Source organism: Musa acuminata, chromosome BXJ2-3 (assembly GCF_036884655.1).
Source record: "Musa acuminata AAA Group cultivar baxijiao chromosome BXJ2-3, Cavendish_Baxijiao_AAA, whole genome shotgun sequence".
In the NCBI taxonomy this organism is placed as follows: Eukaryota; Viridiplantae; Streptophyta; class Magnoliopsida; order Zingiberales; family Musaceae; genus Musa; species Musa acuminata.
In genome coordinates, this window is record NC_088340.1 from 3,873,572 (window position 1) to 3,944,830 (window position 71,259).

Genomic DNA, 71,259 nt, shown 5'->3' on the forward strand with positions numbered 1-71,259 from the left:
GCCTTCTCTATTCTCTATATAATGGACAGTTGTACTTTTCCAAATCTCTGATGGTTGGAATGGATGGTATGCTCAATAGCAGTCATAGCATCAACCTCGGAAGTAGCGGTCGTCCCCTTCCCGATAACCTGCTGGCAGAGATCCTCTCCTACCTCCCAGCAAAGACCTTCTTTAGGCTCCTCTCTGTTTGCAAGACCTTTCGCCAGCTCTCATCAGATTCTCATTTTCTCCTTTCACAGACGTACCACAACAATGTCATCTCCGGCTTGTTTCCCCACATCCGCAACATTCCTGGGCCCTTCTTCCTCATTGACCCCTACGCCGGTGTGCCCAGAAGCAGCCTCGAATTCTTGTCCTACAGGAAAGTCGTAATCCTTGGGTCAGCGGGTGGCCTCGTCTTTGTCTTGCATAACAAAGATGATGCCTTATGCGTCTACAACCCGGCCCGTGGGACTCGGTGCCAGCTGCCCTCCCCGCCGAGCAAGTATTGGACATGGGGCGGCATCGGCATCGCGGTGAGATTCATGAACGATGGAGATGGGGTGACGAAAAGCTACAAGTTGGTCTACCTTTCACGGACCCCAGCAGGGAGCTCGTTGCACCGCTGTCAGGTCTATGACTCGTCTGCGAGGGTGTGGACGATGGACAAGGAACTCGACTTCGGTCGGATGGAACTACATTTGGAGCACCCGGTGGTCTGCGACGACGTCGTATTCTGGGCATCGTCACATTCGGAATCGTACGAGAGGATCGACCACTATGTCGTCGCCTTTGATGTGACGAAGGAGCGCACGCAGATCATCCGTCTGCCGAAACAAGCAGCCGTCGCCTACTTGGACACGATCGGAATAGGCAAGTGGGAGGGGAAGTCGCTGTGCCTAATCCATTACGAAATGTGTACTTGGGTGATCGGACTGTGGCTGCTGAGGAAGACAAACGACGGTCCGCCAGGATGGGTAAGAGTGCATGAGGTGAGCTTGGGCCAGATAGGGTTCAGGGAACCCCCCAACGTGAGCTGCGTCATGCTGAGAGAGGTGGCGATGACCACGTCACTTGTTTTCACTGTAGATAGCGAGGCATATAGCTATGATATAAAGGATGGAGAACTCAAGAAGCTGGGATCGCTGGGATGCAGTTACCCACTATTGATCCCTTACTCTAATACGCTTCGGCCATGCGGTGAAGAAGAGGAACTGTTCGTAGATAAGAGAAGAGAAGTTGAATGAAAATTTTTGTCTTTCATGTGTCCAATGCTACGATTAAATATCATGAAATAGAGGGTTTTCTGTTAGTAGAATTTTCTGCCATTGTGAATGAAACAGCAAGAAATGATTTCTTGGGAGACAATATTAAAATTGTTACGAGAAGGTATAACATATCGTAGACAGGTTCAGCAAAGTAAACAGGTTGTGCAAGAAAAAGTTCATATGTCCTGAAAGAGAAGAGGATTGTTTAGTTGATTCATATGCATGCATGCATGCATGAGTTCCCTGTCGAGCAACAACATCTTGTCATTCGGCAACTATAACCAATCTGCACTCTATACAACGTCGGCAACGAATTCATATGCTTTGAAATTTAAGAAAAAAAAGAAATATAACATACTAAATAATACTTACCGCATGCTTTAAGTCATAAAAGGAACCTCTGCATTATTCTCATCTTCATCTCTCTTTTTTATTTTATTTTTTTGCCCTTAATTGCCAATATTACAGTTTCTCCTTTTTTTTTTTTTCTTCTCAACCTCGTCCACAATCGTCATTGTCCTCTTTTTTCAACCTTACCTGCACACGTTTAGATTAAAAAAGTTAGGATTTATGTTAAAAGAAAAGAAAATACTAATATGAGCTATGAGTTATTAAAGCATTATGGGCTGAACTAATGCGCTATGTGCCCAACAGATAAGAATCTTTAATGGAATTATATCTGTAGTTAGATTTGGAAAGAAAAAAAACTCATGCAACTTCATAATTAGATCACTCGTCGGTTAATTCAGTGGTCAGATCTCAGGAAGTCTTGTCCGGCAAAAAAAATACCGAAATCTTGATTCAAATGAGATGATGCTAAAACCCCGAACACCAAGTAACCTCTGCTTCCTTTTCCCTCTTCTTTTCTCGACATGTTAGATGTCATGTGTTAGTGCAAACAACTTTACGTCGTGGCCTCGGGGTCGACGCGGTTTGTTCTGGGTCTGAATGGCGGGGATCTCCCAGGAGGGTTCCTCGGGACTGTAGAGGTCGTCGGCTCGGGTCGGTTCAGTCGTGGAGGGGGGTCGTCGTTTCCTCCGGGAAGGGGCTCCTCGCCTGTGCGTCCGGTGAGAGGCGCCTCATCTTCGTTCCTGCACACAGGTCGGGTCGGAAGCTCGGCTTGACCCCTCCAACGATCAAGTTAGTGATGTGGAGTGGAGTGGTTTTGAGGGTGTTTTTGTGTTGTCCTCTCCCTCCTTTTCTCCCTTGGCATGCAAGGGTTTTTATAGTGAAGGTGACGTGTAGGACTGCTAGCAGGGAGCAGGATCGTACTCCCGGTAGCGTCTGACACTAGTGTTGGCGTGGCGTGAGGGGCTGGGCTCCTGTAGGATAGTGACGTGCCTCGGTTGGCGTTCTGGTCTTGTTTGACCAGGTGTTGTCAGGTCAACCGAGGGGCGATGCATCATCCGAGGCAGCTGATGTCAGCCCGAGTCTTATCGCCATTATTACCCTCATCATATTCCCCCCCCAAAGGAAGCTATGCGTCGGTTGCCGTAAGGCGAGTCCGAGGCATGGCTTCGGTTCTAAGGAACCGTCTCTGTCGGGCGGAGGCCGGTTCATTGCCAGGGGTGTGGGAATCATGGAGCTTGACAATTGACGAGGGTTGGATGAGCAGTGGTGGCTCTGGGTGGCCGAGGAACCTCAAGTAGTGGTTCGTCGGTCAAATGGGGCTTGGTTGTAGGGGTGGTAGGCCCCTCAGGCGAGCAGTGGCCGAGGAGCTACTTAGGCGGGCAGGCCGCGTAGAGGAAGTCTTGGGCAAGCTGTGGCCGAGGAGGTCTCGGGCAGTATTGTCATGCCCCCTCAAATAAATATCGATAATATTAAATTTTTTTCTTTTTTTCATCACAAATCCATCCAGGATCCAAACTAACATTTGAGGACACTGAAAAACATTCTATCAAATTTACATCTATAAAACCTGTGCAGTTTATAATCATATATCACATCACTCGATAATTCACATTTATGGCAACCCAAGCCAACTTAATAAACCTGAACAACATTTATAAATCCACAAGCTAAGTAAATTATACAATCAGAACTCCAACTATTCACCACAAGTTCATATCATCATAAATTAGACTTAACCTTCCGAAATTCCAAATAAGAGAGATCTTCTAACACTTTTACACAGTATATCCATTTCGATTCATCAACAACATTTCATTACATACAAAATATGCTTATACAACGATAACATAATAACCAACAAGACTTGCCCATAATTCTGAATAGCTATCCACTGCCTCAGCCCAAATCAAACATCTCAAAGAGTGATAAGCTGACCTGAAAGATTTATATAACAACGGAGTGAGCTAAAAACAGCTCAGCAAGTGACAAAGCATATTCAGAACAAAATGAATGGTTTCAAACAAGTAAGGTATCATAATGCAAAGCAGGATACAAGAATTCTCAAGGATACCATCTCATTAGATACAAAATCATATGTATCATGTCATTCAAAACATATTTGATTCATAACAAATGGAGCACAGAGTAATTGGAGCATATCAATGGCAGATAGGACATTTCAGAACATATTAGTTCATAGCAATTGGAGCACAGAGTAATTTGGAGCATATCAGTAACGAATGAAACATTTCGGAGTTTATCAATGGCGTATGAAATGTTCCGGAGCATATCAACGGCATATGGAACATTTCGAAGCATATCAACAGTGAATGAACCATTTCAGAGCATATCAATAACAAAATACCGTGCAGAAGCTCAAACGTCGTCCTTGACGTTGCAATCATATCATTCTTATCCAAAGCATGTACAGAAACACATAACCAAAGCTCTGGATATCATATCAAACATACAGAAGGTGTAGTGGGATCTCAGTCAGAATGTGATTCATCCATTTCTGAATGACCACCTGACAAAAGTCTCCCACGTCTAGGAGCTCCATCCACCCACGTCTAGGTGAAGCCAGAGGGGGCCGGCAGAGCATCGCAGGCTCTAAGCACATACCCTTTACCACGTCTGGCAAAGGTCTAGAATATCCCATAAAGCGGGCAATAAGCACATACCCTTTACCATTTCTGGCAAAGGTCCAGAATAACACCCTTTACCATTTCTGGCAAAAGTCCAGACAATCCCACAAACACCAGAGTACAAAAGGGCAGTATGAACAATAAATAGCATATATCGGAAGCACACGCGGAACAACAAACGTACATGTGCCTTTACGAGTCAAATACGATACAAGCAACAATCTCTCACAAATATATTCAGATTTGAAAGGAAATGGAATAGGCACATATCGAAAGCAAATGCGGAACAATAGGATACACATGTGCCTATATGAGTCAATAGGATATAGCATAAACGTTACACAATAGTTTTCAAGAATGCAAATAATTTTAAGGACAAGAGCATACAAGAATTCAAAGTAGTAATATAAAGCTCAATAGAATAAGAAGGCTAAAGGATATCAATTTCCAAAGGAATGAAACCAGAATATGCGAAATCGACCAAAGCTCGATTTCTGGCAGAATTCAGATGGCACATTGAACAAATGATTCAAACTATCAATCGTGCTCCAATTTACCCAGAAATATATCATTGGATTATACTTTCAGATAAGACAAGCTTCATATGAATTGAATTGTCCAACAGAGAGAGTTACAAATAATTCGGTAAACAAGGGTCGCAGAACAAAATCTCTGTTTGGCAGAATTCATAATGTCAGATTCAACAGATAACTGGGTAGGTGTTTGGATTCCAAATCTTTCAATCTATATATCAAAAGAAAGATCTACGAGTCTAGTTTCCAATGGAATCAGTTTTGAACAAATCAGAGTTTCCAACAAAGACTTATAGGCAGCTCGGTATCAAAAGGTCAGAATCTCAGAAGTTGCACAGATTTGAATCGTTACGTCTAAACAGGAGATATATCAAATGCAAGGCTAGAACAATTCAAAGTTCCTCATATTCAAAGCAAATGTAGAGATAAAAATGACAGTGAGGAAAGATCAGGATACTTGCAATAGGAAAGATTAGAACAATTATAAGAGAAACGATAAGGGAACTTGCAATAAAAAGGATCGAAACATTTGCAATAGAAAGGATCGAAACACTTGCAATAGAAAAGATCAAAACACTTGCAATAGAAAGGATCAAAACACTTGCAATAGAAAGGATCGAAACACTTGCACGAGGAAGATCATAATACTGGCAATAAGAAAAATTAGAATAATTACAGGAGGAACGATCGGGAACTTGCAATAAGAAAAATTAGAGTAATCATAAGAGAAACGATCAGGGAACTTGCCTTTCAAAGATTTCGATCCGAAGATCCAAAGAAGGTGCCAGCCCAAATCCTTCTACTTTTCCTTCATGTCCTCTCTCCGTTTCGTTTTGTGCTCTTATTTTCTTCCTTTCTTCGCAACTACACCACGTGTCGAACATCGAGGCACAGTCACCTGCTCTTTCTTACTCTCATTCATTCTTTTTCTTTCCCAAACGCAGCTGTCACAGCCGCCGCCGCTGCCGCTGCCACAATCACAGCCCCTTCCACCGCACTACCTTCCTTCCTCCCTTCTCTCATAGACATAACTGCTGCATACGCAGTTGCTACCGCGACGGCCGCAATCCCGTCCGCAGCTCCTTTTTCCCCCCTTTCCTTTCTTTTCTTTCCCAGCTGCAACTGCCGCAGTCGCAGTCAGCAGCCATGGCCGCAGCCACCACAACCGCAGCCTCATCTTCCTCCCCTGCTCTATTTTCTCTCTTTCTCTTCCGGCTGCAGCTGCCACTACCGCAGCTGCCACCCCTTCTCCTCTTCCTCTCTTCTTCCCTTTTCCTTTCTCTTCTTCTTCCTTTTCTTCTCTTCTTTCCCAGCTGCACTGCTGCAGTCGCAGCCTCAGCCACGGCCACAGCCTCTTCTTCCTCCCCTGCTCATCTTCCTCTCCTTCTTCTCTTCCAACTGCAGCTGCCATCGCCGCAGCCGCAGCCCCTTCTTTCCCTTCTCTTCTTCTCTCCTTCCCTTCTTCCTTTCTCTTCCTCTTTCCCTGCCATAGCTGCAGCTGCCACAGCCGCAGCCGCAGCTACTTCTTTCCCTTCTCTTCTTCTCCTTCCCTTCTTCCTTCCTCTTCCTCTTTCCCTGCCACGGCTGCAGCTGCCATAGCCGCAGCCGCAGCTGCTTCTTTCCCTTCTCCTCTTCCTTCTCCTTCCTTTCTTCTTCTTCTCTTCTTCCTTACCTTCTTTTCTTCCTCTCCTTCTCTTCCAGCTGCAGCTGCCACCGCCGCAGCCGCAGCTCCTCCTTTCCCTTCTCTTCTTCTCCTCTTCTTCTTCCCTTCTCCTCCCCGGCGTCACACACACCCTCTCCTCTGTTTCCTCTGCAGGAAACAGAGGTATCACAACCTCTTCTCCTGCTTCCTCTTCTTCTTCTCTTCCTCTTCTCCTTCTTCTCCTCTTCTCCTACCCGACACCCCACACCTTCTCACTGCGGCCCATGCTGCAGCCATCCTTTTTTTTTCTTCTTCTTCTTCTCTTCTTCTTCTTCCTCCTCCTCTTCTTCTTCTTCTCCCCGAACGCCCCACACGTCTCCTCTGTTTCCACCTGCAGGAAACAGAGGTGCTGCAGCCCTAGCTGCTGCCACCTCTCGCTCCTCTCCCTCTTCCCTCTCTTTTCCCTCTTCTTCTTCTTCTCTTCTTCTCCTCTTCCCGTTTCCTCCCCAAGGCCACACACCTCCTCGCTGCAGCCTTGCCGCAGCTATCTTCTTCTTCTTCTTCTCTTTCTCAACGCCCCACACATCCTCTCCTCTGTTTCCACCTGCGGAAAACAGAGGTGCTGCAGCCCTAGCTGCTGCAGCTGCCTCTCTTTCTCCTCTCCATCTTCCCTCTCTTCTACTTCTTCTTTCCTTCTCTTCTCCCTCTTCTTCCTCTCTTCTTTTCCCTCTTCTTCTTCTTTTCTTTTCTTCTCCCTCTACTTCTCTTCTCCTTCTCCCCACACCCCACGAAAGAAACAGAGAGAGTGGGAGGCGGTGGGATAAAACAGAAACATTTCGGTTTTTCTCTTCTTTTTTTTTTCTTTTTACAACTTAACAGTTTAGTCCTTGAAATTTCTATATTTACATATAGGTCCTCCAATTTACATATAAATCCTTATTAATAAATTTTTAAAAGTGAGGGATATTACAAGTATGCCCTCCTTCTAGCGCCAAAATGTTACGGGGAATAACTGTATGCCGTGGCCTCGGGGCCGACGCGGCTTGGTTCGGGTCCGAATGCGCGGGGATCCGACGCGGCGCTCCTCGGGGCAACTGGGGTGGCCGGTCACGACGGTCCGAATGGGACGTAGCGTGGGGGGTGAAGCCTCGTCGTGGTGACTGGGAGATGCGACCTTGCCTTCGTTCCTGCACACAGGTCGGGTCGGAAGCTCGGCCCGACCCCTCCGACGATCAAGTCAGATGATGTGAAAGGGAGTTTTCTGTCGTGGAGAAGTCCCCCCTTTCGTTTAGAACTCGGGGGTATTTATAGGGTAGTTTAGCGTTACCTGATGTGCCCGCCTATGGGAGGCAGGATCGTACCTCTGACGGCGTCTCACGCTGTTACTAACGTTGCGTGGAGAACCGGACTGTCGCAGGGTATGAGCGAGGGTCGGTCGTCGTCCTCTCCTGCCGTGGTCAAGCGCACGGGGTCGGAAGTCGTTGCTTGATAGCGGATGACGTCAGCGCGTGTCGAGTCAGCGTTATTGCCTTCCTCATTGGGCAGAGTGGCGCCCAGGTGGGACAGTCGTCGTGACACGTCATGCCGCCATTATTACCCCTATCATCATGGATAATGTCTTACTGAGGTTTTCATATGATGTCTCAAATGGTAATTTTAAATGTAATTACTATTTATCATTTTCATAAAAATATATGAAGAATGATATTTTTTTCACTTTATTTTAATACAATAAATATGAAATATATATAGTTTCATGGTCAGAGTTTATGAATATGGTAATCGGTCCTTAAAGAAGAAAGTTGTGTCTATAGAAGACGCAGAGGACGACAAGAACGTGTGTATATATATACATACAAGCACGGTGGTGGGACGCGGAAACTTAAATAAGAAAGCTGAAAGGGAGGTGCCGTCCGCGAGCGAACCACCACCGCTTACTTAGCATATAAATCAATATATACATATATTGATTTTAAAAAAAGAAACTTCTCATTTTTCAGATTTTTAATAGCGCTTAATTTTTTGCTTAATCCTTGAAATATCCAATTATCTACCCTTTTTTTTTTTTTTTTTTCTGTGGACTAGTTGGATGAATCGATCCAATTATAGTATTTTCAATAATACTAAGAAACAATCGTCAATGCAATAAAAAATATAGTTATAATATTTTATATTATGAAAAATACTATAACATAAAATAAAAATACTCTAAAAAATAATATTTTCAAAATAATTATATTTATAAATATATTATATTATATTATTTTTTGGGTATTACTAAAATACTATAACATCGTATTAAAATTATTGTAATCGGTATTAGGTTAAAAAAAAAATTGATGTCGGAAAATTTCTGAAAACGTGAGACTCTTTTATGGAGAAAAAAAAAAAGAGACTTCCCTCACATTCATATGCATTAAATTGCTGTTCGAGGGGCAAATGACAATCGACTTACCGAGATTGACTGCATGGCTAAATCTAAATAAACATAGTCAATAAATATAAAAATTGTTGTGTTTATATATAATATCACCAAATTAATGCAACAGGAAATTTGCATCGCATTCATCCTCGCTAAAAATTGGTGGATTGAGGCGTTGACTTGCCAACTGCCTGAGTCATTTCGATCCTCGTCGCAGCTTCCGATCGAAATCAACGACGTGCTCGTCTTCCCCACATGGATTTCATCGGAAATCCCCCAGAAAACAAGCACTATCATGTTAATATACTATGCCCGAGAAAATGTCGGTGTTCATCACGTTAATTCCATCGGGAATTAAGCTGCATTATATTATGCTTCCTCTCGATATATATATATATATATATATATATATATATATATATATATATATATATATATATATATATATATATATATATATATATATATATATATATATATATATATATATATATATATATTGCCAATCCTTCCTCCTTTGGTATATACAGTCTTCAATTGCAGAAATTTCAACCCGTTTGACATTTGTTCATCCAAATTCTCAAGTTTTTATCCATAATAATTATAAATAGTTTTAACCAGCCAAGATAGATGAATACAAAGTTCAATTGTTATATATAATCTTCAAAATCCAGAAGTAAAAATATTTTAATCGGTTTGGTTAAACCAAAAAATTGTTATAATCATATTTAAAAATTGAATTTAAATGAGAAACTCACAAAAATAAAGTTATTAGATGTCGATTAAAAAAATTATTATTATTTTAAAATAATAAATTTTAAATATTTTAATTTTTTTATTTTTTGAAGTCTTAATTATTTAGGATCGATTTTATGAATCTTTTAAGAATGATATATGTAAAATCTTTAAAAAAATACATATATCATGAGAAATGCAATCATGCATCGAAAAGAACACCCAAACAAGCGACAAGTGTCACGATGGCATGCGGTTACGTGATGGCAACCACATAAGCAATGCAAAGCACGCAAAGAAAAGATAGAAGTGACCTCTCACACACAAATGTATGTATGATTTATTACAACCTTTAATTATAGCATTGTTATGTATGCTCATATATTGCTAATTTGATCTTCGATTTAGTCAATTAAACTTAATTACTTATACTTTAACGCTCAATTAAAGTTATTTTTCTTGACACATGTGTATTTATTTATTTAGGGTTCCAAATGGAGACCTAAGCATATGCGCATTCATACATTTTAATCTCTAGAAAACCCACCGCCTCCCCCCACCATTAATCCGCTGTTTCCTCCCTCGACGTTTCTTCCCCGTTGCCAGCGATCGAAACCAGAGCTCGGCGTCTCCTCTCTCTCTCTCTCTCTCTCTGTCTCTCGGTGAAGGATCTCTTCATCTGCCCTCTTTTCTTTTTGGATTTCGAGATTGCTTCCGTCGATCGACGTGGTAAACGTTTGTGGGAGGGGGGGGGGGGGGGGGGGGGGGGGAGGGGGTATTGGATGTCGATTGCAGGGGGTGAATTTGGTCGCGGTGGGGATCGACGGCTGATTCGAGTGTGAGGAAATCGGGCATGGGTTTCTTTCCAGGCTGATTGGATCGGCCTTCTTGTTTCGGTGGTTTCGGTGGGATCTTCCCTCACTTTGGTCTTTGTTTGGGGGGCGAAGATTTCGGAGGGAAGATGGGGTATCTGAACTCCATCAGCGGGCTTCAAGCAGACGGTGCTCCGGTCAGCGGGGGAGGACTCAGGTCTCGTTCGTTTATTCCTTGTGAAGTCGTATTAAGGCTTACGATATTCTTTTCTAGATTTGTTTATGTTTCGTATCTCGTGCGATTTTCGAGCTGATCTTATGCTAGCATTCGCTTCATATGTTTTGAGTTCTAATTCGAAGACAAACTAACTAGTTATCGGAAGAGATTTATTTATTTTTTTTATGTATAAACAGTCATTTATTCCTTAATAATTCAATATAAGTTAGATCCTTAATAATTGACAAACAAATTATGAGATGGTTCGTCAGATATGGATGTGTGAACTTACATGGGAAACATGATTCTTTTACGCTGAATAAACTCATAGAACTGCTTCCTATCAGTTAATTGTGGTGCTTGAATCTGCAGTTGAATATGTTGCCTAAAGTAGACTGTAAAGAAACATCCTACTCTTGCGTGTCAATCTAACAGTAAAACTCATGCTTATTTCTTTCAAGACAGTCAAGATGGGAAGTTTGGTTATGGGTATGCAAGCTGTCCGGGGAAAAGATCTTCAATGGAAGACTTCTATGAGACGCAAATTGACAGCATTGATGGAGAAATTGTTGGCTTGTTTGGGGTCTTTGATGGTAAAATTTCTGCAGTATTTTGTTGTCTTTGTTTATGTTTAGAATGTCTTATCTTTTTTTCTTTTGTATTTGAAAATTTTTGGTAAAATTTACGTAGAAAACCCATTCATTAACTTGCTTCTTTCAATCCTTTTCTAGGGTAAATTTCTCTCGTGGAGAGTTGCTTATACATTCAATATCCTAACGTTAGACTTTGATGCTTTGATGAGTGGTTGTGTAGGTCATGGCGGTGCCCAAGTAGCAGAGTATGTTAAACAAAACCTCTTCGGCAACTTACTCAGGCATCCAAAGTTCATTACCGATACAAAATCAGCTATAGGTGGTGCTGATTTGCATTTAGTGCGATGAAAGAGCTTTTAAAGAAATATAATATTTGGCTTATGAAATTCATCTGTGCTGTTACCTTCAGCTGATGCATACAACCACACGGACGCAGAATATTTGAAATCTGAGAACAGCCAGAACCGAGAGGCGAGTTCAACTGCATCAACAGCTGTCCTTGTTGGTGATCGTTTGCTCGTTGCAAATGTTGGGGACTCTAGAGCTGTCATATGTAGAGGAGGAGATGGTAGGCCCCACATCCTGAAATCAGTTCTCTTATCATCAATTATGTGTAATGGATTGCTGTACTTCATCTAGAACTAAACCGGCTTAATTTAGATGGAGTTTACTGCATTTTTTGCTTACTAACTGTATTTTGACAACCCAACCTATTTAAGAGCAATATTTAGAATGTGACTCCGGTGACATCTAGGTTCTTAGGATATATGTAGGTTCTAGACCAACAAAGTTTTGTGGCCTTCTCTTGATCCTGCCAAATGCTATAGTAGCTCTGTGTCTCCGGTGTACTGTACACATTGAAACAAATAATCATATAGTTTCAGATTCTTCAAAAATCTGGTAATATAAAAAAGTATATACTGGAAGGAGAAAGAGAACATATTCCTGTTTGGATTCGCAGAATTTAAGCCTCGATTTGGAGAATTGAACCTGTAAAAAAATCTTCAGAAATGGCTGAAACTGCACACTTATGATGATAAATGAGGATTTAAATTGTTGATGATGGATGAGGTACTAAAGTTCATCACGCTCTCGTATTGCATATACTCGTTTTGAACTGACATTTTGGAGATTAATAGTTTACTAGAAAGTTAAACAGGATTGGAAACTTAATATTAAGTTATCCAATTTTTACACAGAATTATTTAAAGAATAATAATCACTTTTTTATGCTACTTGTATAAGCCATTGCACTTAATGTCTTTACAGCTTATCGATGCTACAGTGATTTGATAGCTAGATACTTCTGGTGAAATTGTATACTAATAGTTTAGTCATGTTATCTTGCCTTTAATGTATGATCTAAGAACTATTTTTTGTTCATTGCTCGAGTGTTGTTCCTTAATTGATGGAACTTTCCATTTAGCGCCATACATGGTAGGTTTTGGTGCCACTTTAGATGTATGACATGTCTTGAAATCTACAAATGGGATTTTTATTGGTGTGATTTATTATTCTAGGGTCTTTTATTCTCCAGTCCACATTTTTTTGGTTATATTTCTTGCATTCTGGAATTCACCCTTGTCAAAACCATCTAATCGTAGACTTCAACAATTAGGAGTTTAATTATTCACGCCAATGACAAAACAGGCTGACAATGGAAGTTGATGTTTCCTTAATCTTGAAGCTAGTTATAAGCATATTTCTCCATTATTTGTTTTGTTCAGTGTTAAAGAATATATATTTTATACGGAACTTTAGGTAGATATTATTGTGTCTCCATTATTTTTTCTTGCCAAATTTACACATTTTTATAAAAAATCATCCCTCATGTATGTAGAGCTTGGTATTTAACATTTTATATATTTCCATAATCATTATCCGTGATCTACCATTTGCTTTTGTTTGGATGTTTGCTTGCCCATTTGTTCATCTCATGGTTCAATTATACTATATGTGGTCATCTTTAGTTTGTGATTATTGCCTTCTAACTAGATTCAAATTTCTGTTTGATTTATGAATGGCAATAAACAGTACTCTGTGGTGCTGTTGACATCCTTGTTGTCATTGAATCCTGTTGTTTATGTTTGTTCTTATGCCCGTTGTGGTTGTTCTGTATTCTTTATAAGATATCCATGCAATCTCTTCTCATTTCAATTGATTGGGTCCAAAAATCAATCTAGAATTTGTTGCATCACTCGATCCCGTTATCTTGAAAATTGTAACTATTTAAGATTTTTTATTTAGCATATTAAAAAGCTGCTCGTGGTTCTAATTTTCGTTTTTTTTCCCCACATTTTCTTTGTTAAATCGAGTTTGGCATCTCAACTTGTGCTCAATTAATACAAAAGTTTATGTATTCTATGAACCTCTTGATACAAACATCTGATTCTTGCTTTTTCAATGGCATCAGTTGCAAAAAAGTCCTTTTCTGAGGCAAACAGTTGTGGCAATTTCTTGTAGAGCACCCATTTTACTTGCAAGTTCTGTTTCTTGGTTCTTACAGTATGTTGCAAAAGCAATTTTCTGATCATGATAAGAGTAGTTGACCGAACGAACTTCTGGGTGCTTCATAATTTAGAGAGAAAAGTCTTTTGTTCCCCATATAGCAAGTTTTGCTTCTAGCTCGTCCAGTAGATTGCAACGGCAATTCTTCTGATTGCTTGGTAATTTAGAGAAAGAAACCTTTTGTCCCTCGTGCATCATGGTCAAAAGCCAGTTCTTGGTACTTTGAACAACAGAGACCTGGCAAATCAACCTGTTGTGGTACTTGGTTGATGTGAGCTCTCATAATTAAACCGATCACTCTATTTTGATGGTGATAATATGGAGATGATTTTCTCTGGATGTGCTTGAAGGTTCTGTTTTTAACAAATTCAGTATCTGAAATAGAATACAATCACCAGAATCTTGTATTGAATTATTGATTGAGCCTCTTAAAAGTTTAGTTCTTTACTAGGAACTCGGCTCACGCTATTTTTTGTTACTTTTGCAGCTATAGCTGTCTCAAGGGATCACAAGCCTGACCAAACAGATGAGAGAGCAAAGGATTGAGGATGCTGGGGGCTTTGTAATGTGGGCTGGTACTTGATCTCCTCCCTCAGTTTTTATCAGTTTAGATCATTTCGTTATTTAAATACTGATCAACTGTAACTGCAGGGACATGGCGTGTCGGTGGTGTTCTTGCCGTTTCTCGTGCATTTGGTGATAGGCACCTGAAACAGTTTGTTGTCGCAGATCCAGAAATTCATGTTTGATCTCTGACCTGTCACTTTATTCCTACAATGTTATTGTCTTCAAGACTCGAGACATATCATCATCTGACAGTAATGCCTTTGACTGCTTCGACTACTGTTGAATGCAGGAGGAAGCGGTTGATGGATCTCTCGAATTCCTCATCCTTGCAAGTGACGGATTGTGGGATGTTGTCACGAATGAGGTACTTTAAAAGAAGATAATAATAAAAAAAAAAAAAAGGTACCTGAAATATCATCTCCGAAGATTGAACCCTTTCTTTTTCATTTGGTTCCAAATTCAGGAGGAGGTGGTAGCTATTGTCAAACCCCTACAAGATCCAGAACAAGCAGCAAAGAAACTGTTACAGGAGGCCTATCAAAGAGGTAGTTCTGACAACATCGCTTGTGTCGTGGTACAGTTTCTTGGCTAGCCTTGATAACACAACCGAGCAGCAATAGGTACAAATTGTCTGCTTGATCTTTGTCATCGCTTTGTTATCTGTAATGGTTTCATGGATTTGGAAGTCAATAAAAAGATACCTTTGCTTTAACCAAAACTAGTAGCAAAAAGAGTATATTTGTGATGCTTAGTGGAGTCTGTATCATGCTGTTTTCACTTTTGTTAGAATAATCAATAAGATTGTTTGGTTAGAGTGCCTAAATTTCTTCCTGAATAGTCGTTTATATATACAAACCATTTTTACCATTTGGAATTTACTCCTGCAATTAAAGTAGCTCAAGTTTGGTAATTTAAGCCTTAAGGAACAATTTTGATATGCCCCCTATGAAAGCAAAATGAGACCCATGAAAGAAGGTCTCTTATTGAGTTTGTATTATAAATGTTGGCAGGAAGATTAATTTCACATGGATACAGAATTGAAGAGTCTAATGATACATAGTGGAGTTTGATTGTGATAGTTTCCATGGTAACTTTGACCATTTTGACGTAGATTCAAAGGTAAAGCCGTATAACCATTCTTCGTGATTGATCCATGAAGGGTCATGCCCATGTCTTATCTAGAGTGGCAGATGCGGATGTGTTTGAATAGAATAGAACCTAACCTATTAATTTGTTGTTTGCGCCCCTTAACAAAAATTATAGGTCCCATGTCATCCAAGAAGGATAGGAACATCTAAGTTACTTTTTAACCCTACACAGTTTGCCTCGTGCAAAAGAGTCTACCTTAGCCTTCATATTCTCCTCGTCTGTTGTGGACACAACCTTTCTTGACTCGGACACAAAAAAAGGAAGAGAAAAATAAACCAAAAGAAGGCTAATGGAGTTGGAGACAACGACCGATTGAATGAACAAGTTGATCGAGTATGGTGCCTCTCTCTCTCTCTCTCTCTCTCTCTCTTTCCATCCACACTAACCTGTTATTTAATGCTTTGTTGTCGTCCGCAGCCCACTGCCGACGACGCTTTCAGCAGAGCAGCGAGAACAGAAAAAAGGAGATGAAAAGTTGGTCCACCGGGGAAATGGAGGAGGGTGCCGAAAGCGGCGTTAAGACGTGGATCCTGGCATTTCTCTTTTGTCGAGGACTAGCGTAGAGATGCCGCAACGTCGAAGCTGCTGCCTCGCTCCTCCAAGTAAGTAGCTCTTTTCTTGGCCCTGCCTTCCCGTTGCACGGTCTCAGATAGAGAGACCGGCATTCTTCCTCCGTGCGCTCCACTTGCAGTCTCGGCACGGGCTGAGGCCGTTTCTCAAGTACAGGAGGCTGCGAGTCAGGTGCACATGGGTTGGGTCGAAAGTCCCTAGCGATGTTGCGATGGCGACAAAATGGCACCCGCAGACTGTCTCTCAAGGTGGGCCAATCCCAGTGTTCCACGATTCTGTCAGCTGTCCGCCACTTCCGGCTCGTCGTCATCGAGCACTCACTAACGCGACCGTGATGACAAAATGCAGTCTTCCCGATCGCGACGTATAAGAGAAGAAGGGCGATAGATTGATGGATGGAGGAATCGAGAGAGAGGCAAGTGATGGCGTTCGAGTGGGAATGGAACTCGATATGGCAGTTGTTTGCGACGCTGGTGTTCCTCCGGACGGCGTACAGGGACTTCCTTCCCCCGGAGCTCCACCACTCCGTCGGCTTCCTCCTCCGTGGCCTCATGACCCGCTTCGACACCGACCTCAAGATCATCGTCGATGAGTACGACGGCTCCTGCAGCAATGAACTCTACAGCGCCGCCCAGGCTTACCTCGGCAGCCACTGCCTCGACGACGCCCGCGTCGTCCGTCTCGCCAAGCGCCACGACTGCCCCCTCCCTCCTCCCCTCCTACCACACCACCCACGACTCCTTCCAAGGCATTCCCCTCCAGTGGAGCTCCGTCGTGGAGCGCGCCTCTGCCTCCTCTTCCCCCATCCGCAGCAGCTCCCTCTCTTCGGACCACCGCTACCTCGAGCTCTCCTTCCACAGCCGCCACCGCGAGGCCGTCCGCTCCCAGTACATCCCCCACGTCCTCCCGGAGGCCGAGCGCATCCGCCTCCGGGCCCGGGAGCGCCGCCTCTACACCAACCGCTCTGTCGTCTTCGGCGACGACCACCGTAACCCCTGGTCCCCCGCGCCCTTCTCCCACCCCTCCACCTTCGACACCCTCGCCATCGACCCGGTTCTCCGCGACGACCTCCTCCGGTTCGTCAGCCGCCGGAACTATTACTCCCGCGTCGGCCGCGCCTGGAAGCGGGGCTACTTCCTCTACGGTCCGCCCGGGACGGGCAAGACCAGCCTCGTCGCCGCCATCGCCAACCTGCTCGAGTTCGACGTGTACGACCTAGATCTCACCGCCCTCCGCCGCCTCCTCGTCTCCACCAACCCCAAGTCCGTCGTCGTCATCGTTTGTACAGCCTCGTCAACTTACTAAAACAGCCTTTGCTCCCTTCGTAGATCTTCTTGGTGTTTCTTTCTTTCTGACTTGAGCACAACGAAGACATGCCTCTTCCAGATTAAGCTTTTCATGCGTAAAATCTCACACCACCATCTGACTTATCTCCTCTAAATTAGCTTCTCACATTGGATCCTTCCACACGACGAACACGATTGTTGCATGTTAAGTGGTCATGTCTCTTCTCGATCTAAATCATTCAGATTATTGCATTGGGAGCTTCGATGCATGATGGATGGAGGGCAGTATTCGTCCCACCACTTGTAATCCACTAAAGGAAGGGGTGGACTAATCTTAAGCAGGAGGCTTAGACCCCTCGGACCCGGCAAAAGCCACGTGGGTCGAGCAGCCTTTGCCTACCGCTCCGCCCGGAGATGCGGAACGCGAATCATTGAAACTTTCAACGAGGGAGTGGCACCCCATGCAAACTTGTGGAATTCCCTCTTAATAGTTGTTACAGTCCATCAGTGTCTGTGCAGAGACAGATGGGAACTTAATTTAAATAAGAGTTTCAATGTATACATATATTATTGATTTTAAAAAAGAAACGTCTAATCAAAATCTACCATATCAAATTAATTTATCTAAAAATGGTTTGAAGTCGATTGATTTTTAAGACTCTTAATTAAGGCTCATATTAGCATGGCGCCGTTCCGCGCGTCCCGAGCGGCGATCGTACAAAGGTACCACCTCACCTCCCGAGAACCAATCGCTACGCCCGCGTACGGTCGACCCTCGTACAGTAGTATAAAAACCCCAGGCCGGCATCCGACCTGGGGAGGGAAGGGGGAGAAAAAAGATCATCCAGCCCGTCACTGACTAAATCGTCGGAGGGACCAAAGTCGGAAGACACCCGACGACGATCTTTTTTGCAGGGAAGCTATCATCCGCTGGCTAGAAGGCACTAATCAAACCCTGCCAACGATCAAAGTGGTGGTCGATCGATCTCAAAAGCCAACTCAACCAACCAGAGACTTTCGACATTGCCTCGTGGACCAGGCCGTGCTGACTCATTAGCCACAGCGCATCAATCCACCAACATTTTTGGCGCTAGAAGGAGGGCCATGTCGCAGGAGCATCTCACGGGAGCCCTCTAAGAAGGAGAACCATCGATCGGTCACCCCTCTGCCGGACCCAGAGATCAGCACCTCCCCATCCTCAGAGACGGGGGAATCTCGACTTCAACGCCAGATCGTTACTGGCGCTTGTTTAATGACCCGCGGTTGTCGCCCCCCGGAATTACTGCAGGACCCTCGACCGTGTCGCCCGAGGCGTTTCTCAGCCTAACCAAGCAAGTACAAGCAATAACGGGGATGATGCAGACTCTCGTCCCACTCATCCCCCAGATCGTATAGTTGGCAACTACCCCGACCGACCCTACCCGGCAAAGGCCGGCCAAGGAGCAAGTCGGGACAGGAGAAGCCCGAGACAGAACGACAGGCCCGAGAGGATCGCCCGAGCAGAGTGCACATGTGCCCTGCCAGGTCACACCGCCCCGCCCTGAGCCTGACACCATATCATCCGACTCGGCGAATGACTCGTTCAGGATGCAACTATCCCGGGTCAACTATCGCCTGGACGAGTTCCAGCGAGAGCTTCAGAAGTCACGGAGCTAGCCGATCAAGGGCGACTCGGGCGGATCCCCCTTTATTCAGGAAATACAAGAAAAGCCTGTATCCCTCAACTTCAGGCTGCTAGCATTGGAGACATACGACGGCGGCTCCGACCCTGCAGAGCACGTCGCCGCGTTTCAGGCTTAGATGGCCCTCTTCGGCACTTCCGATGCATTAATGTGTCAGGCATTCCCGACCACCTTCAGGGGACCAACACGCGCGTGGTTCAGTCGGCTACGCCAGTCCTCAGTTTCATCCTTCGATCAGCTCGCCATGGAGTTCGAGCAGAATTTCCTCGCCAGCATGCGACCCAGGCCTTCCATGGCCACCCTGCTTGCATTATCCCAGCGTGAGGACAAGACACTCTCCCAATTCGTGGCACGTTTTGCCACTGAAATCCGCAGATTCCCGGACGCTCACCCTTCTCTAATCATGTAGGCGTTCTTGATGGGGATGAAGCCCTCAAGGTTCTTCTGGTTGCTGATCGAAAAACCCCCAACAACCATCCCTGAGATGCTCCAGCACGCCAACCAGTACGTTGCCGCCGAAGTACTAGTGGCAGGAAGGCGTGTGGACGGAAAGAGGCCAAGGGTCGAACAATCCCGAAATGCTACCTCAGCAGTCCCAGCGCAACCCCGGCGGAGGCCCGACCGACCCGAGCTACTGCTCCCGAAGCCCCCGCCTCTCCCGCTGAACACATCTCGTACCGAGATCTTCCTCCAAATAAGGGAGAAGGGGGAGAAAAAAGATCATCCAGCCCGCCACTGACTAAATTGTCGGAGGGACCAAAGTCAGAAGACACCCGATGACGATCTTTTTTGCAGCGAAGCTGTCATCCACAGGCTAGAATTCGCTGATCAAACCCCGCTGCCGATGATCAAAGTGATGGTCGATCGATCTCGAAAGCCAGCTCAACCGACCAGAGACTCCCGACATTGCCCCGTGGACTTGGTCGTGCTGACTCATCAGCCACGGCGCATAAATCCATCAACATTTTTGGCGCTAGAAGGAGGGCGGTCAGGTAATAACCACCTCGCCCCCTCCACAGTCGAAAGCAGGTCAGGAATAGAGCCCTAGATGGTTCTATCCCGACCGCACGACATTCCCCAAGGAATGCCACCAAATAGCGCCAGGAGTTCAGCGCCATCTGAGACGGCGATATACCCCATGTACGGAGGCAATCCTCTATAATGAGATGAAGCGGGAACCGCAGCCCCGCCTCAAGGGCACCCACCGTCAGCCCAAATCCCTGGGGAAACTAATCATACGACCGCTGACCTGACCGAGGGGCAATAAGGCCATAACACTCCGGGATGCAATAACGATCCCGAAGCTCCCCCAGAAGCTCCTCGGTCACCACCGAGTCTACATCATGCCACAGCTTGAGACTAGCAAGCACGTCAGAACCTCCCACGGCCTCTAGAGGCACACCCCCGGAAGAAGAAGAAGTCGAAGAAGAAGAAGGCGAAGACATCCCGACCTCGAAGTAGGGAGGGAGAAGCTGGGTCGCTGAACGGAGGAGCAAACAAGGCTACGGCGGCCAAGCAAGGTGACAGCACTTGAGCAAAAATGGTGAAAACCCCTCTGGAAGGAGCTTATAAAGAGCATGTCGATCCACCATGAGGGTGACGATTGAGCTTTCCAAGGATAGAGACAGTCGCGACATTCAAAGCCATCATGACTCCTTGGATTTCCCAGATTCGCCAGTCTTGGAGATCATGCCAGAAATGCCTCGTCACCTAATATCTCCCGCCAAAAGGCAACTCACAGCAAGAGGTCTCCCGCCAGAACCAGTGCCGCCCCGCTTGGCATGCCACGTGGAAAATGGCTCCATGCGTGACACAATCCCCCGCCAAAACCAGCGCCGCATGGCGAATGGCTCCGCATGCGAGTCTCCCTCCAGAACCAGCGCCGACCCAGTTTACTGCCCGAGTCACTCCAGATCGGTTCCCGACTTGCGACTCGCCAGCCTAGTTCATTGCCCGAGTCGCTCCAGATCGATTTCCGACTTGCGACTCGCCAGCCTAGTTCATTGTCCGAGTCGTTCCAGATTGGTTCCCGACTTGTGACTCGCCGGCCCAGTTCATTGTCCGAGTCGCACCAGATCGGTTCCCGACTTGTAACTCGCCCTTTCGGTTCATTGCCCGAGTCGTTCCAGATCGGTTCCCGACTTGCGACTCGTCGGTCCAGTTCATTGCCCGAGTAGTTCCATATTGGTTCCCGACTTGCGATTCGCCGACCCAGTTTACTGCCCGAGTCGCTCCAAATCAGTTCCCGACTTGCGACTCGTCGGGCCAATTCATTGCCCGAGTCGTTCCAGATTGGTTCCCAACTTATGACTCGCTGGCCCAGTTCATTGCCCTAGTCGCTCCAGATCAGTTCCCAACTTGCGACTCGCCCTTTTGGTTCATTGCCCGAGTCGTTCCGGATCGATTCCCGACTTGTGACTCGCCGGCCCAGTTCATTGCCCGAGTCGTTCTAGATCGGTTCCCGACTTGTGACTCGCCGGCCCAGTTCGTTGCTCGAGTCGCTCTAGATCGGTTCCCGACTTACGACTCGCCCTTTCGGTTCATTGCCTGAGTCGTTCTAGATCGGTTCCCTACTTGCGACTCGCCGGCCCAATTCATTGCCTGAGTCGTTCCAGATCGGTTCCCGACTTGTGACTCGTCGGCCTAGTTCATCGCCCGAGTCGCTCCGGATCCGTTCCCAACTTGCGACTCGCCCTTTCGGTTCATTGCCTGAGTCATTCCAGATCGGTTCCTGACTTGTGACTCGCCGGCCCAGTTCATTGCCCGAGTCGTTCCAAATCGGTTCCCGACTTGTGACTCGTCAGCCCAGTTCATTGCCCGAGTCGCTCCAGATCGGTTCCCGACTTTCGACTCGCCCTTTCGGTTCATTACCCGAGTTGTTCCTGATCGGTTCCTGACTTGTGACTCGCCGGCCCAGTTCATTACCCGAGTCGCTCCAGATTGGTTCCCGACTTGCGACTCGCCCTTTCAGTTCATTGCCCGAGTCGCTCCAGATCGGTTCCCGACTTGCGACTCGCCCTTTCGGTTCATTGCCCAAGTCATTCCAGATCGGTTCCCGACTTGTGACTCGCCGACCCAGTTCATTGCCCGAGTCACTCCAGATCAGTTCCCGACTTGCGACTCGCCCTTTCAATTCATTGCTCGAGTCGCTCCAGATCGAATCCCGACTTGCGACACGCCGGTTCGGTTCGTTCCTCGAGTCACTCCAGATCGATTCCCGACTTGCGACAATGGCCCGTTGCTCGAGTCGCGACTCACCGGCTCGGATTCATCAACCACGTCGACACAAGCTATTTGATCGAAATACTCCAAAGCAATTCCCGACTTGCGACTCGCCGACCAAAAACCTGAGCCTGAGATCAGTTATTCGGCCCTCGGCGCTAATCTCTAATTCAAATCACACAGCTCGGTCCTCGGACCAACGACCCACCAATATCGCAGAACCACCTCACGACGAGCCGATCCAACGTCCCCTCGCAAGCAATCGACACATCCACAACGTTCCGACCCAGGCACGCCTCTCGCCCTCTCGAAGACCCCGTGGCACGCCTCGATTGGCACGCCACAACGTTCCGACAAATGGCGCTACAGCCAGGAAAGCAGGAGCATCCCCACGCAATCAGCTCGAGACCGTACTAAGGCGTCGCTCGGCACATCCCCTCCCGGAAAGCTCGGAACGGCTCCGCATGGCGCCGTTCCGCGCGTCCCGGGCGGCGGCCACACAAAGGTACCACCTCACCTCCCGAGGACCGGCTGCTACACTCGCGTACGACCGACCCTCGTACAGTAGTATAAAAACCCTAGGCCGGCATCCGACCTAGGGAGGGGAGGGGAAGAAAAAAGATCATCCAGCCCGCCACTTACTAAATCATCGGAGGGACCAAAGTCGGAAGACACCCGACGACGGTCTTTTTTGCAGGGAAGCTGTCATCCGCAGGCTAGAAGGCGCTTATCAAACCCTGCTGCCGACAATCAAAGTGGTGGTTGATCGATCTTGAAAGCCAGCTCAACCGACCAGAGACTCCTGACATTGCCCCGTGGACCAGGCCGTGCTGACTCATCAGCCACGGCGCATCAATCCACCAACAGGTTCTTTTTTTCAAGATTCCTTATAAATTAGCAATTCCATAAATTAAAAATACCCTAAAACATTCAAAATCTATAGTAAAATAATCCCTCGCACAACTATTCTATCTTTAGCATCCTTATGTTTATCTAAAAATTTTGAAACTAAAAATGACTTTTTTTTTTCAGACAATTATTTTCTTTATTTGAATAAGGAAAAAGTAGTGATATGAGGCATCGTGAGCAATTTAATTATCTTTTCACTATCTATTAATCTTAGTGATAACTAAGGCTCTTAATTCAAATCAATTTTATCATTAACTTGGCAATATCATGGATAATGTCTAACCGAGGGAGTGCTTAGAAGGATCACACTAAATCTAATAATTAACTACTATTTTCATATGATGTCTGAAATGGTAATATTAAATGTAATTACTTATTGTCATTTTCATAAAAATATATGAAAATGATATGTTTTTCCCTTTATTGTAATACAATAAATATGAAACATATATATATATATATATATATATATATATATATATATATATATATATATATATATAATTTCATGGAAAGAGTCCATGAATATGGTAATCGGTCCTCGAAACATTTCTCTGTTTCAGATGATAAAAGTTCGATATCTTCTGACACTAAGAGTCATCGTCCTTCTCTATTCTCTATATAATGGACAATAAGTTGGACTCTTTCAAATCTCTGATCGTTGGAATGGATGATGGTACGCTCAATAGCACCCATAGCATCAACCTCGGAAGTAGCGATCGTCCCCTTCCCGATAACTTGCTGGCAGAGATCCTCTCCTACCTCCCAGCAAAGACCTTCTTTAGGCTCCTCTCTGTTTGCAAGACCTTTCGCCAGCTCTCATCAGATTCTCATTTTCTCCTTTCACAGTCGTACCACAACAATGTCATCTCCGGCTTCTTTCCCCACGACAGCGCCTTTTCTGGACCCTTCTGCCTCGTTGACTCCTACGCCGGTGTGCCCAGAAGCAGCCTCGAATTCTTGTTCCGCAAAGGCAAAATCGTTGGGTCAGCTGGTGGCCTCGTCTTTCTGTTGCATAAGACAGATGGTGCCTTATGCGTCTACAACCCGGTCCGTGGTACTCGGTGCAAGCTACCCTCCCCGCCGGGCAAGAATTGTAAATGGGGTGGCATCGCGGTGAGATTCTTGAACGATGGAGATGAGGTGACGAAAGGCTACAGGTTGGTCTACCTTTCACGGCACTCAGTAAGGAGCAAGTTGCACCGCTGTCAGGTCTATGACTCGTCTGCGAGGGTGTGGACGATGGACAAGGAACTCGACTTCGGTCGGTTGGAACTACATTTGGAGCACCCGGTGATCTGCGACGACGTGGTGTTCTGGGAATCGTCAAATTCGTTCTCGAACGAGATCGACCAGTATGTCGTCGGCTTCGATGTGAGGAAGGAGCGCACGCAGATCATCCCTCTGCCGAAAGAAGCAGCCGTCGCCCGCTCGGACACGATCGGAATAGGCATGTGGGAGGGGAAGTCGCTGTGCCTAATGCATTACGAAACGTGTACTTGGGTGATCGGACTGTGGCTGCTGAGGAAGACAAACGACGGTCCGCCAGGATGGGTGAGGGTGCATGAGGTGAGCTTGGGCCAGTTAGGGTTCACGAAACCCCGCAACGTGAGCTGCGTCGTGCTGAGAGAGGTGGCGATGACCACGTCACTTGTTTTCACCGTAGATAGCGAGGCATATAGCTATGATATAAAGGATGGAGAACTCAAGAAGCTGGGATCGATGGGATACAGTTACCCACCGTTGATCCCTTACTCTAATACGCTTCGGCCATGCGGTGAAGAAGAGGAACTGTTCGTAGATAAGAGAAGAGAAGTTGAATGAAAAATTTTGTCTTTCATGTGTCCAATGCTGCGATTAAATATCATTAAATAGAGGGTCTTTTGTTAGTAGAATTTTCTGCCATTGTGAATGAAACAGCAAGAAATGATTTCTTAGGAGACAATATTAAAATTGTTATGAGAAGGTATAACATATCATAGACAAATTCACTTTGACTTAGTAATGCATAGTAAACAGGTTGTGCAAGAAAAAGTTCATGTCCTGAAAGAGAAGAGGATTGTTTAGTTGATTCATATGCATGCACGCGTTCCCTGTCGAGCAACAACATCTTGTCATTCTGCAACTAAAACCAATCTGCACTCTATACAATCTTAGATAGGCAACATCTTGTCTATATAACTTTTTGGGATTTGTTCGATTTCAAGAGAGGAGAAATCGAATAACATACTATCAGTGTACAAAAACTAATAATGCTTTGAAATGTAAGAAAAAAAAGAAATATAACATACTAAATAATACTTACTGCATGCTTTAAGTCATAAAAGGGAGATTCAAGAAATTTTCTTTCTTTCTGATTCACAATATATATATATATATATATATATATATTATAAAACCACAATAATTTCTCATTCTAATATACCAAATCAAACATTCTTTTTCATGAATTTCTTATGCCACTGAACATACTCGTAGCTATGAATTTAATTAGGATACTTATTGCCATCGATCACCCGATGATGATTCAGAATAAGAGGCACTACACCCGATCTGAGGGCCTTTCCAACCGAGATGTCTTCAGGATCAGTTCACACAATCCATAAGACTCGGGCTGACGTCAACTGCCCCAGATGACGCCCCGATTGACCTGACATCACCTGGTCAAACAGACCGGAACGTCAGCTAAGGCACATTAACATCCTGCTCAGGCTCGATCCTTCACGTCACGCCAACACCGCTGTCAGACGTTACCAGGAATACGATCCTGCTCCCTGCAAGCGGGCACATCAGGAAACAGTAAGCTTCTCTATAAATATCCTCGTGTTCTAAACAGGAAGGGAGGAAAAAAAGATAAAAGCCCCCAAGATCATCCACGGACTTGATCGTCGGAGGGGTCGGGTCGAGCTCTCCCGACCCGACTTGTGTGCAGGTGCAAAGACGGAGGCCTCCCGTAGAACGTCCAGGCGAGGAGCCCCCTCCCGGAGGAAACGGTGACCCCATCGCGATTGGACCACCGTAGTCGGCCACCTCAACAGTCTCAAGGGTCATCCCAGGAAGATCCCCAATCATTTGGCCTCGAACCCAGTCGCGTCGGCCCTGAGGCCACGGCTTAAGGTTGTTTACACTAACATTTTGGCGCTAGAAGGAGGGCCCGAATGTCAAGGGATCGCCCGATTGACTCAGACGAGCTCGCAGCTGAGGGGTCACACCCGATCGGAGCTCCGGGGGAACATCCCCTGTTGGGAAATCATGGGGGCGACATCATATGCGCAGCGGAAGAACAAGAAAAACAAAATCCCTGATTCCCAAAAAGATGTTCGTCGTCGTGCGAAGATTGGTGCGCAAAATCCGCGAAACACAAAACTGCGTATAGAGTAGATTGTGTTACCTAGGGAGATCGTATATCCCTGTTTCCTTGCAGATCCTTAGAAGAGGGTGAAGGAGGTCAAGCGTCCTCCTCTCTAGCGGTGATCCACACAGCAGGGTTGCGACGACGCTCCTCAAAACTCCGGTGGAGAGGGAGAGGAGAATAGGAAAGGCAAGCAAAAACTCTAGCCTATGAGGCTGTGAATCCCTCCTATTTATAGAGATCCCCTGTCAAACCCTAATGGGTCCTGCCCTAATGGGTATTGGATCTACATCCAATAAGACAAGGGCTCCATCAGATATCTCATATCTGAACCTCTACTCATCGCAATGCCTACCATATGTGTGTGACCCTCTAGGCCCAATATCGAGCTGGCCGTGAGTCATACCTGTCAGAACTCCTTCTAACTCAGTGAATTATTATCTCTATAATAATTCACTTGACTCATCGACTACGGACGTACTAGGCCACTACGCCGTAGTCCCCAGACGATACAGGGGAATCCAATCCATTGGACCTGTCTGTCCTCAGTTACCGTGTACCTATAGTCCCTCATCCATCTAATATCCCAGAGACCGTATATCGAGCATGGTGTTGTCAGACCCATACGGTTTCTACTCGAGTCTCGCTCTAATCGGATTCTCCCGGAGAACTCTTTCTCTCTCAACCCGAATGACCCTGGCCAGGGATTTGTCTGAGCAAGAACACATGAGATATTCCTCTCATGACGCCGAGAGTGGATGATCCTCTATCGACACTCAATAGCCCTCGTAAGGTCGACTACCACTCCCAATGACCAGCTGTACTAGATCTGGGACAGCCAAACCTATAAGTCTGGTATCAAAGAGTGGAGCACTCATACAGGACATCCTTGGTGTCTCAAGTCTAAGGACCAGATACACCACTAGGACTACGGAATCGCTGTCTGACAATAAGGCATCATCAACCATCCAACATTCCGTAAGCGGATCAATCAGTGAACTCATTCTCCAATGAGCACCTGTACTGTATCCCTAGTGTCCCTACACGAGCAGCTATGAGACCAGCTGCATCCATCATATGGACGGGTATACAGTACACCAGTCTATCCGGTTATCACGATGTCCCTCTCGAGTAACCTATGACCGGGATTATTTAGGATATGTGTTTAAAGGTGAATCGATCTCATTATCGTGATCTCATCACAATCCGATTCCCATTGCACAAATCCAAGGACATCACAATATATATGCACATATGCAATAGTTATAAAGTGATATACGCCAAAATATAATAAGCAAAAAGATTCTGTATCAAGTAACACGTGCCATCACTCACGTGATTGGCTTGCTGGGCACCTATGACTAGGATCCCCTACGTGAAGAACCTCGAGCTGAGCACCCCGTCGCGACCTCAAAGCACCATTGGCGGTTATTCAACGAACCGGGCTGGTCGCCGCCCGAAGGAGCCCCAGCCGACCCGTCGCCTGTGTCATCCGAGGCCTTTCAGGACCTCGCTCATCAAGTCCAAGCTCTGACGGGTATGGTGCAAACCATTATCTCGCTCGTTTCTCATCCGGCGCACCCGCCTACGATCCAACCACTGCAGTAATAGGAGCCGCCCGTTCGGGCCCACACGCCACTTCTGGAGCTCCCCACTTCGCCTCGGGTCCGATCGGCCCCACTCGGGGATCGAGTGATGGCAAACCCGAGCGGTCGCCTGGAACCCGAGGCATTGTCTTCTGATTCAACAGACTCCCTACGAGCCCAGCTACGCTTTGTCAGTCAGCGGCTCGACAAAGTGGAGAAGGAGGTTCGCAGGTCAAAGGGAGAGCTCGGGGAGCACGCACACCAAGGGTGTATGTTCGCGCCCGAGATACAAGATCAGACAGTCCCCCCGAAATTTTGGCTCCCCTCTTTGGACGCATATGACGGCGCCACCGACCCAGCGGACCACGTAGCCGCTTTCCGTGCCCAAATGGCGTTGTATGGAACCTCTGACTCTTTGATGTGTAGGGTGTTTCCCACGACTCTGAGGGGGCCAACCCGCACATGGTACAGCGCTCTGAAGACCGGGATGATCGCCTCCTTTGATCAGCTCGTCAAAGACTTCGAGCTTAACTTCTTGGCCTATGCCCAGCCAAAGCCGTCTGTTGCACTGCTCCTCGGACTTAACCAACGGGAGGACGAGCCCCTCTCCCATTTTGTGAATTGCTTTACAACACAAATCCGAGGGTTGCCGGACGCTCATCCCTCTCTGTTAAAGCATGCGTTTATGATAGGCCTGCGACCTTCCAGATTCCTCTGGTCCCTCGTGGAGCGACCCCCCACCACGGTACCAGATATGCTCCAGCGGGCTAACCAGTACATCGCGGCAGAGGCCTGGGTGGCTGTGAGGAGAAGGGATGACTTTTGGCAGCGGACTCCATAGAAGAGGTCAAGTACCCGCGGTGGCTATCCGATGTAGTCCTCGTGAAAAGAAATCTAGGCCCTGCCTTAGTCTCTTCAGAGCGAAGGTTCAGTATCTACTTGACCGCCTCCCGGCTCGCAGTTAGCCTCGACCTAACCCCTTTTGTATCTACACGGCTCAACCGCAGACTGCCCCGAGTCCACGCCTGCATGGCCTGCTCACCTGAGCAATACCCCTCGGCCGCAGCCCGCTTGCGTCGTGCTCCTCGGCCGCGTGTTGACCGAGACCACGCTTGCGCAGCCTGCCCGCCTGTGTCGTGCTCCTCAGTCGCATGTTGGCCGAGACCACGCCTACGCGACCTGCCTGCCTGAGCCATACCCCTCAATCGCAGCCCGTCTATGCCGTACTCCTCGACCGCGTGTTGATCGAGACCACGCCTGCGTGGCCTGCTCGCTTGAGACGTGCTCCTCGGCCGCAGACTGCCCGAGTCCACGACTACGCGGCCTGCCCGCTTGAGCCGTGCTCCTCGGCTGCATGTTGCCCGAGACCACGCCTGCGCGGCCTGCCCGCTTGAGCCATACCCCTCGGTCGCAGCTCGTCTGCGCCGTGCTCCTTGGTCGCGTGTTGACCAAGACCACGCCTGTGCGACCTGCCCACCTGAGCCGTGCTCCTCGGCCGCATGTTGCCCGAGACCACGCCTGCGCGGCCTGCCCGCCTGAGCCATACCCCTCGGCCGCAGCCCGCCTGTGTCGTGCTCCTCGGCTACGTGTTGACCGAGACCACGCCTGCGTGGCCTGCTTGCCTGAGTCATGCTCCTCGACTGCATGTTGCCCGAGACCACTACCTCTGCGCGGCCTGCCAACCTGAGTCGTGCTCCTCGGCTGCATGTTGCCCGAGACCACTACTCTGCGTGGCCTGCCCACCTGAGTCGTGCTCCTCAGCTGCATTTTGCCCGAGACCACTACCTCTGCGTGGTCTGCCCACCTGAGTCGCGCTCCTCGGCTACACACTACCCAGGGCCACCGCTACACATCCAACCCTCCTTAGTTACTAAACTCCACAATTCCCACACCCTTGGTAACGGACCGACAACCGCCCAGTTGGGATGGTCTCTTAAAGCTGAAGTCATGCCTCGGACTCCCTTTTTACAACAACCGATGCATAGCTTCCTTCGGGGGGGGAGGGGGAATATGATGAGGGTAATAATAATGTTAAGACTCGGGCTGACGTCAACTGCCCCAGATGACGCCCCGGTTGCCCTGACACCACCTGGTCAAACAGACCGGAACACCGACCGAGACACATTAACATCCTGCTCAGGCTCGATCCTTCACGTCACGCCAACACCGCTATCAGACGTTATCAGGAATACGATCCTGCTCCCTGCAAGCGGGTGCATTAGGAAACAGTAAGCTTCCTTATAAAGATCCTCATGTTCTAAACGGGAAGGGAGGAAAAAAAGATAAAAACCCCCAAGATCATCCACTGACTTGATCGTCGGAGGGGTCGGGCTGAGCTCTCCTGACCCGACCTGTGTGTAGGTGCGAAGACGGAGGCCTCCCGCAGAACGTCCAGGCGAGGAGCCCCCTTCCGGAGGAAATGGTGACCTCGTCACAATTGAACCACTGTAGTCGGCCACCTCAGCAGTCTCAAGGGCTGTCCTAGGAAGATCCCCAATCATTCGGCCCCGGACCCAACCGCATCGACCCCAAGGCCACGGCTTAAGGTTGTTTACACAAACATTGAAACCCATCCATAGGATTCATCAACTACACAAGATGGCAGCATCACTGAGATCAGCACAATGCCTATCCGAACCACACAAACCATGAAGGATACCGAGATGAACAATGCCTTCCCCTTCGGTGGATTCAGAGGTCTCAATACTAATTATTTATGAACAATAAAAAAGATGAGTACAAAACCAAAGCAAATAACTAAAAGACAAGAATGGTTGTTCCTACCAATTTTACAAAAAAAACCAGGCCATGGATCCAAAATTTACAAATCATTTACAGAGGTTGTTCCTACCAACTTCCGTATCACTGTACATAGTTCATCATCCATATTTGTTTATGCACCCGAAGGTCGATAATGATGTGATAAAATATTTGTATATGAAAAAATACTAGGAGGTATAATGGAATTAAACAACAATCACAATTACATGAAATATCAAGATTTACGTGAAAAAATCTCTATAACACGAAGGGTAAAAATCATGGGATAAGCTAGAGAAAATTCACTATAAAAATAATAAATGTATAAATCTCATAATCTCTTGTACAAAACCCAAGCGATTACGTTACAGTGCATAATATCCAAAAAATTCCATAAGTGATCATAGTAAGAATTAATTATAAAACTGATTTAATAATTGAGAACAGCCTCTGAGTTATCCTCGTCCTCTTCCTCTCTCTTTTTTTCTTTTCTGTTTTTGCCCTTAATTGCTACTATTTCAGTTTCTTCTTTTTTTTTTTTTCTTCTCAACCACGTCCACAATCCTCTTTTTTTCAACCTTACCTGTCACACGTCTAGATTAAACAAAGTTAAGGTTTACGTTAAAAGAAAAAAAAATTAATACTGATATGGGCTGAACTAATGGGCTATGTGCCCAACAGATAAGAATCTCTAATGGAATTATATCTGTTGTTAGATTTGAAGAAAAAAAACTCATGCAACTTCAGAATTAGATCACTCATCGTCGGATGATTCTGAGCAATTCAGTAGTCAGATCTCAGGAAGTCTTATCCGGCAAAAAAAAAAAAAAGGTACCGAAATCTCGAAATGTGATGATGCTAAAACCCCCAACACCAAGTAACCTCTGCTACCTTTTCCCTCTTCTTTTCTCGGCAAGTTAGATGTCATGGATAATGTGTAACGGAGGAGAGTGATTTGATGGATCACACTAAATCTAATAATTAACTACTGTTTTTATATGATGTCTGAAATAGTAACTTTTAAATGTCATTACTCGTTGTCACTTTCATAAAAATATATGAAGAATGATATATATTATTTTCACTTTATTGTAATACAATAAATATGAAATATATATAGTTTCATGGAAAGAGTTGATGAATATTGCAATCGGTCCTTAAAGAAGAAAGCTGTGTCGATAGATGATGCAGAGGATGACAAGAACGTGTGCATATACATCCATGCAGGCACGGTGGTGGGACGCGGAAACTTCAACAAGAAAGCTGAACGGGAGGTGCGGCGGGCGGGCGAGCGAACCACCACCGCTTACTTGGCATATAAATCACCGTCCACTCTCCCTCCTTTGCATCCAACCAGCACTGGCAACAAGAAGGAAGCCAACGACCATCGCAATGGCTGCCTCCACCACAAAGTTGGCCATGCTCACCCTTGCGGCAGTTGCCTGCACGTACGCAGCCAAGCATCTGTGCCCTGATCAATCTCCCTTCCTTCTCTCTCTTCATCCCCTCCTCTTCTTTCTCTCCTTCGTATTCTCCCGCTCCGGCTCCAATGGCGCCCCTCCAGGCCCCGTCTCCTTCCCTATCTTCGGAAACTGGCTACAGGTCGGCAACGACCTCAACCACCGGAACCTCGTGGGCATGGCGAAGAAGTAGGGTAACGTGTTCCTGCTGCGGCTCGGGGTACGGTAATTACCCCCTTCCCTCTTGGACAGTCGTATTCTTTCAAATCTCAGATCGTTGGAATGGGCGGTACGCTCAACAACACCCATAGCATGGACTTCGTTGGTCCGATGAAGCTGGGTAGTCGCTGTGCCTAATCCATTAGGAAATGTGTACTTGGGTGGTGTTCGGACTGTGGCTGCTGAGGAAGACAAACGACTGTCCGCCAGGATGGGTGATGGCGCATGAGGTGAGCTTGGGCCAGATAGGGTTCAGGGAACCCCACCCCCCCCCCCCCCCCCCCCCCGACGTGAGCTCCATCATGCTGAGTGACGTTACTTGTTTTCACCATACAAAGCGAGGCATATAGCTATGATATATAAAGTATGGAAAACTCAAGAAGCTGGCATCGCTGGGATGCCCATTACCCACCGTTGATCCCTTACTCTAATACGCTTCGGCTTCGGCCATGCGGTCAGGAAGAGGAGCTGTTGGAAACAACCTGATGAGACTTTTTCCCTGTCATATATATATATATATGCATTACCGTAGAGAGACACAAAATAGCATGAAAAATTTTCTTCGGTTTCTCTTTCTTAGAGTAACGTGATCAAATGTTTTACTTTTGTAAATATTCGTAAATATAGATATCTTAATGTAATATTTTAAAATATAAAAATTAAAATATAAATAATAAATAATTACAAAGATTAATATGTAATTAGACCTTTCGACAAAACCATCAAGAGAGCATGGATATGGCATTAGAAGAACCTGTTTGAAAGATCTAATTGGCCATTGGCCATGTGCTCGTGAAGCAAACCATCGAGCATCTACAATTGACAACCTTAGAGAACCTAATGATGAAAATAATAATTATGCGCATTCTTTTATGAGTTTTGGTGCCGTGAACATTGTTGATGTAATGTTCTATTTCCTAGCAAAACTGCATCCAAATTATGCAAGTTCTTGCACAGTAGAAACTGTGACTGGGTAGAGAAGAACACAGTCAAGCTGCATAAAAGAAAAGGTTACTGCAAGTCCATGAAGAAGCCTATTCAAACTTACAATGTTTCACTGCTACGCAGAATTCCATGAAGATGAAGTTACTGCATGTCCATGAAGAACACGAAGAAGACTATTCAAAACTTACAATGTTTTACTGCTACGCAGAATTCCATGAAGATAGCCACCGGCCATTATCAAGGACACAAGAGAAACGACACCTGCAGGGAATACCTTTCCAGACTTGTTGTTACGAGACCCCATTACAGCTAGAAGAGTCACAGACGTACCTGATAAGTAAAACAGGCAGGTTAAGCATAAGGAGAAGGGGGAAAAAGATAGATATAGCCGGTGTTGAGCAGAATAGCCATGGTAGAACCCCTAACCCCAGGGATGATGTGTATAAAGGTCGTTCTGGAAGCTGGGTGTACACGTGACACAATAACGCAGCCGATACCCCTCCGGCAACTAATGACTTCTGGCTGCCGCTCTTCACACATCCCATTACACCGCCGGCTGGGAGGATGCCAATGGGAGAAAAGAAATGTTTAGCCTTCCAACGGAGGAATGCTTGTTTCGAACACACGTAAGAATGAAGCAGAAAAGGAAAGCTGCTGTGGTTTGCATGTCTTATGGGGATAGGAATGCCCATAACCCTCGTGGCTCCATACAAGATATGAAGTCCAACCTAAAATTTTGGATCCATTAACAGTACAGGATCAAGTATCGATCCTATATCTCACCCACCCGATGATACATAAATTAGAATGTCCGATCTGAATCTTAGGTACGGGTCCTCCTCATTTTGGATCCATAAGCTTATCAGATTCAGACCCCAATTGGATTTTCAATCGAGTATGGCCCCAACAAAAAACATCCCTGTTTATAAATGGTAAAAAGTATGTATGTATGCATCACAAAAAATAAATTGCTTACGAAACTCAGAAACAATAATGAGCACATATAACTTGCAGAGATAGACAATATGACCAAAATATGATTTCTTGGTGATGTTGAAGTACCAAAATAAAGAGAAAAATGTCTACACGAGCTGCTAACGAGGCATGCATCTTTCAACGTGTGTGTCTTCGCGTTGCACTCAACTCATGTAAAAAAAAAAGACCAATGTTAAGATAGATAGATAGATAGATAGATAGATATATACATATATATACATAGAGATATAGATATATATACATATATATACATTTAAATGTATATATATACATATATATATATACATATATATATATATATACATATATATACATATACATATATATATATATATACATATATATATAGATATATATACATATATATATATATATACATATATATACATATATATATATACATATATATACATATACATATATATATATATACATATATATACATATACATATATATATATATACATATATATATATATATACATATATATATATATATATATATATATATATATATATATATATATATATATATATATATATATATATAGATATATGGAGAGAGAGGGATAGAGAGAGAGATAGATAGATAGATAGATAGATAGATAGATAGATAGATAGATATATATAATATATATATATATATATATATATATATATATATATATATATATATATATATATATATATATATATATATATATATATATACGTTTAAAGTGTGTTTATATATACACAGTGAGATTTCTTATACAGTTTTCGAATCTCGATTTCTTGCTGCAGCGATGAACCCTCCGCTCGAGATCGGCATCGTGGGCGAGAAGAAGCCCGTAACCGGAAGCTGTCGGCTTCCCGACGACTTGCACGAAGAGATCCTGTCCTACCTCCCCGCGAAGACATTCTTCAGACTCCAACCTGTCTGTAAGTCCTTCCACGAGCTCTCGGAAAAGTCTGATTTCCTCCATTCACAATCAGATCTCTGCAAAGCCGTCTCCGGATTCTTCATCAAGAGCTATAGTTCCTTCGACTCCTTTCTCCACGTTGACCCCTGCGCCGGCGTGCCCAGAACCTTTGGCGAATTCCTGAGCAAGAACAATGGCTTCATCCTTGGGTCAGCTGATGGCCTTGTCTTCGTCAGGCACGACAACCGCCGTGCTACCACCCATAGTTTATTTGTCTACAACCCGGCACGTAGGACTCGGTGTCATCTACCCGCACCATCGGACATGTGTCTGGAGGGTGGCATCGCGGCAGTGACCTTCATGAACGACGGAGAGAAGGTGATGAAAGACTACAAGCTGGTCTACCTCTCACCAACCTCGGAGTGGAAATCGTTTCGCCGCTGCCAGGTCTACGACTCGGTGGCAAAGATGTGGACGATGGACAAGCGTCTCGACTTTGGAGGGGCCGCAATAGACTTGGATCACCCGGTGGTCTACGACGAGACCATATTCTGGGTGTCGACTCCGGGACCGCTCATGATGATTAATCGGTACGTCGTCGCTTTCGACCTGAGGACCAAGTGCACGCAGATCATCCGTCCGCCGGAAAGAATGAACATCGATCGCTCCGACACCATTGGGATCGGAAAGTGGGAGGGAAAGTCGGTTTGCCTGATTCATTACCGTAAGTCTTCTCGGGTGTTCGCTCTAGAGCTGCTGGAGAAGAGTGGCAACGGTGCGATACGCTGGGTGACGACGCATGAGGCAAGCTTGGACCGGATGGGGTTCACGATGCTGTGTGAGGTGGCGACGACTACACTACTTGTTTTCGCTACACTTGAAGATGCATACACCTACAGTATAAAGGATGGAGAAATCAAGAAACTGGGACCGCTGGGATTGTGGTTTACATCGTTGATCCCTTACTCTAATACGCTTCGGCCATGCGGTGAAGAAGAGGAACTTTTCGAAACAACCTGAAGAGACTTTTTTTGTTTGTTTGTATTTCCTATTATGTATACATTCTCGTAGATAAGAGAAGAGAAGTTGAATGAAAAATGTTGTCTTCCTTGTGTCCAATGCTTTAAATATCATGAAATAGAGGGTTTTTTGTTAGTAGAATTTTGTGCCATTGTGAATGAAACAGCAAGAAATGATTTCTTGGGAGACAATATTAAAATTGTTATGAGAAGGTATAACATATCATAGACAAATTCACTTAATAATGCATAGTAAACAGGTTGTGCAAGAAAAAGTTCATATGCCCCGACTAAATTAGAATGAATGATGCAAGCATATGGAGGGATAATAAATAAGTTTGAGACATTGAGGGATAATTAATATGTTTTTTTAATTATCACTAAAGAACTTTTACCACCTCCAAACAAGAATCTCCTATGTCGATAGAATATTATCTTAAATATTGGCTAATTATAAAAATTATTTGCCCATGAGAGATAATTTGGGGAATAAAAGTTCAATTAAGATTTTAGGAAGAATTTTATAATTTAAAATATATAATAATATTGGTTAAAAAAAACTTTAGTCGATCATCAATAAGCATACACCTATGATGAAAATGATGAAATTAAAATCAGTTGGACCATTATGATATTCCAACATCCAATAAATAATTCAATTGTGTAGTCATCTAGATTGAGTCTTTTTACCAAAATTCATAGATCTTAGAAAATCTTAAATTTACTTATATTCAAAAGGTATGAAAAGTTAAGATTAGAAATTATATGTAGAGTAGGCAGCAATCGATTCATTCCAAAAATTGGAGTAAAAGACACCACTTCTACCCTAATTTGAACATCTTTGTGACAAATCTCACTATCTTTCCAAATACATTGGATTTTGCATTTGTCCATTTTGTCCTAATCATAACCTACCATCTCAAATTAATTTATCTAACAATGGTTTGAAGTGGATTGATCTTTAAGACTCTTAATTAAGGCTCATATTAGCATTCTTAACTTGGAAGTCTTTAATTTAATTTGCTCGAGTGACAAAGGTTCTTTTTTTTCAAGATTCCTTATAAATTAGTAATTTCATAAATTAAAAATATCCTAAACATTCAAAATCAGTAGTAAAATATTCCCTCGCACAACTATTCTATCTTTAGCATCCTTATGTTTATCTGAAAATTTTGAAACTAAAAATAACTTTTTTTTTTTCAGATGATTATTATTTTTATTTGAATAAGGAAAAAGTAGTGATGCGAGGCAACGTGAGCAATTTAATGATCTTTTCACTATCTATCGATCTTAGCGATAACTAAGGCTCTTAATTAAAGTCAATTTTATCATTTACTTGGCATGTTAGATATCATGGATAATGTCTAACAAAGAGGAATGCTTAGAAAGATCATACTAAATTTAATAATTAAATATTATTATCATGAAATGATTATATATATATATATATATATATATATATATATATATATATATAGTCAATCCTTTCTCTTTTGGTATAATAAAGTCTTCAATTGCAAAAATTTCGACACGTTTGGCATTTGTTAATCCATATATATATATATATATATATATATATATATATATATATATATATATATATATATATATACTGCTAATCCTTTTGGTATAATAAAGTCTTCAATTACAGAAATTTCAACCCGTTTGGCATTTGTTCATCAAAATTTTCAAGTTTTTATCCATAATAATTATAAATATTTTAACCAGCCTAGATGAATCCAAAGTTCAATTGTTATATATAATCTTCAAAATCCCGAAGCAAAAACATTATAATCGATTTGGTTAAACCAAAAAAATGTTATAATCATATTTAAAAAATAAATTTAAATGAGAAACTAAAAAATTAAGTTATTAGATGTCGGTAAAAAATTATTATTATTATTTTAAAATAATAATTTTTAAATATTTTAAAAATATATTTTTTAAAATTTTTTGAAGTCTTAATTATTTAGGATCGATTATATGAATATTTTGTAAAATCATATATATATATATATATATATATATATATATATATCTCATAAGAAATGGAATAATCATGCATCGAAAAGAACACCCAAACAAGCGACAAGTGTCACGATGGCATGCGGTTACGTGATGGCAACCACATAAGCAATGCAAGCACGCAAAGAAAAGATAGTAAGTGAACTCTCACACACAAATGTATGTATGATTTATTACAACCTTTTATTATAGCATTGTTATGTATGCTCATATATTGTTAATTTGATCTTCGATTTAGTCAATTAAACTTAATTAATTATACTTTAACACTCAATTAAAGTTATTTTTCTTGACACATGTGTATTTATTTATTTAGGGTACCAAATGGAGACCTAAGTATATGCGCATTCATACATTTTAACCTCTAGAAAACCCACCGCCTCCCCCCACCATTAATCCGCTGTTTCCTCCTTCGACGTTTCTTCCCCGTTGCCAGCGATCGAAACCAGAGCTCGGCGTCTCCTCTCTCTCTCTCTCTCTGTCTCTCGGTGAAGGATCTCTTCATCTGCCCTCTTTTCGTTTTGGATTTCGAGATTGCTTCCGTCGATCGACGTGGTAAACGTTTGTGGGAAATCGGGCATGGGTTTCTTTCCAGGCTGATTGGATCGGCCTTCTTGTTTCGGTGGGATCTTCCCTCACTTTGATCTTTGTTTGGGGGGCGAAGATTTCGGAGGGAAGATGGGGTATTTGAACTCCATCAGCGGGCTTCAAGCAGACGGTGCTCCGGTCAGCGGGGGAGGACTCAGGTCTCGTTCGTTTATTCCTTGTGAAGTCGTATTAAGGCTTACGATATTCTTTTCTAGATTTGTTTATGTTTCGTATCTCGTGCGATTTTCGAGCTGATCTTATGCTAGCATTCGCTTCATATATTTTGAGTTCTAATTCGAAGGCAAACTAACTAGTTATCGGAAGAGATTTATTTATTTATTATGTATAAACAGTCATTTATTCCTTAATAATTCAATATTAGTTAGATCCTTAATAATTGACAAACAAGTTATGAGATGGTTCCTCAGATATGGATGTGTGAACTTACATGGGAAACATGGTTCTTTTACGCTGAATAAACTCATAGAACTGCTTCCTATCTGTTAAATGTGGTGCTTGAATCTGCAGTTGAATATGTTGCCTAAAGCAGACTGTAAAGAAACATCCTACTCTTGCGTGTCAATCTAACATTAAAACTCATGCTCATTTCTTTCAAGACAGTCAAGATGGGAAGTTTGGTTATGAGTATGCAAGCTGTCCACGGAAAAGATCTTCAATGGAAGACTTCTATGAGACGCTAATTGACAGCGTTGATGGAGAAATTGTTGGCTTGTTTGGGGTCTTTGATGGTAAAATTTCTGCAGTATTTTGTTGTCTTTGTTTATGTTTAGAATGTCTTATCTTTTTTTCTTTTGTATTTGAAATTTTTTGGTAAAATTTTCATAGAAAACCCATTCATTAACTTGCTTCTTTCAATCCTTTTCTAGGGTAAATTTCTCTCGTGGAGAGTTGCTTATACATTCAATATCCTAACGTTAGACTTTGATGCTTTGATGAGTGGTTGTGTAGGTCATGGCGGTGCCCAAGTAGCGGAGTATGTTAAACAAAACCTCTTCGGCAACTTACTCAGGCATCCAAAGTTCATTACCGAGACAAAATCAGCTATAGGTGGTGCTGATTTGCATTTAGTGCGATGAAAGAGCTTTTAAAGAAATATAATATTTGGCTTATGAAATTCATCTGTGCTGTTACCTTCAGCTGATGCATACAACCACACGGACGCAGAATATTTGAAATCTGAGAACAGCCAGAACCGAGAGGCGGGTTCAACTGCATCAACAGCTGTCCTTGTTGGTGATCGTTTGCTCGTTGCAAATGTTGGGGACTCTAGAGCTGTCATATGTAGAGGAGGAGATGGTAAGCCCCACATCCTGAAATCAGTTCTCTTATCATCAATTATGTGTAATGGATTTCTGTACTTCATCTAGAACTAAACCGGCTTAATTTAGATGGAGTTTACTGCATTTTTTGCTTACTAACTGTATTTTGACAACCCAACCTATTTAAGAGCAATATTTAGAATGTGACTCCGGTGACATCTAGGTTCTTAGGATATATGTAGGTTCTAGACCAACAAAGTTTTGTGGCCTTCTCTTGATCCTGCCAAATGCTATGGTAGCTCTGTGTCTCCGGTGTACTGTACACACTGAAACAAATAATCATATATTTTCAGATTCTTCAAAAATCTGGTAATATAAAAAAGTATATACTGGAAGGAGAAAGAGAACATATTCCTGTTTGGATTCGCAGAATTTAAGCCTCGATTTGGAGAATTGAACCTGTAAAAAAATCTTCAGAAATGGCTGAAACTGCACACTTATGATGATAAATGAGGATTTAAATTGTTGATGATGGATGAGGTACTAAAGTTCATCACGCTCTCGTATTGCATATACTCGTTTTGAACTGACATTTTGGAGATTAATAGTTTACTAGAAAGTTAAACAGGATTGGAAACTTAATATTAAGTTATCCAATTTTTACACAGAATTATTTAAAGAATAATAATCACTTTTTTATGCTACTTGTATAAGCCATTGCACTTAATGTCTTTACAGCTTATCGATGCTACAGTGGTTTGATAGCTAGATACTCTTGGTGAAATTGTATACAAATAGTTTAGTCATGTTATCTTGCCTTTAATGTATGATCTAAGAACTATTTTTTGTTCATTGCTCGAGTGTTGTTCCTTAATTGATGGAACTTTCCATTTAGCGCCATACATGGTAGGTTTTGGTGCCACATTAGATGTATGACATGTCTTGAAATCTACAAATGGGATTTTTATTCGTGTGATTTATTATTCTAGGGTCTTTTATCCTGCAGTCCACATTTTGTTGGTTATATTTCTTGCATTATGGAATTCACCCTTGTCAAAACCATCTAATCGTAGACTTCAACGATTAGGAGTTTTACTATTCACGCCAATGACAAAACAGGCTGACAATGGAAGTTGATGTTTCCTTAATCTCGAAGCTAGTCATAAGCATATTTCTCCATTATTTGTTTTGTTCAGTGTTAAAGAATATATATTTTATATGGAACTTTAGGTAGATATTATTGTGTCTCCATTATTTTTTCTTGCCAAATTTACACATTTTTATCAAAAATCATCCCCCATGTATGTAGAGCTTGGTATTTAACATTTTACATATTTCCATAGGCATTATCTGTGATCTACCATTTGCTTTTGTTTGGATGTTTGCTTGCCCATTTGTTCATCTCATGGTTCAATTATACTATATGTGGTCATCTTTAGTTTGCGATTATTGCCTTCTAACTAGATTCAAATTTCTGTTTGATTTATGAATGGCAATAAACAGTACTGTGTGGTGCTGTTGACATCCTTGTTGTCATTGAATTCTGTTGTTTATGTTTGTTCTTATGCCCATTGAGGTTGTTCTGTATTCTTTATAAGATATCCACGTAATCTCTTCTCATTTCAATTGATTGGGTCGAAAAATCAATCTAGAATTTGTTGCATCACTCGATCCAGTTATCTTGAAAATTATAACTATTAAAGATTTTTTATTTAGCATATTAAAAAGCTGCTTGTGGTTCTAATTTTCGTTGTTTTTTTTCCCACTTTTTCTTTGTTAAATCCAGTTTGACATCTCAACTTGTGCTCAATTAAAACAAAAGTTTTGCTATGTTTATGTATTCTATGAACCTCTTGATACAAACATCTGATTCTTGCTTTTTCAATGGCATCAGTTGCAAACAAGTCCTTTTCTGAGGCAAACAGTTGTGGCAGTTGTAGCCAGAACCGAGAGGCGGGTTCAACTGCATCAACAGCTGTCCTTGTTGGTGATCGTTTGCTCGTTGCAAATGTTGGGGACTCTAGAGCTGTCATATGTAGAGGAGGAGATGGTAGGCCCCACATCCTGAAATCAGTTCTCTTATCATCAATTACGTGTAACGGATTTCTGTACTTAATCTAGAACTAAACCGGCTCAATTTAGACGGAGTGTACTGCATTTTTTTTTTACCAACTGTATTTTGACAACCCAACCTATTTAAGAGCAATGTTTAGAATGTGACACCAGTGACATCTAGGTTCTTAGGATATATGTAGGTTCTAGACCAACAAAGTTTTTTGGCCTTCTCTTGATCCTGCCAAATGCTATAGTAGCTCTGTGTGTCTCCGGTGTACTGTACACATTGAAACAAATAATCATATAGTTTCAGATTCTTCAAAAATCTAGTAATATAAAAAAGTATAGACAGGAAGGAGAAAGAGAACATATTCCTGTTTGGATTCACAGAATTTAAGCCTCAATTTGGAGAATTGAACCTGCGAAAAAATATTCAGAAATGGCTGAAACTGCACACTTATGATGATAAATGAGGATTCAAATTGTCGATGATGGATGAGGTGCTAAAGTTCATTACGCTCTCGTATTGCATGTACTCTTTTTGAACTGAGATTTGAAGATTAATAGTTTACTAGCAAGTTAAACAGGATTGGAAACTTAATATTAAGTTATCCAATTTTTACACACAGAATTAGTTAAAGAATAATGATCACTTTTTTATGCTACTTCTATAAGCCATTGCACTTAATGTCTTTATGACTTTTCGATGCTACAGTGGTTGGATAGCTAGATACTTTTGGTGAAATTGTATATTAATAGTTTAGTCATGTTATCTTGTCTTTAATGTATGATCCAAGAACTATTTTTTGTTCATCGCTTGAGTGTTGTTCCTTAATTGATGAAACTTTCCATTTAGCGCCATACATGGTAGGTTTTGGTGCCACTTTAGATGTATGACATGTCTTGAAATCTACAAATGGGATTTTTATTGGTGTGATTTATTATTCTAGGGTCTTTTATTCTCCAGTCCACATTTTTTTGGTTATATTTCTTGCATTCTGGAATTCACCCTTGTCAAAACCATCTAATCGTAGACTTCAACGATTAGGAGTTTAATTATTCACGCCAATGACAAAACAGGATGACAATGGAAGTGATGTTTCCTTAATCTTGAAGCTAGTTATAAGCATATTTCTCCATTATTTGTTTTGTTCAGTGTTAAAGAATATATTTTTTATACGGAATTTTAGGTAGATATTATTGTGTCTCCATTATTTTTTCTTGCCAAATTTACACATTTGTATAAAAAATCATCCCTCATGTATGTAGAGCTTGGTATTTAACATTTTATATATTTCCATAATCATTATCCGTGATCTACCATTTGCTTTTGTTTGGATGTTTGCTTGCCCATTTGTTCATCTTATGGTTCAATTATACTATATGTGGTCATCTTTAGTTTGTGATTATTGCCTTCTAACTAGATTCAAATTTCTGTTTGATTTATGAATGGCAATAAACAGTACTCTGTGGTGCTGTTGACATCCTTGTTGTCATTGAATCCTGTTGTTTATGTTTGTTCTTATACCCGTTGTGGTTGTTCTGTATTCTTTATAAGATATCCATGCAATCTCTTCTCATTTCAATTGATTGGGTCCAAAAATCAATCTAGAATTTGTTGCATCACTCGATCCCGTTATCTTGAAAATTGTAACTATTAAAGATTTTTTATTTAGCATATTAAAAAGCTGCTTGTGGTTCTAATTTTCATTTTTTTCCCCCACTTTTTCTTTGTTAAATCGAGTTTGGCATCTCAACTTGTGCTCAATTAATACAAAAGTTTATGTATTCTATGAACCTCTTGATACAAACATCTGATTCTTGCTTTTTCAATGGCATCAGTTGCAAAAAAGTCCTTTTCTGAAGCAAACAGTTGTGGCAATTTCTTGTAGAGCACCCATTTTACTTGCAAGTTCTGTTTCTTGGTTCTTACAGTATGTTGCAAAAGCAATTTTCTGATCATGATAAGAGTAGTTGACCAAACGAACTTCTGGGTGCTTCATAAATTAGAGAAAAAAGTCTTTTGTTCCCCATATAGCAAGTTTTGCTTCTAGCTCGTCCAGTAGATTGCAACGGCAATTTTTCTGATTGCTTGGTAATTTAGAGAAAGAAACCTTTTGTCCCTCGTGCATCATGGGCAAAAGCCAGTTCTTGGTACTTTGAACAACAGAGACCTGGCAAATCAACCTGTTGTGGTACTTGGTTGATGTGAGCTCTCATAATTAAACCGATCACTCTATTTTGATGGTGATAATATGGAGATGATTTTCTCTGGATGTGCTTGAAGGTTCTGTTTTTAACAAATTCAGTATCTGAAATAGAATACAATCACCAGAATCTTGTATTGAATTATTGATTGAGCCTCTTAAAAGTTTAGTTCTTTACTAGGAACTCGGCTCACGCTATTTTTTGTTACTTTTGCAGCTATAGCTGTCTCAAGGGATCACAAGCCTGACCAAACAGATGAGAGAGCAAAGGATTGAGGATGCTGGGGGCTTTGTAATGTGGGCTGGTACTTGATCTCCTCCCTCAGTTTTTATCAGTTTAGATCATTTCGTTATTTAAATACTGATCAACTGTAACTGCAGGGACATGGCGTGTCGGTGGTGTTCTTGCCGTTTCTCGTGCATTTGGTGATAGGCACCTGAAACAGTTTGTTGTCGCAGATCCAGAAATTCATGTTTGATCTCTGACCTGTCACTTTATTCCTACAATGTTATTGTCTTCAAGACTCGAGACATATCATCATCTGACAGTAATGCCTTTGACTGCTTCGACTACTGTTGAATGCAGGAGGAAGCGGTTGATGGATCTCTCGAATTCCTCATCCTTGCAAGTGACGGATTGTGGGATGTTGTCACGAATGAGGTACTTTAAAAGAAGATAATAACAAAAAAAAAAAAAAAGGTACCTGAAATATCATCTCCGAAGATTGAACCCTTTCTTTTTCATTTGGTTCCAAATTCAGGAGGAGGTGGTAGCTATTGTCAAACCCCTACAAGATCCAGAACAAGCAGCAAAGAAACTGTTACAGGAGGCCTATCAAAGAGGTAGTTCTGACAACATCGCTTGTGTCGTGGTACAGTTTCTTGGCTAGCCTTGATAACACAACCGAGCAGCAATAGGTACAAATTGTCTGCTTGATCTTTGTCATCGCTTTGTTATCTGTAATGGTTTCATGGATTTGGAAGTCAATAAAAAGATACCTTTGCTTTAACCAAAACTAGTAGCAAAAAGAGTATATTTGTGATGCTTAGTGGAGTCTGTATCATGCTGTTTTCACTTTTGTTAGAATAATCAATAAGATTGTTTGGTTAGAGTGCCTAAATTTCTTCCTGAATAGTCGTTTATATATACAAACCATTTTTACCATTTGGAATTTACTCCTGCAATTAAAGTAGCTCAAGTTTGGTAATTTAAGCCTTAAGGAACAATTTTGATATGCCCCCTATGAAAGCAAAATGAGACCCATGAAAGAAGGTCTCTTATTGAGTTTGTATTATAAATGTTGGCAGGAAGATTAATTTCACATGGATACAGAATTGAAGAGTCTAATGATACATAGTGGAGTTTGATTGTGATAGTTTCCATGGTAACTTTGACCATTTTGACGTAGATTCAAAGGTAAAGCCGTATAACCATTCTTCGTGATTGATCCATGAAGGGTCATGCCCATGTCTTATCTAGAGTGGCAGATGCGGATGTGTTTGAATAGAATAGAACCTAACCTATTAATTTGTTGTTTGCGCCCCTTAACAAAAATTATAGGTCCCATGTCATCCAAGAAGGATAGGAACATCTAAGTTACTTTTTAACCCTACACAGTTTGCCTCGTGCAAAAGAGTCTACCTTAGCCTTCATATTCTCCTCGTCTGTTGTGGACACAACCTTTCTTGACTCGGACACAAAAAAAGGAAGAGAAAAATAAACCAAAAGAAGGCTAATGGAGTTGGAGACAACGACCGATTGAATGAACAAGTTGATCGAGTATGGTGCCTCTCTCTCTCTCTCTCTCTCTCTCTCTTTCCATCCACACTAACCTGTTATTTAATGCTTTGTTGTCGTCCGCAGCCCACTGCCGACGACGCTTTCAGCAGAGCAGCGAGAACAGAAAAAAGGAGATGAAAAGTTGGTCCACCGGGGAAATGGAGGAGGGTGCCGAAAGCGGCGTTAAGACGTGGATCCTGGCATTTCTCTTTTGTCGAGGACTAGCGTAGAGATGCCGCAACGTCGAAGCTGCTGCCTCGCTCCTCCAAGTAAGTAGCTCTTTTCTTGGCCCTGCCTTCCCGTTGCACGGTCTCAGATAGAGAGACCGGCATTCTTCCTCCGTGCGCTCCACTTGCAGTCTCGGCACGGGCTGAGGCCGTTTCTCAAGTACAGGAGGCTGCGAGTCAGGTGCACATGGGTTGGGTCGAAAGTCCCTAGCGATGTTGCGATGGCGACAAAATGGCACCCGCAGACTGTCTCTCAAGGTGGGCCAATCCCAGTGTTCCACGATTCTGTCAGCTGTCCGCCACTTCCGGCTCGTCGTCATCGAGCACTCACTAACGCGACCGTGATGACAAAATGCAGTCTTCCCGATCGCGACGTATAAGAGAAGAAGGGCGATAGATTGATGGATGGAGGAATCGAGAGAGAGGCAAGTGATGGCGTTCGAGTGGGAATGGAACTCGATATGGCAGTTGTTTGCGACGCTGGTGTTCCTCCGGACGGCGTACAGGGACTTCCTTCCCCCGGAGCTCCACCACTCCGTCGGCTTCCTCCTCCGTGGCCTCATGACCCGCTTCGACACCGACCTCAAGATCATCGTCGATGAGTACGACGGCTCCTGCAGCAATGAACTCTACAGCGCCGCCCAGGCTTACCTCGGCAGCCACTGCCTCGACGACGCCCGCGTCGTCCGTCTCGCCAAGCGCCACGACTGCCCCCTCCCTCCTCCCCTCCTACCACACCACCCACGACTCCTTCCAAGGCATTCCCCTCCAGTGGAGCTCCGTCGTGGAGCGCGCCTCTGCCTCCTCTTCCCCCATCCGCAGCAGCTCCCTCTCTTCGGACCACCGCTACCTCGAGCTCTCCTTCCACAGCCGCCACCGCGAGGCCGTCCGCTCCCAGTACATCCCCCACGTCCTCCCGGAGGCCGAGCGCATCCGCCTCCGGGCCCGGGAGCGCCGCCTCTACACCAACCGCTCTGTCGTCTTCGGCGACGACCACCGTAACCCCTGGTCCCCCGCGCCCTTCTCCCACCCCTCCACCTTCGACACCCTCGCCATCGACCCGGTTCTCCGCGACGACCTCCTCCGGTTCGTCAGCCGCCGGAACTATTACTCCCGCGTCGGCCGCGCCTGGAAGCGGGGCTACTTCCTCTACGGTCCGCCCGGGACGGGCAAGACCAGCCTCGTCGCCGCCATCGCCAACCTGCTCGAGTTCGACGTGTACGACCTAGATCTCACCGCCCTCCGCCGCCTCCTCGTCTCCACCAACCCCAAGTCCGTCGTCGTCATCGTTTGTACAGCCTCGTCAACTTACTAAAACAGCCTTTGCTCCCTTCGTAGATCTTCTTGGTGTTTCTTTCTTTCTGACTTGAGCACAACGAAGACATGCCTCTTCCAGATTAAGCTTTTCATGCGTAAAATCTCACACCACCATCTGACTTATCTCCTCTAAATTAGCTTCTCACATTGGATCCTTCCACACGACGAACACGATTGTTGCATGTTAAGTGGTCATGTCTCTTCTCGATCTAAATCATTCAGATTATTGCATTGGGAGCTTCGATGCATGATGGATGGAGGGCAGTATTCGTCCCACCACTTGTAATCCACTAAAGGAAGGGGTGGACTAATCTTAAGCAGGAGGCTTAGACCCCTCGGACCCGGCAAAAGCCACGTGGGTCGAGCAGCCTTTGCCTACCGCTCCGCCCGGAGATGCGGAACGCGAATCATTGAAACTTTCAACGAGGGAGTGGCACCCCATGCAAACTTGTGGAATTCCCTCTTAATAGTTGTTACAGTCCATCAGTGTCTGTGCAGAGACAGATGGGAACTTAATTTAAATAAGAGTTTCAATGTATACATATATTATTGATTTTAAAAAAGAAACGTCTAATCAAAATCTACCATATCAAATTAATTTATCTAAAAATGGTTTGAAGTCGATTGATTTTTAAGACTCTTAATTAAGGCTCATATTAGCATGGCGCCGTTCCGCGCGTCCCGAGCGGCGATCGTACAAAGGTACCACCTCACCTCCCGAGAACCAATCGCTACGCCCGCGTACGGTCGACCCTCGTACAGTAGTATAAAAACCCCAGGCCGGCATCCGACCTGGGGAGGGAAGGGGGAGAAAAAAGATCATCCAGCCCGTCACTGACTAAATCGTCGGAGGGACCAAAGTCGGAAGACACCCGACGACGATCTTTTTTGCAGGGAAGCTATCATCCGCTGGCTAGAAGGCACTAATCAAACCCTGCCAACGATCAAAGTGGTGGTCGATCGATCTCAAAAGCCAACTCAACCAACCAGAGACTTTCGACATTGCCTCGTGGACCAGGCCGTGCTGACTCATTAGCCACGGCGCATCAATCCACCAACATTTTTGGCGCTAGAAGGAGGGCCATGTCGCAGGAGCATCTCACGGGAGCCCTCTAAGAAGGAGAACCATCGATCGGTCACCCCTCTGCCGGACCCAGAGATCAGCACCTCCCCATCCTCAAAGACGGGGGAATCTCGACTTCAACGCCAGATCGTTACTGGCGCTTGTTTAATGACCCGCGGTTGTCGCCCCCCGGAATTACTGCAGGACCCTCGACCGTGTCGCCCGAGGCGTTTCTCAGCCTAACCAAGCAAGTACAAGCAATAACGGGGATGATGCAGACTCTCGTCCCACTCATCCCCCAGATCGTATAGTTGGCAACTACCCCGACCGACCCTACCCGGCAAAGGCCGGCCAAGGAGCAAGTCGGGACAGGAGAAGCCCGAGACAGAACGACAGGCCCGAGAGGATCGCCCGAGCAGAGTGCACATGTGCCCTGCCAGGTCACACCGCCCCGCCCTGAGCCTGACACCATATCATCCGACTCGGCGAATGACTCGTTCAGGATGCAACTATCCCGGGTCAACTATCGCCTGGACGAGTTCCAGCGAGAGCTTCAGAAGTCACGGAGCTAGCCGATCAAGGGCGACTCGGGCGGATCCCCCTTTATTCAGGAAATACAAGAAAAGCCTGTATCCCTCAACTTCAGGCTGCTAGCATTGGAGACATACGACAGCGGCTCCGACCCTACAGAGCACGTCGCCGCGTTTCAGGCTTAGATGGCCCTCTTCGGCACTTCCGATGCATTAATGTGTCAGGCATTCCCGACCACCTTCAGGGGACCAACACGCGCGTGGTTCAGTCGGCTACGCCAGTCCTCAGTTTCATCCTTCGATCAGCTCGCCATGGAGTTCGAGCAGAATTTCCTCGCCAGCATGCGACCCAGGCCTTCCATGGCCACCCTGCTTGCATTATCCCAGCGTGAGGACAAGACACTCTCCCAATTCGTGGCACGTTTTGCCACTGAAATCCGCAGATTCCCGGACGCTCACCCTTCTCTAATCATGTAGGCGTTCTTGATGGGGATGAAGCCCTCAAGGTTCTTCTGGTTGCTGATCGAAAAACCCCCAACAACCATCCCTGAGATGCTCCAGCACGCCAACCAGTACGTTGCCGCAGAAGTACTAGTGGCAGGAAGGCGTGTGGACGGAAAGAGGCCAAGGGTCGAACAATCCCGAAATGCTACCTCAGCAGTCCCAGCGCAACCCCGGCGGAGGCCCGACCGACCCGAGCTACTGCTCCCGAAGCCCCCGCCTCTCCCGCTGAACACATCTCGTACCGAGATCTTCCTCCAAATAAGGGAGAAGGGGGAGAAAAAAGATCATCCAGCCCGCCACTGACTAAATTGTCGGAGGGACCAAAGTCAGAAGACACCCGATGACGGTCTTTTTTGCAGCGAAGCTGTCATCCACAGGCTAGAATTCGCTGATCAAACCCCGCTGCCGATGATCAAAGTGATGGTCGATCGATCTCGAAAGCCAGCTCAACCGACCAGAGACTCCCGACATTGCCCCGTGGACTTGGTCGTGCTGACTCATCAGCCACGGCGCATAAATCCATCAACATTTTTGGCGCTAGAAGGAGGGCGGTCAGGTAATAACCACCTCGCCCCCTCCACAGTCGAAAGCAGGTCAGGAATAGAGCCCTAGATGGTTCTATCCCGACCGCACGACATTCCCCAAGGAATGCCACCAAATAGCGCCAGGAGTTCAGCGCCATCTGAGACGGCGATATACCCCATGTACGGAGGCAATCCTCTATAACGAGATGAAGCGGGAACCGCAGCCCCGCCTCAAGGGCACCCACCATCAGCCCAAATCCCTGGGGAAACTAATCATACGACCGCTGACCTGACCGAGGGGCAATAAGGCCATAACACTCCGGGATGCAATAACGATCCCGAAGCTCCCCCAGAAGCTCCTCGGTCACCACCGAGTCTACATCATGCCACAGCTTGAGACTAGCAAGCACGTCAGAACCTCCCACGGCCTCTAGAGGCACACCCCCGGAAGAAGAAGAAGTCGAAGAAGAAGAAGGCGAAGACATCCCGACCTCGAAGTAGGGAGGGAGAAGCTGGGTCGCTGAACGGAGGAGCAAACAAGGCTACGGCGGCCAAGCAAGGTGACAGCACTTGAGCAAAAATGGTGAAAACCCCTCTGGAAGGAGCTTATAAAGAGCATGTCGATCCACCATGAGGGTGACGATTGAGCTTCCAAGGATAGAGACAGTCGCGACATTCAAAGCCATCATGACTCCTTGGATTTCCCAGATTCGCCAGTCTTGGAGATCATGCCAGAAATGCCTCGTCACCTAATATCTCCCGCCAAAAGGCAACTCACAGCAAGAGGTCTCCCGCCAGAACCAGTGCCGCCCCGCTTGGCATGCCACGTGGAAAATGGCTCCATGCGTGACACAATCCCCCGCCAAAACCAGCGCCGCATGGCGAATGGCTCCGCATGCGAGTCTCCCTCCAGAACCAGCGCCGACCCAGTTTACTGCCCGAGTCACTCTAGATCGGTTCCCGACTTGCGACTCGCCAGCCTAGTTCATTGCCCGAGTCGCTCCAGATCGATTTCCGACTTGCGACTCGCCAGCCTAGTTCATTGTCCGAGTCGTTCCAGATTGGTTCCCGACTTGTGACTCGCCGGCCCAGTTCATTGTCCGAGTCGCACCAGATCGGTTCCCGACTTGTAACTCGCCCTTTCGGTTCATTGCCCGAGTCGTTCCAGATCGGTTCCCGACTTGCGACTCGTCGGTCCAGTTCATTGCCCGAGTAGTTCCATATTGGTTCCCGACTTGCGATTCGCCGACCCAGTTTACTGCCCGAGTCGCTCCAAATCAGTTCCCGACTTGCGACTCGTCGGGCCAATTCATTGCCCGAGTCGTTCCAGATTGGTTCCCAACTTATGACTCGCTGGCCCAGTTCATTGCCCTAGTCGCTCCAGATCAGTTCCCAACTTGCGACTCGCCCTTTTGGTTCATTGCCCGAGTCGTTCCGGATCGATTCCCGACTTGTGACTCGCCGGCCCAGTTCATTGCCCGAGTCGTTCTAGATCGGTTCCCGACTTGTGACTCGCCGGCCTAGTTCGTTGCTCGAGTCGCTCTAGATCGGTTCCCGACTTACGACTCGCCCTTTCGGTTCATTGCCTGAGTCGTTCTAGATCGGTTCCCTACTTGCGACTCGCCGGCCCAATTCATTGCCTGAGTCGTTCCAGATCGGTTCCCGACTTGTGACTCGTCGGCCTAGTTCATCGCCCGAGTCGCTCCGGATCCGTTCCCAACTTGCGACTCGCCCTTTCGGTTCATTGCCTGAGTCATTCCAGATCGGTTCCTGACTTGTGACTCGCCGGCCCAGTTCATTGCCCGAGTCGTTCCAAATCGGTTCCCGACTTGTTACTCGTCAGCCCAGTTCATTGCCCGAGTCGCTCCAGATCGGTTCCCGACTTTCGACTCGCCCTTTCGGTTCATTACCCGAGTTGTTCCTGATCGGTTCCTGACTTGTGACTCGCCGGCCCAGTTCATTACCCGAGTCGCTCCAGATTGGTTCCCGACTTGCGACTCGCCCTTTCAGTTCATTGCCCGAGTCGCTCCAGATCGATTCCCGACTTGCGACTCGCCCTTTCGGTTCATTGCCCAAGTCATTCCAGATCGGTTCCCGACTTGTGACTCGCCGACCCAGTTCATTGCCCGAGTCACTCCAGATCAGTTCCCGACTTGCGACTCGCCCTTTCAATTCATTGCTCGAGTCGCTCCAGATCGAATCCCGACTTGCGACTCGCCGGTTCGGTTCGTTCCTCGAGTCACTCCAGATCGATTCCCGACTTGCGACAATGGCCCGTTGCTCGAGTCGCGACTCACCGGCTCGGATTCATCAACCACGTCGACACAAGCTATTTGATCGAAATACTCCAAAGCAATTCCCGACTTGCGACTCGCCGGTTCGGTTCGTTCCTCGAGTCACTCCAGATCGATTCCCGACTTGCGACAATGGCCCGTTGCTCGAGTCGCGACTCACCGGCTCGGATTCATCAACCACGTCGACACAAGCTATTTGATCGAAATACTCCAAAGCAATTCCCGACTTGCGACTCGCCGACCAAAAACCTGAGCCTGAGATCAGTTATTCGGCCCTCGGCGCTAATCTCTAATTCAAATCACACAGCTCGGTCCTCGGACCAACGACCCACCAATATCGCAGAACCACCTCACGACGAGCCGATCCAACGTCCCCTCGCAAGCAATCGACACATCCACAACGTTCCGACCCAGGCACGCCTCTCGCCCTCTCGAAGACCCCGTGGCACGCCTCGATTGGCACGCCACAACGTTCCGACAAATGGCGCTACAGCCAGGAAAGCAGGAGCATCCCCACGCAATCAGCTCGAGACCGTACTAAGGCGTCGCTCGGCACATCCCCTCCCGGAAAGCTCGGAACGGCTCCGCATGGCGCCGTTCCGCGCGTCCCGGGCGGCGGCCACACAAAGGTACCACCTCACCTCCCGAGGACCGGCTGCTACACTCGCGTACGACCGACCCTCGTACAGTAGTATAAAAACCCTAGGCCGGCATCCGACCTAGGGAGGGGAGGGGGAGAAAAAAGATCATCCAGCCCGCCACTTACTAAATCATCGGAGGGACCAAAGTCGGAAGACACCCGACGACGGTCTTTTTTGCAGGGAAGCTGTCATCCGCAGGCTAGAAGGCGCTTATCAAACCCTGCTGCCGACAATCAAAGTGGTGGTTGATCGATCTTGAAAGCCAGCTCAACCGACCAGAGACTCCTGACATTGCCCCGTGGACCAGGCCGTGCTGACTCATCAGCCACGGCGTATCAATCCACCAACAGGTTCTTTTTTTCAAGATTCCTTATAAATTAGCAATTCCATAAATTAAAAATACCCTAAAACATTCAAAATCTATAGTAAAATAATCCCTCGCACAACTATTCTATCTTTAGCATCCTTATGTTTATCTAAAAATTTTGAAACTAAAAATGACTTTTTTTTTTCAGACAATTATTTTCTTTATTTGAATAAGGAAAAAGTAGTGATATGAGGCATCGTGAGCAATTTAATTATCTTTTCACTATCTATTAATCTTAGTGATAACTAAGGCTCTTAATTCAAATCAATTTTATCATTAACTTGGCAATATCATGGATAATGTCTAACCGAGGGAGTGCTTAGAAGGATCACACTAAATCTAATAATTAACTACTATTTTCATATGATGTCTGAAATGGTAATATTAAATGTAATTACTTATTGTCATTTTCATAAAAATATATGAAAATGATATGTTTTTCCCTTTATTGTAATACAATAAATATGAAACATATATATATATATATATATATATATATATATATATATATATATATATATATATATATATATAATTTCATGGAAAGAGTCCATGAATATGGTAATCGGTCCTCGAAACATTTCTCTGTTTCAGATGATAAAAGTTCGATATCTTCTGACACTAAGAGTCATCGTCCTTCTCTATTCTCTATATAATGGACAATAAGTTGGACTCTTTCAAATCTCTGATCGTTGGAATGGATGATGGTACGCTCAATAGCACCCATAGCATCAACCTCGGAAGTAGCGATCGTCCCCTTCCCGATAACTTGCTGGCAGAGATCCTCTCCTACCTCCCAGCAAAGACCTTCTTTAGGCTCCTCTCTGTTTGCAAGACCTTTCGCCAGCTCTCATCAGATTCTCATTTTCTCCTTTCACAGTCGTACCACAACAATGTCATCTCCGGCTTCTTTCCCCACGACAGCGCCTTTTCTGGACCCTTCTGCCTCGTTGACTCCTACGCCGGTGTGCCCAGAAGCAGCCTCGAATTCTTGTTCCGCAAAGGCAAAATCGTTGGGTCAGCTGGTGGCCTCGTCTTTCTGTTGCATAAGACAGATGGTGCCTTATGCGTCTACAACCCGGTCCGTGGTACTCGGTGCAAGCTACCCTCCCCGCCGGGCAAGAATTGTAAATGGGGTGGCATCGCGGTGAGATTCTTGAACGATGGAGATGAGGTGACGAAAGGCTACAGGTTGGTCTACCTTTCACGGCACTCAGTAAGGAGCAAGTTGCACCGCTGTCAGGTCTATGACTCGTCTGCGAGGGTGTGGACGATGGACAAGGAACTCGACTTCGGTCGGTTGGAACTACATTTGGAGCACCCGGTGATCTGCGACGACGTGGTGTTCTGGGAATCGTCAAATTCGTTCTCGAACGAGATCGACCAGTATGTCGTCGGCTTCGATGTGAGGAAGGAGCGCACGCAGATCATCCCTCTGCCGAAAGAAGCAGCCGTCGCCCGCTCGGACACGATCGGAATAGGCATGTGGGAGGGGAAGTCGCTGTGCCTAATGCATTACGAAACGTGTACTTGGGTGATCGGACTGTGGCTGCTGAGGAAGACAAACGACGGTCCGCCAGGATGGGTGAGGGTGCATGAGGTGAGCTTGGGCCAGTTAGGGTTCACGAAACCCCGCAACGTGAGCTGCGTCGTGCTGAGAGAGGTGGCGATGACCACGTCACTTGTTTTCACCGTAGATAGCGAGGCATATAGCTATGATATAAAGGATGGAGAACTCAAGAAGCTGGGATCGATGGGATACAGTTACCCACCGTTGATCCCTTACTCTAATACGCTTCGGCCATGCGGTGAAGAAGAGGAACTGTTCGTAGATAAGAGAAGAGAAGTTGAATGAAAAATTTTGTCTTTCATGTGTCCAATGCTGCGATTAAATATCATTAAATAGAGGGTCTTTTGTTAGTAGAATTTTCTGCCATTGTGAATGAAACAGCAAGAAATGATTTCTTAGGAGACAATATTAAAATTGTTATGAGAAGGTATAACATATCATAGACAAATTCACTTTGACTTAGTAATGCATAGTAAACAGGTTGTGCAAGAAAAAGTTCATGTCCTGAAAGAGAAGAGGATTGTTTAGTTGATTCATATGCATGCACGCGTTCCCTGTCGAGCAACAACATCTTGTCATTCTGCAACTAAAACCAATCTGCACTCTATACAATCTTAGATAGGCAACATCTTGTCTATATAACTTTTTGGGATTTGTTCGATTTCAAGAGAGGAGAAATCGAATAACATACTATCAGTGTACAAAAACTAATAATGCTTTGAAATGTAAGAAAAAAAAGAAATATAACATACTAAATAATACTTACTGCATGCTTTAAGTCATAAAAGGGAGATTCAAGAAATTTTCTTTCTTTCTGATTCACAATATATATATATATATATATATATATATATTATAAAACCACAATAATTTCTCATTCTAATATACCAAATCAAACATTCTTTTTCATGAATTTCTTATGCCACTGAACATACTCGTAGCTATGAATTTAATTAGGATACTTATTGCCATCGATCACCCGATGATGATTCAGAATAAGAGGCACTACACCCGATCTGAGGGCCTTTCCAACCGAGATGTCTTCAGGATCAGTTCACACAATCCATAAGACTCGGGCTGACGTCAACTGCCCCAGATGACGCCCCGATTGACCTGACATCACCTGGTCAAACAGACCGGAACGTCAGCTAAGGCACATTAACATCCTGCTCAGGCTCGATCCTTCACGTCACGCCAACACCGCTGTCAGACGTTACCAGGAATACGATCCTGCTCCCTGCAAGCGGGCACATCAGGAAACAGTAAGCTTCTCTATAAATATCCTCGTGTTCTAAACAGGAAGGGAGGAAAAAAAGATAAAAGCCCCCAAGATCATCCACGGACTTGATCGTCGGAGGGGTCGGGTCGAGCTCTCCCGACCCGACTTGTGTGCAGGTGCAAAGACGGAGGCCTCCCGTAGAACGTCCAGGCGAGGAGCCCCCTCCCGGAGGAAACGGTGACCCCATCGCGATTGGACCACCGTAGTCGGCCACCTCAACAGTCTCAAGGGTCATCCCAGGAAGATCCCCAATCATTTGGCCTCGAACCCAGTCGCGTCGGCCCTGAGGCCACGGCTTAAGGTTGTTTACACTAACATTTTGGCGCTAGAAGGAGGGCCCGAATGTCAAGGGATCGCCCGATTGACTCAGACGAGCTCGCAGCTGAGGGGTCACACCCGATCGGAGCTCCGGGGGAACATCCCCTGTTGGGAAATCATGGGGGCGACATCATATGCGCAGCGGAAGAACAAGAAAAACAAAATCCCTGATTCCCAAAAAGATGTTCGTCGTCGTGCGAAGATTGGTGCGCAAAATCCGCGAAACACAAAACTGCGTATAGAGTAGATTGTGTTACCTAGGGAGATCGTATATCCCTGTTTCCTTGCAGATCCTTAGAAGAGGGTGAAGGAGGTCAAGCGTCCTCCTCTCTAGCGGTGATCCACACAGCAGGGTTGCGACGACGCTCCTCAAAACTCCGGTGGAGAGGGAGAGGAGAATAGGAAAGGCAAGCAAAAACTCTAGCCTATGAGGCTGTGAATCCCTCCTATTTATAGAGATCCCCTGTCAAACCCTAATGGGTCCTGCCCTAATGGGTATTGGATCTACATCCAATAAGACAAGGGCTCCATCAGATATCTCATATCTGAACCTCTACTCATCGCAATGCCTACCATATGTGTGTGACCCTCTAGGCCCAATATCGAGCTGGCCGTGAGTCATACCTGTCAGAACTCCTTCTAACTCAGTGAATTATTATCTCTATAATAATTCACTTGACTCATCGACTACGGACGTACTAGGCCACTACGCCGTAGTCCCCAGACGATACAGGGGAATCCAATCCATTGGACCTGTCTGTCCTCAGTTACCGTGTACCTATAGTCCCTCATCCATCTAATATCCCAGAGACCGTATATCGAGCATGGTGTTGTCAGACCCATACGGTTTCTACTCGAGTCTCGCTCTAATCGGATTCTCCCGGAGAACTCTTTCTCTCTCAACCCGAATGACCCTGGCCAGGGATTTGTCTGAGCAAGAACACATGAGATATTCCTCTCATGACGCCGAGAGTGGATGATCCTCTATCGACACTCAATAGCCCTCGTAAGGTCGACTACCACTCCCAATGACCAGCTGTACTAGATCTGGGACAGCCAAACCTATAAGTCTGGTATCAAAGAGTGGAGCACTCATACAGGACATCCTTGGTGTCTCAAGTCTAAGGACCAGATACACCACTAGGACTACGGAATCGCTGTCTGACAATAAGGCATCATCAACCATCCAACATTCCGTAAGCGGATCAATCAGTGAACTCATTCTCCAATGAGCACCTGTACTGTATCCCTAGTGTCCCTACACGAGCAGCTATGAGACCAGCTGCATCCATCATATGGACGGGTATACAGTACACCAGTCTATCCGGTTATCACGATGTCCCTCTCGAGTAACCTATGACCGGGATTATTTAGGATATGTGTTTAAAGGTGAATCGATCTCATTATCGTGATCTCATCACAATCCGATTCCCATTGCACAAATCCAAGGACATCACAATATATATGCACATATGCAATAGTTATAAAGTGATATACGCCAAAATATAATAAGCAAAAAGATTCTGTATCAAGTAACACGTGCCATCACTCACGTGATTGGCTTGCTGGGCACCTATGACTAGGATCCCCTACGTGAAGAACCTCGAGCTGAGCACCCCGTCGCGACCTCAAAGCACCATTGGCGGTTATTCAACGAACCGGGCTGGTCGCCGCCCGAAGGAGCCCCAGCCGACCCGTCGCCTGTGTCATCCGAGGCCTTTCAGGACCTCGCTCATCAAGTCCAAGCTCTGACGGGTATGGTGCAAACCATTATCTCGCTCGTTTCTCATCCGGCGCACCCGCCTACGATCCAACCACTGCAGTAATAGGAGCCGCCCGTTCGGGCCCACACGCCACTTCTGGAGCTCCCCACTTCGCCTCGGGTCCGATCGGCCCCACTCGGGGATCGAGTGATGGCAAACCCGAGCGGTCGCCTGGAACCCGAGGCATTGTCTTCTGATTCAACAGACTCCCTACGAGCCCAGCTACGCTTTGTCAGTCAGCGGCTCGACAAAGTGGAGAAGGAGGTTCGCAGGTCAAAGGGAGAGCTCGGGGAGCACGCACACCAAGGGTGTATGTTCGCGCCCGAGATACAAGATCAGACAGTCCCCCCGAAATTTTGGCTCCCCTCTTTGGACGCATATGACGGCGCCACCGACCCAGCGGACCACGTAGCCGCTTTCCGTGCCCAAATGGCGTTGTATGGAACCTCTGACTCTTTGATGTGTAGGGTGTTTCCCACGACTCTGAGGGGGCCAACCCGCACATGGTACAGCGCTCTGAAGACCGGGATGATCGCCTCCTTTGATCAGCTCGTCAAAGACTTCGAGCTTAACTTCTTGGCCTATGCCCAGCCAAAGCCGTCTGTTGCACTGCTCCTCGGACTTAACCAACGGGAGGACGAGCCCCTCTCCCATTTTGTGAATTGCTTTACAACACAAATCCGAGGGTTGCCGGACGCTCATCCCTCTCTGTTAAAGCATGCGTTTATGATAGGCCTGCGACCTTCCAGATTCCTCTGGTCCCTCGTGGAGCGACCCCCCACCACGGTACCAGATATGCTCCAGCGGGCTAACCAGTACATCGCGGCAGAGGCCTGGGTGGCTGTGAGGAGAAGGGATGACTTTTGGCAGCGGACTCCATAGAAGAGGTCAAGTACCCGCGGTGGCTATCCGATGTAGTCCTCGTGAAAAGAAATCTAGGCCCTGCCTTAGTCTCTTCAGAGCGAAGGTTCAGTATCTACTTGACCGCCTCCCGGCTCGCAGTTAGCCTCGACCTAACCCCTTTTGTATCTACACGGCTCAACCGCAGACTGCCCCGAGTCCACGCCTGCATGGCCTGCTCACCTGAGCAATACCCCTCGGCCGCAGCCCGCTTGCGTCGTGCTCCTCGGCCGCGTGTTGACCGAGACCACGCTTGCGCAGCCTGCCCGCCTGTGTCGTGCTCCTCAGTCGCATGTTGGCCGAGACCACGCCTACGCGACCTGCCTGCCTGAGCCATACCCCTCAATCGCAGCCCGTCTATGCCGTACTCCTCGACCGCGTGTTGATCGAGACCACGCCTGCGTGGCCTGCTCGCTTGAGACGTGCTCCTCGGCCGCAGACTGCCCGAGTCCACGACTACGCGGCCTGCCCGCTTGAGCCGTGCTCCTCGGCTGCATGTTGCCCGAGACCACGCCTGCGCGGCCTGCCCGCTTGAGCCATACCCCTCGGTCGCAGCTCGTCTGCGCCGTGCTCCTTGGTCGCGTGTTGACCAAGACCACGCCTGTGCGACCTGCCCACCTGAGCCGTGCTCCTCGGCCGCATGTTGCCCGAGACCACGCCTGCGCGGCCTGCCCGCCTGAGCCATACCCCTCGGCCGCAGCCCGCCTGTGTCGTGCTCCTCGGCTACGTGTTGACCGAGACCACGCCTGCGTGGCCTGCTTGCCTGAGTCATGCTCCTCGACTGCATGTTGCCCGAGACCACTACCTCTGCGCGGCCTGCCAACCTGAGTCGTGCTCCTCGGCTGCATGTTGCCCGAGACCACTACTCTGCGTGGCCTGCCCACCTGAGTCGTGCTCCTCAGCTGCATTTTGCCCGAGACCACTACCTCTGCGTGGTCTGCCCACCTGAGTCGCGCTCCTCGGCTACACACTACCCAGGGCCACCGCTACACATCCAACCCTCCTTAGTTACTAAACTCCACAATTCCCACACCCTTGGTAACGGACCGACAACCGCCCAGTTGGGATGGTCTCTTAAAGCTGAAGTCATGCCTCGGACTCCCTTTTTACAACAACCGATGCATAGCTTCCTTCGGGGGGGGAGGGGGAATATGATGAGGGTAATAATAATGTTAAGACTCGGGCTGACGTCAACTGCCCCAGATGACGCCCCGGTTGCCCTGACACCACCTGGTCAAACAGACCGGAACACCGACCGAGACACATTAACATCCTGCTCAGGCTCGATCCTTCACGTCACGCCAACACCGCTATCAGACGTTATCAGGAATACGATCCTGCTCCCTGCAAGCGGGTGCATTAGGAAACAGTAAGCTTCCTTATAAAGATCCTCATGTTCTAAACGGGAAGGGAGGAAAAAAAGATAAAAACCCCCAAGATCATCCACTGACTTGATCGTCGGAGGGGTCGGGCTGAGCTCTCCTGACCCGACCTGTGTGTAGGTGCGAAGACGGAGGCCTCCCGCAGAACGTCCAGGCGAGGAGCCCCCTTCCGGAGGAAATGGTGACCTCGTCACAATTGAACCACTGTAGTCGGCCACCTCAGCAGTCTCAAGGGCTGTCCTAGGAAGATCCCCAATCATTCGGCCCCGGACCCAACCGCATCGACCCCAAGGCCACGGCTTAAGGTTGTTTACACAAACATTGAAACCCATCCATAGGATTCATCAACTACACAAGATGGCAGCATCACTGAGATCAGCACAATGCCTATCCGAACCACACAAACCATGAAGGATACCGAGATGAACAATGCCTTCCCCTTCGGTGGATTCAGAGGTCTCAATACTAATTATTTATGAACAATAAAAAAGATGAGTACAAAACCAAAGCAAATAACTAAAAGACAAGAATGGTTGTTCCTACCAATTTTACAAAAAAAACCAGGCCATGGATCCAAAATTTACAAATCATTTACAGAGGTTGTTCCTACCAACTTCCGTATCACTGTACATAGTTCATCATCCATATTTGTTTATGCACCCGAAGGTCGATAATGATGTGATAAAATATTTGTATATGAAAAAATACTAGGAGGTATAATGGAATTAAACAACAATCACAATTACATGAAATATCAAGATTTACGTGAAAAAATCTCTATAACACGAAGGGTAAAAATCATGGGATAAGCTAGAGAAAATTCACTATAAAAATAATAAATGTATAAATCTCATAATCTCTTGTACAAAACCCAAGCGATTACGTTACAGTGCATAATATCCAAAAAATTCCATAAGTGATCATAGTAAGAATTAATTATAAAACTGATTTAATAATTGAGAACAGCCTCTGAGTTATCCTCGTCCTCTTCCTCTCTCTTTTTTTCTTTTCTGTTTTTGCCCTTAATTGCTACTATTTCAGTTTCTTCTTTTTTTTTTTTTCTTCTCAACCACGTCCACAATCCTCTTTTTTTCAACCTTACCTGTCACACGTCTAGATTAAACAAAGTTAAGGTTTACGTTAAAAGAAAAAAAAATTAATACTGATATGGGCTGAACTAATGGGCTATGTGCCCAACAGATAAGAATCTCTAATGGAATTATATCTGTTGTTAGATTTGAAGAAAAAAAACTCATGCAACTTCAGAATTAGATCACTCATCGTCGGATGATTCTGAGCAATTCAGTAGTCAGATCTCAGGAAGTCTTATCCGGCAAAAAAAAAAAAAAGGTACCGAAATCTCGAAATGTGATGATGCTAAAACCCCCAACACCAAGTAACCTCTGCTACCTTTTCCCTCTTCTTTTCTCGGCAAGTTAGATGTCATGGATAATGTGTAACGGAGGAGAGTGATTTGATGGATCACACTAAATCTAATAATTAACTACTGTTTTTATATGATGTCTGAAATAGTAACTTTTAAATGTCATTACTCGTTGTCACTTTCATAAAAATATATGAAGAATGATATATATTATTTTCACTTTATTGTAATACAATAAATATGAAATATATATAGTTTCATGGAAAGAGTTGATGAATATTGCAATCGGTCCTTAAAGAAGAAAGCTGTGTCGATAGATGATGCAGAGGATGACAAGAACGTGTGCATATACATCCATGCAGGCACGGTGGTGGGACGCGGAAACTTCAACAAGAAAGCTGAACGGGAGGTGCGGCGGGCGGGCGAGCGAACCACCACCGCTTACTTGGCATATAAATCACCGTCCACTCTCCCTCCTTTGCATCCAACCAGCACTGGCAACAAGAAGGAAGCCAACGACCATCGCAATGGCTGCCTCCACCACAAAGTTGGCCATGCTCACCCTTGCGGCAGTTGCCTGCACGTACGCAGCCAAGCATCTGTGCCCTGATCAATCTCCCTTCCTTCTCTCTCTTCATCCCCTCCTCTTCTTTCTCTCCTTCGTATTCTCCCGCTCCGGCTCCAATGGCGCCCCTCCAGGCCCCGTCTCCTTCCCTATCTTCGGAAACTGGCTACAGGTCGGCAACGACCTCAACCACCGGAACCTCGTGGGCATGGCGAAGAAGTAGGGTAACGTGTTCCTGCTGCGGCTCGGGGTACGGTAATTACCCCCTTCCCTCTTGGACAGTCGTATTCTTTCAAATCTCAGATCGTTGGAATGGGCGGTACGCTCAACAACACCCATAGCATGGACTTCGTTGGTCCGATGAAGCTGGGTAGTCGCTGTGCCTAATCCATTAGGAAATGTGTACTTGGGTGGTGTTCGGACTGTGGCTGCTGAGGAAGACAAACGACTGTCCGCCAGGATGGGTGATGGCGCATGAGGTGAGCTTGGGCCAGATAGGGTTCAGGGAACCCCACCCCCCCCCCCCCCCCCCCCCCGACGTGAGCTCCATCATGCTGAGTGACGTTACTTGTTTTCACCATACAAAGCGAGGCATATAGCTATGATATATAAAGTATGGAAAACTCAAGAAGCTGGCATCGCTGGGATGCCCATTACCCACCGTTGATCCCTTACTCTAATACGCTTCGGCTTCGGCCATGCGGTCAGGAAGAGGAGCTGTTGGAAACAACCTGATGAGACTTTTTCCCTGTCATATATATATATATATGCATTACCGTAGAGAGACACAAAATAGCATGAAAAATTTTCTTCGGTTTCTCTTTCTTAGAGTAACGTGATCAAATGTTTTACTTTTGTAAATATTCGTAAATATAGATATCTTAATGTAATATTTTAAAATATAAAAATTAAAATATAAATAATAAATAATTACAAAGATTAATATGTAATTAGACCTTTCGACAAAACCATCAAGAGAGCATGGATATGGCATTAGAAGAACCTGTTTGAAAGATCTAATTGGCCATTGGCCATGTGCTCGTGAAGCAAACCATCGAGCATCTACAATTGACAACCTTAGAGAACCTAATGATGAAAATAATAATTATGCGCATTCTTTTATGAGTTTTGGTGCCGTGAACATTGTTGATGTAATGTTCTATTTCCTAGCAAAACTGCATCCAAATTATGCAAGTTCTTGCACAGTAGAAACTGTGACTGGGTAGAGAAGAACACAGTCAAGCTGCATAAAAGAAAAGGTTACTGCAAGTCCATGAAGAAGCCTATTCAAACTTACAATGTTTCACTGCTACGCAGAATTCCATGAAGATGAAGTTACTGCATGTCCATGAAGAACACGAAGAAGACTATTCAAAACTTACAATGTTTTACTGCTACGCAGAATTCCATGAAGATAGCCACCGGCCATTATCAAGGACACAAGAGAAACGACACCTGCAGGGAATACCTTTCCAGACTTGTTGTTACGAGACCCCATTACAGCTAGAAGAGTCACAGACGTACCTGATAAGTAAAACAGGCAGGTTAAGCATAAGGAGAAGGGGGAAAAAGATAGATATAGCCGGTGTTGAGCAGAATAGCCATGGTAGAACCCCTAACCCCAGGGATGATGTGTATAAAGGTCGTTCTGGAAGCTGGGTGTACACGTGACACAATAACGCAGCCGATACCCCTCCGGCAACTAATGACTTCTGGCTGCCGCTCTTCACACATCCCATTACACCGCCGGCTGGGAGGATGCCAATGGGAGAAAAGAAATGTTTAGCCTTCCAACGGAGGAATGCTTGTTTCGAACACACGTAAGAATGAAGCAGAAAAGGAAAGCTGCTGTGGTTTGCATGTCTTATGGGGATAGGAATGCCCATAACCCTCGTGGCTCCATACAAGATATGAAGTCCAACCTAAAATTTTGGATCCATTAACAGTACAGGATCAAGTATCGATCCTATATCTCACCCACCCGATGATACATAAATTAGAATGTCCGATCTGAATCTTAGGTACGGGTCCTCCTCATTTTGGATCCATAAGCTTATCAGATTCAGACCCCAATTGGATTTTCAATCGAGTATGGCCCCAACAAAAAACATCCCTGTTTATAAATGGTAAAAAGTATGTATGTATGCATCACAAAAAATAAATTGCTTACGAAACTCAGAAACAATAATGAGCACATATAACTTGCAGAGATAGACAATATGACCAAAATATGATTTCTTGGTGATGTTGAAGTACCAAAATAAAGAGAAAAATGTCTACACGAGCTGCTAACGAGGCATGCATCTTTCAACGTGTGTGTCTTCGCGTTGCACTCAACTCATGTAAAAAAAAAAGACCAATGTTAAGATAGATAGATAGATAGATAGATAGATATATACATATATATACATAGAGATATAGATATATATACATATATATACATTTAAATGTATATATATACATATATATATATACATATATATATATATATACATATATATACATATACATATATATATATATATACATATATATATAGATATATATACATATATATATATATATACATATATATACATATATATATATACATATATATACATATACATATATATATATATACATATATATACATATACATATATATATATATACATATATATATATATATACATATATATATATATATATATATATATATATATATATATATATATATATATATATATATATATATATAGATATATGGAGAGAGAGGGATAGAGAGAGAGATAGATAGATAGATAGATAGATAGATAGATAGATAGATAGATATATATATATATATATATATATATATATATATATATATATATATATATATATATATATATATATATATATATATATATATATATATACGTTTAAAGTGTGTTTATATATACACAGTGAGATTTCTTATACAGTTTTCGAATCTCGATTTCTTGCTGCAGCGATGAACCCTCCGCTCGAGATCGGCATCGTGGGCGAGAAGAAGCCCGTAACCGGAAGCTGTCGGCTTCCCGACGACTTGCACGAAGAGATCCTGTCCTACCTCCCCGCGAAGACATTCTTCAGACTCCAACCTGTCTGTAAGTCCTTCCACGAGCTCTCGGAAAAGTCTGATTTCCTCCATTCACAATCAGATCTCTGCAAAGCCGTCTCCGGATTCTTCATCAAGAGCTATAGTTCCTTCGACTCCTTTCTCCACGTTGACCCCTGCGCCGGCGTGCCCAGAACCTTTGGCGAATTCCTGAGCAAGAACAATGGCTTCATCCTTGGGTCAGCTGATGGCCTTGTCTTCGTCAGGCACGACAACCGCCGTGCTACCACCCATAGTTTATTTGTCTACAACCCGGCACGTAGGACTCGGTGTCATCTACCCGCACCATCGGACATGTGTCTGGAGGGTGGCATCGCGGCAGTGACCTTCATGAACGACGGAGAGAAGGTGATGAAAGACTACAAGCTGGTCTACCTCTCACCAACCTCGGAGTGGAAATCGTTTCGCCGCTGCCAGGTCTACGACTCGGTGGCAAAGATGTGGACGATGGACAAGCGTCTCGACTTTGGAGGGGCCGCAATAGACTTGGATCACCCGGTGGTCTACGACGAGACCATATTCTGGGTGTCGACTCCGGGACCGCTCATGATGATTAATCGGTACGTCGTCGCTTTCGACCTGAGGACCAAGTGCACGCAGATCATCCGTCCGCCGGAAAGAATGAACATCGATCGCTCCGACACCATTGGGATCGGAAAGTGGGAGGGAAAGTCGGTTTGCCTGATTCATTACCGTAAGTCTTCTCGGGTGTTCGCTCTAGAGCTGCTGGAGAAGAGTGGCAACGGTGCGATACGCTGGGTGACGACGCATGAGGCAAGCTTGGACCGGATGGGGTTCACGATGCTGTGTGAGGTGGCGACGACTACACTACTTGTTTTCGCTACACTTGAAGATGCATACACCTACAGTATAAAGGATGGAGAAATCAAGAAACTGGGACCGCTGGGATTGTGGTTTACATCGTTGATCCCTTACTCTAATACGCTTCGGCCATGCGGTGAAGAAGAGGAACTTTTCGAAACAACCTGAAGAGACTTTTTTTGTTTGTTTGTATTTCCTATTATGTATACATTCTCGTAGATAAGAGAAGAGAAGTTGAATGAAAAATGTTGTCTTCCTTGTGTCCAATGCTGCGATTAAATATCATGAAATAGAGGGTTTTTTGTTAGTAGAATTTTGTGCCATTGTGAATGAAACAGCAAGAAATGATTTCTTGGGAGACAATATTAAAATTGTTATGAGAAGGTATAACATATCATAGACAAATTCACTTAATAATGCATAGTAAACAGGTTGTGCAAGAAAAAGTTCATATGCCCCGACTAAATTAGAATGAATGATGCAAGCATATGGAGGGATAATAAATAAGTTTGAGACATTGAGGGATAATTAATATGTTTTTTTAATTATCACTAAAGAACTTTTACCACCTCCAAACAAGAATCTCCTATGTCGATAGAATATTATCTTAAATATTGGCTAATTATAAAAATTATTTGCCCATGAGAGATAATTTGGGGAATAAAAGTTCAATTAAGATTTTAGGAAGAATTTTATAATTTAAAATATATAATAATATTGGTTAAAAAAAACTTTAGTCGATCATCAATAAGCATACACCTATGATGAAAATGATGAAATTAAAATCAGTTGGACCATTATGATATTCCAACATCCAATAAATAATTCAATTGTGTAGTCATCTAGATTGAGTCTTTTTACCAAAATTCATAGATCTTAGAAAATCTTAAATTTACTTATATTCAAAAGGTATGAAAAGTTAAGATTAGAAATTATATGTAGAGTAGGCAGCAATCGATTCATTCCAAAAATTGGAGTAAAAGACACCACTTCTACCCTAATTTGAACATCTTTGTGACAAATCTCACTATCTTTCCAAATACATTGGATTTTGCATTTGTCCATTTTGTCCTAATCATAACCTACCATCTCAAATTAATTTATCTAACAATGGTTTGAAGTGGATTGATCTTTAAGACTCTTAATTAAGGCTCATATTAGCATTCTTAACTTGGAAGTCTTTAATTTAATTTGCTCGAGTGACAAAGGTTCTTTTTTTTCAAGATTCCTTATAAATTAGTAATTTCATAAATTAAAAATATCCTAAACATTCAAAATCAGTAGTAAAATATTCCCTCGCACAACTATTCTATCTTTAGCATCCTTATGTTTATCTGAAAATTTTGAAACTAAAAATAACTTTTTTTTTTTCAGATGATTATTATTTTTATTTGAATAAGGAAAAAGTAGTGATGCGAGGCAACGTGAGCAATTTAATGATCTTTTCACTATCTATCGATCTTAGCGATAACTAAGGCTCTTAATTAAAGTCAATTTTATCATTTACTTGGCATGTTAGATATCATGGATAATGTCTAACAAAGAGGAATGCTTAGAAAGATCATACTAAATTTAATAATTAAATATTATTATCATGAAATGATTATATATATATATATATATATATATATATATATATATATATAGTCAATCCTTTCTCTTTTGGTATAATAAAGTCTTCAATTGCAAAAATTTCGACACGTTTGGCATTTGTTAATCCATATATATATATATATATATATATATATATATATATATATATATATATATATATACTGCTAATCCTTTTGGTATAATAAAGTCTTCAATTACAGAAATTTCAACCCGTTTGGCATTTGTTCATCAAAATTTTCAAGTTTTTATCCATAATAATTATAAATATTTTAACCAGCCTAGATGAATCCAAAGTTCAATTGTTATATATAATCTTCAAAATCCCGAAGCAAAAACATTATAATCGATTTGGTTAAACCAAAAAAATGTTATAATCATATTTAAAAAATAAATTTAAATGAGAAACTAAAAAATTAAGTTATTAGATGTCGGTAAAAAATTATTATTATTATTTTAAAATAATAATTTTTAAATATTTTAAAAATATATTTTTTAAAATTTTTTGAAGTCTTAATTATTTAGGATCGATTATATGAATATTTTGTAAAATCATATATATATATATATATATATATATATATATATATATATATATATCTCATAAGAAATGGAATAATCATGCATCGAAAAGAACACCCAAACAAGCGACAAGTGTCACGATGGCATGCGGTTACGTGATGGCAACCACATAAGCAATGCAAGCACGCAAAGAAAAGATAGTAAGTGAACTCTCACACACAAATGTATGTATGATTTATTACAACCTTTTATTATAGCATTGTTATGTATGCTCATATATTGTTAATTTGATCTTCGATTTAGTCAATTAAACTTAATTAATTATACTTTAACACTCAATTAAAGTTATTTTTCTTGACACATGTGTATTTATTTATTTAGGGTACCAAATGGAGACCTAAGTATATGCGCATTCATACATTTTAACCTCTAGAAAACCCACCGCCTCCCCCCACCATTAATCCGCTGTTTCCTCCTTCGACGTTTCTTCCCCGTTGCCAGCGATCGAAACCAGAGCTCGGCGTCTCCTCTCTCTCTCTCTCTCTGTCTCTCGGTGAAGGATCTCTTCATCTGCCCTCTTTTCGTTTTGGATTTCGAGATTGCTTCCGTCGATCGACGTGGTAAACGTTTGTGGGAAATCGGGCATGGGTTTCTTTCCAGGCTGATTGGATCGGCCTTCTTGTTTCGGTGGGATCTTCCCTCACTTTGATCTTTGTTTGGGGGGCGAAGATTTCGGAGGGAAGATGGGGTATTTGAACTCCATCAGCGGGCTTCAAGCAGACGGTGCTCCGGTCAGCGGGGGAGGACTCAGGTCTCTCCTTGTGAAGTCGTATTAAGGCTTACGATATTCTTTTCTAGATTTGTTTATGTTTCGTATCTCGTGCGATTTTCGAGCTGATCTTATGCTAGCATTCGCTTCATATATTTTGAGTTCTAATTCGAAGGCAAACTAACTAGTTATCGGAAGAGATTTATTTATTTATTATGTATAAACAGTCATTTATTCCTTAATAATTCAATATTAGTTAGATCCTTAATAATTGACAAACAAGTTATGAGATGGTTCCTCAGATATGGATGTGTGAACTTACATGGGAAACATGGTTCTTTTACGCTGAATAAACTCATAGAACTGCTTCCTATCTGTTAAATGTGGTGCTTGAATCTGCAGTTGAATATGTTGCCTAAAGCAGACTGTAAAGAAACATCCTACTCTTGCGTGTCAATCTAACATTAAAACTCATGCTCATTTCTTTCAAGACAGTCAAGATGGGAAGTTTGGTTATGAGTATGCAAGCTGTCCACGGAAAAGATCTTCAATGGAAGACTTCTATGAGACGCTAATTGACAGCGTTGATGGAGAAATTGTTGGCTTGTTTGGGGTCTTTGATGGTAAAATTTCTGCAGTATTTTGTTGTCTTTGTTTATGTTTAGAATGTCTTATCTTTTTTTCTTTTGTATTTGAAATTTTTTGGTAAAATTTTCATAGAAAACCCATTCATTAACTTGCTTCTTTCAATCCTTTTCTAGGGTAAATTTCTCTCGTGGAGAGTTGCTTATACATTCAATATCCTAACGTTAGACTTTGATGCTTTGATGAGTGGTTGTGTAGGTCATGGCGGTGCCCAAGTAGCGGAGTATGTTAAACAAAACCTCTTCGGCAACTTACTCAGGCATCCAAAGTTCATTACCGAGACAAAATCAGCTATAGGTGGTGCTGATTTGCATTTAGTGCGATGAAAGAGCTTTTAAAGAAATATAATATTTGGCTTATGAAATTCATCTGTGCTGTTACCTTCAGCTGATGCATACAACCACACGGACGCAGAATATTTGAAATCTGAGAACAGCCAGAACCGAGAGGCGGGTTCAACTGCATCAACAGCTGTCCTTGTTGGTGATCGTTTGCTCGTTGCAAATGTTGGGGACTCTAGAGCTGTCATATGTAGAGGAGGAGATGGTAAGCCCCACATCCTGAAATCAGTTCTCTTATCATCAATTATGTGTAATGGATTTCTGTACTTCATCTAGAACTAAACCGGCTTAATTTAGATGGAGTTTACTGCATTTTTTGCTTACTAACTGTATTTTGACAACCCAACCTATTTAAGAGCAATATTTAGAATGTGACTCCGGTGACATCTAGGTTCTTAGGATATATGTAGGTTCTAGACCAACAAAGTTTTGTGGCCTTCTCTTGATCCTGCCAAATGCTATGGTAGCTCTGTGTCTCCGGTGTACTGTACACACTGAAACAAATAATCATATATTTTCAGATTCTTCAAAAATCT

The 71,259-nt window shown here is 44.3% G+C and overlaps 6 protein-coding genes, 1 long non-coding RNA gene and 2 pseudogenes across 7 annotated transcripts; 8 read left to right on the plus strand and 1 right to left on the minus strand.

Moving 5' to 3' along the window:
* Positions 1–3,230: 3,230 nt before the first annotated feature.
* Positions 3,231–7,563, minus strand: LOC135606982 (uncharacterized). Its single transcript, XR_010485054.1, has 2 exons — positions 5,524–7,563; positions 3,231–3,533 (listed from the first exon to the last, which is right to left on the minus strand). It is a non-coding gene; the product is annotated as an uncharacterized LOC135606982 (long non-coding RNA).
* A 2,776-nt stretch (positions 7,564–10,339) lies between these two features.
* LOC135606980 (probable protein phosphatase 2C 59) lies at positions 10,340–16,582 on the plus strand (annotated as a pseudogene).
* LOC135606631 (protein HYPER-SENSITIVITY-RELATED 4-like) lies at positions 16,414–17,296 on the plus strand. Its single transcript, XM_065097688.1, has 2 exons — positions 16,414–16,665; positions 16,754–17,296. The coding sequence occupies exons 1-2, from the start codon at positions 16,414–16,416 to the stop codon at positions 17,294–17,296; spliced, it is 795 nt and encodes a 264-aa protein (XP_064953760.1).
* A 17,897-nt stretch (positions 17,297–35,193) lies between these two features.
* On the plus strand, positions 35,194–36,330 carry LOC135606633 (uncharacterized). The gene has a single exon (XM_065097690.1). It carries the CDS (start codon positions 35,194–35,196, stop codon positions 36,328–36,330), a length of 1,137 nt encoding a protein of 378 aa, XP_064953762.1.
* Positions 36,331–38,680: 2,350 nt separating this feature from the next.
* LOC135606984 (probable protein phosphatase 2C 45) lies at positions 38,681–40,129 on the plus strand. Its single transcript, XM_065098397.1, has 3 exons — positions 38,681–39,100; positions 39,564–39,691; positions 39,912–40,129. The coding sequence occupies exons 1-3, from the start codon at positions 39,033–39,035 to the stop codon at positions 40,037–40,039; spliced, it is 324 nt and encodes a 107-aa protein (XP_064954469.1). The 5' UTR covers positions 38,681–39,032; the 3' UTR covers positions 40,040–40,129.
* A 1,977-nt stretch (positions 40,130–42,106) lies between these two features.
* On the plus strand, positions 42,107–45,374 carry LOC135606634 (probable protein phosphatase 2C 59). The gene is made up of 4 exons (XM_065097691.1): positions 42,107–42,272; positions 44,866–44,957; positions 45,071–45,145; positions 45,246–45,374. The coding sequence occupies exons 1-4, from the start codon at positions 42,107–42,109 to the stop codon at positions 45,372–45,374; spliced, it is 462 nt and encodes a 153-aa protein (XP_064953763.1).
* Positions 44,860–47,830, plus strand: LOC135606983 (AAA-ATPase At3g50940-like; annotated as a pseudogene).
* Positions 47,831–65,866: 18,036 nt separating this feature from the next.
* Positions 65,867–67,003, plus strand: LOC135606635 (uncharacterized). The gene has a single exon (XM_065097692.1). The coding sequence runs from the start codon at positions 65,867–65,869 to the stop codon at positions 67,001–67,003; it is 1,137 nt and encodes a 378-aa protein (XP_064953764.1).
* Positions 67,004–69,359: 2,356 nt separating this feature from the next.
* LOC135606986 (probable protein phosphatase 2C 45) lies at positions 69,360–70,798 on the plus strand. The gene is made up of 3 exons (XM_065098398.1): positions 69,360–69,779; positions 70,233–70,360; positions 70,581–70,798. Exons 1-3 carry the CDS (start codon positions 69,712–69,714, stop codon positions 70,706–70,708), a joined length of 324 nt encoding a protein of 107 aa, XP_064954470.1. The 5' UTR covers positions 69,360–69,711; the 3' UTR covers positions 70,709–70,798.
* Positions 70,799–71,259: the final 461 nt, after the last annotated feature.

What these genes read in the sequence shown, in the direction of transcription:
- LOC135606631 (XM_065097688.1), top strand. Translation starts at nt 16,414, where the DNA reads ATGGCGTTCGAGTGGGAATGGAACTCGATATGGCAGTTGTTTGCGACG. An exon ending in GCCTCGACGACGCCCGCGTC is followed by an intron (nt 16,666 to 16,753) that starts GTCCGTCTCGCC and finishes ATTCCCCTCCAG; the next exon opens with TGGAGCTCCGTCGTGGAGCG.
- LOC135606633 (XM_065097690.1), top strand. Translation starts at nt 35,194, where the DNA reads ATGAACCCTCCGCTCGAGATCGGCATCGTGGGCGAGAAGAAGCCCGTA.
- LOC135606984 (XM_065098397.1), top strand. Translation starts at nt 39,033, where the DNA reads ATGGGGTATTTGAACTCCATCAGCGGGCTTCAAGCAGACGGTGCTCCG. An exon ending in GTCAGCGGGGGAGGACTCAG is followed by an intron (nt 39,101 to 39,563) that starts GTCTCGTTCGTT and finishes CTTTCAAGACAG; the next exon opens with TCAAGATGGGAAGTTTGGTT. An exon ending in CTTGTTTGGGGTCTTTGATG is followed by an intron (nt 39,692 to 39,911) that starts GTAAAATTTCTG and finishes GTGGTTGTGTAG; the next exon opens with GTCATGGCGGTGCCCAAGTA.
- LOC135606634 (XM_065097691.1), top strand. Translation starts at nt 42,107, where the DNA reads ATGGCATCAGTTGCAAACAAGTCCTTTTCTGAGGCAAACAGTTGTGGC. An exon ending in CATATGTAGAGGAGGAGATG is followed by an intron (nt 42,273 to 44,865) that starts GTAGGCCCCACA and finishes CTGTAACTGCAG; the next exon opens with GGACATGGCGTGTCGGTGGT. An exon ending in TCGCAGATCCAGAAATTCAT is followed by an intron (nt 44,958 to 45,070) that starts GTTTGATCTCTG and finishes TGTTGAATGCAG; the next exon opens with GAGGAAGCGGTTGATGGATC.
- LOC135606635 (XM_065097692.1), top strand. Translation starts at nt 65,867, where the DNA reads ATGAACCCTCCGCTCGAGATCGGCATCGTGGGCGAGAAGAAGCCCGTA.
- LOC135606986 (XM_065098398.1), top strand. Translation starts at nt 69,712, where the DNA reads ATGGGGTATTTGAACTCCATCAGCGGGCTTCAAGCAGACGGTGCTCCG. An exon ending in GTCAGCGGGGGAGGACTCAG is followed by an intron (nt 69,780 to 70,232) that starts GTCTCTCCTTGT and finishes CTTTCAAGACAG; the next exon opens with TCAAGATGGGAAGTTTGGTT. An exon ending in CTTGTTTGGGGTCTTTGATG is followed by an intron (nt 70,361 to 70,580) that starts GTAAAATTTCTG and finishes GTGGTTGTGTAG; the next exon opens with GTCATGGCGGTGCCCAAGTA.